Below are 72,089 nucleotides of genomic sequence, written 5' to 3' on the forward strand. Positions count from 1 at the left end.
TCAGGGGAGTGCCCTCACCACCAGGCTACGGAGTCATTCTCACTCATGCTGACACAATAAATATTTAATTTTGACATCAAATTTTTGTTGACTTTTTGATTTGCTGAAATGTTCCATTTTCAGTTTGACACAAACCAAATTATTGCTTCAACTTGTAAGCAGGGTTTGAATAAACTCACCCCTGACATCTAGTGATGAGCTCGTGGGGAAAAGACTTCAGGAGCAGATCATATTTGCAGAAATGCACCTACTCTGCCTAGGTATTCAGCAGACAGAGCTGTGTTGCCAAGTAGGATCAATTCTGGCTCGTGTTGGGTCACAAATCACTTTAGTGTTGAATGTAGGGGTAGTGAAATACTGTTATCCTTATTGTATGTGTAAAGGGCAGCAAAACTGTGCTTAGCATGCCCTGATTGAGAGGGTCACCCTAGGGTTACCATATTTTAGGTTGTCAAAAAGGGACACTTCCAAGAAAGGTAGGTGGAGAGGGGAGGGATAGCTGAGGGGTGTACAGTTGGGGTGCTGAAGGGGGTATTTGGGGATGGTAGGGGGGTGTGTGCGTACTGGGAGGGGCATTTGGAGGGTGCTGGAGGGGATACATGGCAGGGTGCAGGAGGGATGTGTGTACTGGAAGAGGTATTTGGGAGAGAGCTGGAGGGGCTACTTTGCAGTGAGAATACTCACTGGAGGTGGGGGACAGTGTCATTCCCTGTCACAGTGGCAGGGCAGGTGGTGCAATCCAGGATTCAGTGCCAGCCATCAGTCAGTGCCTTCCTGTGGGGTCCCCTCCTCAGGGCTAGGAGTGGGGGCCTGCATGGTCAGGATCCGTCAGCTGTGGCTGCAAGGCAATAGACCAATCAGATGCAGATGCAGGGAGGGATGAATCGGGAAGCGGACCAATCAGGGCTCTTTCTGAGCTGCAATGACTGCTCTGCAAGAATCTGGGTCATTGTCTGTTATTTCAAAAATTTGTCTGGACAGAAGACAGGGGATCAAAAAAAAGGAAATATTATGGAAAACCCAGACATATCAGAGGGGTAGCTGTGTTAGTCTGTATCCATGAAAACAATGAGAAGTCTGGTGGCACATTAAAGACTAACAGATTTATTTGGGCATAAGTTTTTGTGAGTAAAAAGACCCACTTCTTCACTGATATCCAGGTCATGCTGCTGAGCCTTAGACCTGCTGTGTGACACTGTTGCAGTAAAAGAGACTGACTAGTCCGTGCTAGCAGTGAGGTTCCTCACTACTTGCTGAAATCACTGACAGCTGAGTTAAGTGGTGGAACCTCAGAATGTGGCATCACAGCTGAGGTATTGCCTGATGCTTCTCTGCCCTTCCCCCCCCGCTGTCCCTGGGAATGGGAGGTGAACTCACATAAACACACCTCGGAACTCTGGGTCTTTGCTGAACAGTGGCAACCAACTGTGAGTGGGGTGCAGTGGAGGGAAAGCCCACTGATGCACTAAAGGGACATTCATTCATTGGACTTTCACACCACAAGTGGGAAAATGAGGCAAAGGACACTGCCAAATGCATTGTGTAGTCGAGTTGGTTTATGATAGCATATTTTTTGTGGTGTTTTCCCAAACTAATGCTTGGTTCTCTTTCCCTTTTAATAAAAGTTCTTGTTTGTTTTACACTGATTCAGTAGTTGTGAGTGGGTAAATATTGCCTCTTAGAGGTACCCTTAGAGGTACTTAGAGGTTAAGTCTTCCCAGCTTATTGGGTGCGGGCTTGAGTTGGTTCTGTTCTGTATTGCTAAGAGGAACCCTAGACACTGAACTCAGCCGTACTTGCTGCTGACTTTCCCTGGCAGAAGGGCTATAGATTATTATCAACTGCCAGCAAACCAAAAAATCAGTTTTCCCTCCAACTCTTCTTGACATAACCCTGTGAGTGAGGTGTGCAAACATTATTTTCCCTATTTTACGTCTAGCAGTAGAGACAGAGAGGTTAAAGTTATTTCCCAATTGCCACAGATTCTCCTTGTAAGTACAAGATCTAGGTCTAGGGGTTACTGGCTAACTGCCTTATGTTCATTCCACTTGACCATAAACACTTTGCCTGAAGGAAGTTTAAAAAACATATTTCTGCTTCATGAATTAGCATGTATAACTTCTATAGTTATACCACAGTTCTTTTTTTGTTTGTTTGTTTTCTCCGGCTCTGCTGCTTCCTAAAATAGAAAGTTACACAGTTTTTTCAAGCTTTGATGCAGAACTGATATGAGTCATTGGCAGAGGTGCCCTTCCCTGAATAGAGTTACATTTCTGTCTGCAATATTCTGTGGGGAAAAATAACAATAGCTTGGACTTGGTAAATGTTCTAGGGCCAGCCACCTAACAACCTATAGGTATTTACATTGGATTCAGCCTAAGTCCTGGTATTGGAGCACCTGACCTCATCAAGAGAAAAAATCCTTCTCAACTCTAATATTAAGGATTTAGTAAGAAGTAATCCCTTCCCAAAGGGCTTGGTTGCAGATATACAGTGTTATTAGCTAGATCCTAGAAAGAATTCTTCCTCTGGACATAGCATTTTTTCAAAGGGGGAATATCCAGTTACTTGAAGATTACTTTAAGCTTGTAGCTGTGTCTCTTTTCACAGCTAAGAAATCCAATCTGATTACGTGAACTTCTGATTCAGTACCTACTGTGTCTCTCTGGGCATCAACTTTGTTAAATATTCTAACCATGGAGAGAGATTCTGCTTTTATGGATAATATATTAGAGGATTTTTTATACTGGACCCATTTATCAACCTTTTGCCTGTTTCAAATGCTACTCTAATTAAATTGACCAGTGATTTTCACGTGGGACATATATAATGCTACCTGCACATAGACATATTTGTTTCAGGAAACTTGATGTTTACATGTTATTTGTAATTTTTTATTTATGGGCTTAGTTAAACTTGTTATATTGGACACCACTCAGGGTTTATGCAAGTACTTTCTTTTTTAGTATATTATTTTTACTTATAGAGTATACTAAAAAGTAAATATGATTTTAAAAGTATCAAAAAGTATTTTGTTTAACCCTTTCACTATTGTAGAGGGTTTTATGTGTTGATGTTTCATTGGCATGATAAATTCAGAGTGTCCAGTCATTGCAACAGAATAGATTTAAAACTGCAAGATACTCAGCATAAATCTAGCTCCTGTTTAAGGTGCCTGGACAGGCTGATCTTCACTTTGCAAAATATTTACTATCTATAGGTGTTTATAGAGGGCTGACTTGTATTTATAGTAGTAAAAATACGGAAGAGCCATACAATATATACCAGAATTAAGTCATCCCATACCAGGTCTCAGTCTTGACAGGTGCTGAGTATTCTTGGCTCCTATTAACATCAATAGGAGTTGAAGGCACTCAGAATCACCAGGAGTTGTCCAGCACCTTTCTGGATAAAGGCCAAAAGTGTCTATTACCAGAGTATCTAAACATCTAAAAAAAAAATAAAAATGGACAACTTCCAGGCAGTGAACCAATTCTACTGTCATAGCTCTGTCATAGCTTAACACTTCATTGGTCTTTAAAGGCCAAATCTCCCTCTTCCATCTAACCTTGCCTTCCCTATCTACCATGAGGTTATGCAAGTAAAGCAAGTAGGATTACTCTTGCTACACTACTGCTTCAATAATACAACTTATATCAGCTCCTATGGAATGTCTAACCTGACTTCAACTTCAGACTCACTTCCCACAGCTTGCATGAGTGCTCCAGGCAATAGGCCCAGGCTGGATTACCTAGACGCTAGGTATTTGCCCATGGGCATGTAATTTTCTTGGCTACACGCTGCATTCTAGTGCCTCCCTTTTCTGAATCTGCACATGGAAGCAGCCAAAGCAGAAATGGCATCCTTGCTGGCTGCTGCTCCAGCCCACTGCCCCTTCCTTCATGATAGAGACTGCCAATGGAACACGCAAGAGGAGGAGGAGAGGAAGCTAAAAAAGGGACTGTAATGGGGGCATGGCTTTTCTGTGGATCATCCTTTAGGCAGGTGTCAAAATACTGCATAACACTGCTCACAGGGGCCCCTGAAGCCTCTTCCTCACTGCTCACTCCAAGCCACAGCAGCAGTACTGCAATGGGGAAAGTGGCTAAATGAGGTGTAGGGTTCTGTTCACTAACCAGCTTTGATGGACCCTCCATCTGAAGCACCCAAACCAGCAGTGCCAACCTCTTCAGGAGAGATGAACCCCTGATGACCTAGGGGAAAGGATGTTTGGTGAGCAGTAACTAGTGAACAGCTGTCTGGGTTTTGGTGTCTGGGAGGAAGTGGGGTGCAGAAGACAGTGAGAGAGCTTGGTGCTAAGGGAAGGACTCCAGGTATGTGATGGTAGGCAGGAGGGATTATGGGGAATGAGTGAGTTCAGAAATGTGTGAGACTTAGAATGGGGAAGAGAAGAAAGTAATGCGAATCTATTGGGAATTAGAGGTGAGGGAGAAGTGAATAAATGTTGATGGGACAGAAGGAAAGAGAAGGCATCTCAAGGACAAAAAGAGGAAGGGGAACAAGGAGTTGGAAGGAAAGAGAAGCAAAGAAGGAACAATTCATATTGGAAGAGATTGGAGAGCTAAACCAATCTACAGAAGAGGAAAAAGGGAATGAGGAAAGGGAGAGCAATTATATTAATAGATATGTAATAGATTATTGAATATCAATATATAGGCAATAGAGAGAAAAGGTGGGTGAGGTAATATGTTTTATTGTACCAACTTCTGTCCAATAATCCAATATCCATAAGATTACCTCACCTATCTTGTCTCTCTAATACCCTGGGACTGACATGGCTACCACAAACACTGCATACAATATGTAGCAAAAACATAAAAGTGTAGCTCCAGCAGTGTGCCTACCTGTTGACAGACAGATATACTTATAGTTGAAGTGACAGCATGAGGAGTCTTTACTTGCCGCTAGCAGACTTCAGTTCATTCTCCTTTCTGGAGCTTCTGTGACCCACCCTGTAATAAATGAAAGGGGTGGGAAGCTCCCTTTTATGGGCACCCAGCCAGCCAGTTAGCTGAACAACAAGGTTGGATTTTTGTGTCCCTAAGAGGTTTGTGCATATGTTGTTTAATTAGCTGGTGGCAACAGCTGATTTCCTTTGGTTTTTTTTTCTCAGCAACTCCCAGGAAGGGGATAAAAGGGCTTGAGGGTAATCCACAAGAAGGAATTCCCAAGTGTTCCTTTCTGGGTTCTCAAAAGAGGGGAGGGAAGGGTTGTACTTGGGTGGTGGTAACATCTACCCATCCAACATGAGAGAGAAGCTGTGATCTTGGGAGTTTAATATCAGCCTGGAGTGGCCAGTATTAATTTTTAAAATCCTTGCATGCCCCCACCTTCTGCACTCAAAGTTCCAGAGTGGGAAATCAGTCTTGACACACTGAAGTTGACTCTGTAATCATTAAGATATATGAGAAGAGCAGGGTTTGTTCATTTTGGGCTGTAAGTTTATTTGGGTTTGCCTTCCAAATATACCAGAATGCATCAAAAGGCAGAAGGGCCTTCTCACTGGTCTGGAAATACACCTGAATCTTGCACATGAGCTTTATTTTCCCTTCCCCACATATACACATTCATCAGTCTCATGGACTGATGCACTGTCACTGTAAAATCCTCTTATGTAATACATGGCAGTAAAATAGTATCACTTCCTTCACTTATAGTATGTAGCTGAATGGGTGGGACAGCCAGCGCTATATCACTGTCCCCTACCTTATCACTTGCATTTAGAGCCTTGATTTTCCCTTGAGATGGCTTCCTGCATTGTGATTTGTCCCTTTTACCCTTGAAAAACTGAGGTTTCCATACTACCTCATCTAAGGAAAGTATTGAGAAACAGAACTGGATGTTGCATATATCAATTTCAAGGCACAGAATATTTGCATCACTATGTCTTGCTAGCACATTTTTCCAAGTATAAAGCATTGAAACAGCTTTTCTGCAGGATTTTTAAACAACAGCAAGAAAAAAAACAACCTGCTACATGATACTTGTGAATAAACTTACTTCCTGCATAGCCCAAAATAATGTTGTTGTTTTTTAAAAAAATCATTATTGTAATGACTGTTTGTCTGGATCCTCTACCTCCTCCCACGATTGAGAATTAATATATCCCTTGTCTTCTAGTTCTCTCATTATGTGCCTCTGAATAGTCATTTTTATCTTTAGTAGGTTCAAGGAAGAAAACAGTCTTTGTTCTACCTTCTCACTGTCTTGGGCGGAAGATCTCCAGCATTAAAATATATATGCTGAATATTAATTCTTACATGATGACATCTTAAATAGAACAGAGGCAGACTATAAGGTGATAATAAAATTATCTTATCTGTCAGTAGCTGTCATCAATCACACTTAAGAGATGGAGTCAGAAGTTCAGTGCTTGAGAAAAAATGCCTTCTTTTAATCACTATGACTCTTCCTAAAATATTACTATGATTTTTTCCTGACTATTCACCTTTTGGTTTTGATGAAAACATAGAGCTAATATTTTCTAACCTAATGTTCATCACCTCATTTTTTATTTAAGCACTCAATAAATCACCTGATTTCATGAGATGTTGAGAACATATAGGTGTTTGAGTCAATGGGACCTGTGGATGCTCTGCACCACTGAAACAGCAGGTCTTTCATGTTAGCTGTATAAATGTGAATTTAGGTGCCTAATTTGCTCAAGCTCGCTTGAAAATATTGGCCTAGATTCTCTTTGGAGAAGGTGCATGCATCATTAAAAGCTATTATTTAACGGTGAGTATGATCATATTTTAATTAAGGAAAGTAGTCTTGAAGTCCCTCAGAGACATGGGCTGCCCCTCTGACAGATCTGATTTTCTTTAACAAATCTCACAAGAATGAAATCTTAAAATAGCAACAGAATGACTTCTGGGTTGTACCATTACCTAGTCACACTACAATAACTTTCATAAGAAGGTACATATGTTCAAACACTTCCCCATCGCACTGCCATCTTTGTTGTAAGAACAAAACATCAGCATTTGGAAGGCCCATGTGATCTGTGAAAGACCCCATTGATATGGTATATTAAGCTATTAACTGTCTAGTATAGTCATTGACTGATCATTAGTAATGTTGTCTCAACAGGTCTTTTTTCCCCTCTGCAGCATTCTGTGTGACTATTTAATCCTTAGATCTATTTTAATCCTTAGATTTATATTGTATGCCAACTGAACGAATAAGATGTGTGTAGGCAGGGGGGCATTGCCTAGTGATTTGGCTGAAGCTAAGGGCTTGTCTACATGGAGACATTTACCAGAAAAATTATATCACTATAGTTATATCGATAAAACTCCTGGCACACAGGAGTGTAGCTACTCTTAGCCCAGAATAAATTGTCCATAGTTCCGAAGGATATATTTTTGTTTTAGCAAATGGAATAATTTTGCAATATTGCTTTGTCCTAGAATACTAAAGGAAGTCTATACTTGCAGGTGCAATGTAACTGTAATTATTTCTAATGTTGACTGAAATATATGATTTGATATGTCCTTTCAGAATACATGTGATCTTATCAGAAATTCATTGTATGTAACATTACTTCTAATTAATTATCTTGGACTCATGATTTTTAAGAACATGCAACATATGGTCATCTGAGATGTTTGTTTTTTAATCTGAAAATATCTTAAGTGAAAATTTCTTGAAGTTGTATGAACAGGTTGAAATTAGTTAATAGATACATTTGTTACAAGTGTTTTTACTCTGATACCATAGTTAGTTCCTTGTAGCAACTCCTGTGTGTTTATCACACTGACAATAAGCTATTGCCCCTTCTTACACAGGTGTGTATCTGGGCAGAAAATTTAACTGTTTGCCCTAGAACAATAACCGGGGAATACTGCTTCATGATGAAGGCTATTTTATCAAACAAAATTTCCTAGAACCAGATGCTCTACTGTCTTGCATGCTGTATGGTCATTTACACCTATGCAAAAGTTCATGTAAAACACAACAGTCCCAAATCTCTTTTCCATTCTGGCTGCTCTGGCAGCAAGAAGAGGTTGTTAAGCTGGTGGAACTAGCTCCATGGAATATCCTCCACTGTTTGCCTGGGTGGTATGAAGCCTGCAGAACAGCTCTATCACATCCTCCTCACTATTTTCTGTGTAAGGGGCATAGCTGGAAGAAGGGAGGCATAATCGAAACACAGCTATGCTCCAGATGTTCTCTGCTGGCTGGACAGCCTATAAGGGGTGATTCAGCTGATCAGAAATTAGAGTAGATCTGAGGCTGTTTTAACTTATGCCAGGAGCTGGACTGATAATACAAAGAGGTGCCCAGTAGGCTTTGAGCTAACTTTGCTCCCCTCTCCCTCTATTTCTGTGCCAAATGGAATGCTCAAGTGGAACAAATAACCAGGTTCTAGCATGCTGATTGGGTTTTACATTCTGCATTCAGTTTATATCGGAGCTAATGACTACACATGGTGCATAGCAGGGGAGAATCAGGCTCTCTGCTCCTAAATGTTTTACTAACTCTTTATATGTAGATTCCTGGAATTAGCTGTTTTCAGAAATTATGGGTGTTTGTACACAGTTAGGATCTATTGTGATAGTCCTGCATTGGTCTACCTATTTGAATTATCAGTAGATCAAAACTAATGCATTCTAGTAATGAGTCACCCTGAAGGTTTACAGGTCTAGAGATACTGATTATTAGTATTATGGTAGAACTCATAATATGCTCAGCCATGTCCAAACACACATAGGAAGACAACTTCTGTCCAGAACAAAAGCAATTAACACACAAAAGGTTGGAATAAGAATATAATCAAAATAGTTTTATATAAATGTAAAATACATACAGATACAACTATTCCTTAAAACGTTCTATTGCTATTTGGTCTTTTTGTAGGAAGCACTAAAATAGGGCTTCTTGAGGGACTTGAAGGAAAGGGAAGCAGTCTATAAGTCAGTTCAGGGAGGTCATTTTACATGGGATCCAGGTGAAACACACCCAACTAGCCTCTGGTTGTCCAACCGACTCCCTTCAAAGACTCCCTGAGTTAGTTCCTACCCGTTTCTCCACATCTTGTGGCTTCCTTGTTCCCTCGATTCCTTCTCCCTCAGTCACATCCAGCACCTGGGGGTTGAGGATTGCTATCAGCTGGCTGGCCTCCACATCGTGGAGTGCCCACAGCCCTTCAGGAGGGGCCAGCAGCACATATCCTTCCCCTACGGTGGTCCACCCAGACTCAGTCAGGCTGCTCCCTTTTATACTGGTGTTGAGCTTTGAGCATGCCCAATAGGGCCGTGGGGGCATGGCTTCTTCAGCCAACAGTGAGGGGTTAACCCTCACAGTCCCAGTGCAGGGCATGCATGCCTTATCACAGAGATATTTTTTTTTTTAAAAAAAGAAAAAATATTTGTTCCATCCCATTTTAACATACTATTAAAAAAACATCCCAATTGCATTTGATAAACAAAAACATATTTACTCAGCTTTCAAAGTATTTCCCATCTATTCCATCATATTCTTTGTCTCATCTTTTAGAACCATGGTCATAGGTTATGGCTGCACTATCTGCTGACAGTTTTTTCCTCCATTGGGCCATGCTGGCCCATGCCCTTTCACCAGCTGAGTGACAGCCAAGGATAATCTGTCCTCTGTAGTGTGTCTAGTAGGCATTAGGCATATATTTGTACTCCTTCTGCCTGTCTGAGTCGGCAAGGACCAGGTTCAATATCTAGGGGTTCCTTTTCAATAACGCAATGCAAAACCGGCTCGAGCCCCCACCCGGTGACCTGAGTCAATTACATACCACCCCCTGGGCACCTCTAAGAGGCAATACTTCTCGCTCGCAAGCATGGAATCTGGGTATAGCACAATCCTTTTAATAAAGAAGGGAAACAATGCAGCATTATGTTGGGGAAACACCACAAACAGGATTCATAACATAAACCATGAGCAAAAGACCCACCCACAAGTAAGTTTGGCAGTGTCCTTTTCCCCTCAGGGTCTTAAGTCCAACAGCCCAAAGATCACCCCAAAGTCCCAAAAGTCCAACACTCCAAAAGTCTTTTGAGTTCAGCAACCCAAAAGTCTCTGTCCCTGGTCGGTGCAGCCCCAGAGTTCAAAAGTTTATCTGCACAGTTTTACACACACACACACCAGCCTGGGGGGAAATGGGGGTGTTAAGGGGCACCTTATGTGGCCCGAGGCCGACTGCCCCACCTCTCCGTGGGGTTCTGTTGCAGCCTTCATCACAAGCTGCTCTACTCCACCAATCATCCCATAAACCACTCCAGCCATCCCACGAACTGCTCCGCTCAGCTCCACCCCACTTCACTCCAGTCACCATCCTGTGGGCCATCCCAACCATCCCACAAACTGCTCCACTCTGTCAGCTGCTTAACAATATATCTTCAGGCCCCCATACTACTTAACACAGCACTCAGTGATCTCAGCTCTTAGTAATTTTAGCTCTTTAGTGATTTCAGCTTGTACTAGGGGAAGCCCAGTGCTGGTGCACCATTGGTCCAAAGTGAATTTAGCACAGCAGCTTGTAATTAACCTTTTAACAGAATCAACATCTGCCCTACTATTCAACAGTGGAGGAAGGAGGTAGTGTAATTGGTGTTTCAGGGCCTCAAAGGAAGGCCTATACCATCAGATACACATACCTATCCCAGACCTCTCTCAATCCACTGGGTTTTGGAACCTATGTCCCTTGTCTAGCGAGTGCTACTTAGTTGATGGTGAGTCTCTCTGTCATAAAACAGTTCCACTGACCTTGATTCACATAATCAAGGTAACACTTTATTCTTCCTGCCCCAATAACAGAGAAACTGGGGATCCCACAGCAGCAAAAGTGACCATTTGGGTGGCTGTGGGCTCATGCTAGGCGAGGTGGGTGTGCCTATGCAAACAAGACCAACCCCTGAAGTTCTTTTCCACAACTCACCACAATTCACCACCAGATGTCAGGGTAGAGCTCATACTGACACTGCTTACATGTTCACTAACTCTATAAACTCATTGGTACAGTACCTGAGAGCAGTCTGATAATCTGTACTGGGGCTGGCCACACACACAAACCTAATCTGTTGTGGTGGTTTAGGCAGCATCCTAAACATTGAACATGGGCCGCTAACAGGGAGTTTCAAGAGGGAGTTTGGAAGGGGAGTGGGAAAGGGGTGAGGGACACGTGCCATTCTTTAAAAACTTTAAACTAAACTATAATCAAAACTCCTTGACTTAAACAAAAACCCTATCATTAACCTAGGTAGCTGTAGGAGAGAATGCAGGCAGAAGCCCAGGAGCACAATGGGGGCTATCCTGTTTATTGTGCTTAGTGTAGTATGTATAATTACTTGCCCTGTGGGCAGGTGGCATATGTGTGCATTCTGTGCAAGGACCTCCTGGCCCTCAGAGACTGCGTACGGGCTTTGGAGGCCAGGGTGGCAGAACTGGAGGAGCTAAAGGAGGGAAGCAGAGAGGTATGTTGATGAGGCTTTCTGGGACACTGTAGATTTGTCCCACCTCCGGTCAGATAGCCCCTGTGTTGTTAAGGAGGATGAAAGGCTCAGGGAAGGAGAGCAGTTAACGGGAGCAGAGAGAAACCTTCCCATAGTTGGGACCCTCCTTCCAGATGGTGTTGAGGTATCCTATCACACTGAGGTTACCTCTCCAGGGGAGGGAACTCCAGTCATTAGGAAAAGGCAGATGTTACTAATGGGAGATAGCTGGGTTTGTGATGACTGGGAGAACCGAATGGTGACTTTCCTGCCTGGTGCGAAGGTTGTGGATCTCTTGAGGCATCTATATATACCTAGGTATAGTGCTGGGGTGGAGCCAGTGGTCGTGGTACATGTAGGTACCAATGACATAGGGAACGGTAGGAGAGACTTCCTGGAGGCCAAATTTAGGCTGCTAGGAAAAAGAATGAAATCCAGGACCACTATGTTGGCATTCTCAGAAATGCTTCCAGTTCCATGTGCAGGGCCAGGTAGGCAGGCAGAGCTTCACAGTCTCAATACGTGGATGAGATGATGGTGTAGGGAGGACGGGTTTAGATTTATTAGGAACTGGGGAAACTCTGGGGATAGGGGGAGCCTATACAGGAAGAATGAGCTCCACCTAAACCAAAGTGGATCCAGACTGCTGGCACTTAACATTAAAAAGGTTGCAGAGCAGGTTTTAAACTAAGAGATGGGGGAAAGCCAATTGCTACAGAGGAGCACGTGGATCGGACAGAGACTTCTCTTAGCGGACAGTCTATTGATAGAGATTCTCTAGGTTTTAGTCAGAAGGAAAGGACAGAAGAGGATAAAGTATGGGCCAGATCAAATGAGAAACATTCACATAAAAAAGAATCTGACACATCAGAAAAGGGCAGACAAATAAACTGTGACATGTTTTTAAAGTGCTTGTACACAAATACTAGAAGTATAAATAATAAGATGGGTAGAGTGCCTCGTGCTAAAGGAGGATATTGATATAAGTGGCATAACAGAAACCTGGTGGAGTGAGGACAATCAGTGGTACACAATGGGGTACAAAATATATCAGAATGACAGAACAGGTTGTGAAGGGTGGAGGGGAGAAGTAGCACTATATGTGAAAAAGAATGTAGAATCAAATGAAATAAAAATCTTAAATGAATCCACATGTCCCGTAGAATCTCTATGGATTGGAATTCCATGCTCTAATAAGAATATAACAGTAGGCATCTATTATCGACCACCTGACCAGGACAGTGATAGTGATGATGAAATGCTAAGGGAGATTAGAGAACTCAAAAATAGTGGGGGATTTCAATTATCCCCGTATTGACTGGGTACATGTCACCTCAAGATGAAATGCAGAGACAAAATTTCTCGATACTTTAAATGACTGCTTCTTGGAGCAGCTGGTACAAGAACCCACAAGGGGAGAGGCAATTCTCGATTTAGTGCTGAGTGGAGTGCAGGATCTGGTCCCAGAGGTAATTATAACAGGACCACTTGGAAATAGTGACCATAATATATTAACATTTACCATTCCTGCGGTGGGAAGAACACCTCAACAGCCCAACACTGTGGCAAAAATGAGGAGGTTAGTTAAACTGAAATTAAAAGTTACAGTGAGTAGAGTGAAATCCCTGCAAGCTGCATGGACACTTTTCAAAAACATCATAATACAGGCCCAACTTCAACGTATATACCAAATTAAAAAACAGTAAAAGAACTAAAAAAAAGCCACTGTGACTTAACGACCATGTAAAAGAAGCAGTGAGAGATAAAAAGGAATCCTTTAAAAAGTGGAAGTCAAATCCCAGTTAGGTAAACAGAAAGGAGCATAAACACTGCCAAATTAAGTGCAAAAATGTAATAAGAAAAGCCAAAAAGGAGTTTGAAGAACAGCTAGCCAAAACCTCAAAAGGTAATAACAAAAATGTTTTTTAAGTACATGAGAAGCAGGAAGCCTGCTAAACAACCAGTGGGGTCCCTGGACGATCGAGATACAAAAGGAGCACTTAAAGACGATAAAGTCATTGTGGAGAAACTAAATGAATTATTTGCTTCTGTCTTAGAGGAGGTTTTGGAATTAATAGATAAAGTTACCAGATTTGTCCGTTACTTTGGGGTGTGCTCATTTATTCGGGTTACTTTTTTGGGATGGGGGGACGGGGTGTTCTGTAATTCTATCAATGTACTGCTTGTGTCTTTATATGGAGCTCTACTTCTCCCTTCTGCAAGTCCCCTACCAATGGAGCAATCCTGCATGAGCTAGGTTCTCTAGTGTTGGGTTCCTCCAGCCCCAGAATCAGATGAACGAACACGCACGCGCGCACACACACACACACACACACAGAGCAAGTCTGAGCGGATTAGGTCAATCACCACTGTCAAGCTGACCCCTTATATGTCTTTGGACTCACTGGGCTGGAGGAAGCAATACTTTCAAGCTGCCTCTCCTTATATGACCCTGGGCTCCATGGACTGGGTCAAGCAGCACTTTCAAGCTGTTACTCTTATGCGTCCCAGATTCAGCATGTCCCTATCCCCACTCTCACATCACAGTTGTACTGGCAGCAACTTACTTGATGACCAAAACCCACAATATTTTGGGCCCTGCAGGGATCTGTAGCTTAGGTAAAAGAAGCATTGCCGTAGAGTGAATGGGAAAAGCTAATAACAAAAAAGAGTAAAGTTCAGCAAGAGAGTGAAAAGCAACCAACTTAACCATAAAAATTATTTATTGAATAATAGTGATAACTACACAAGGAGGGCTAAACCAACATAACATACATTATTAAAGGTTAATACCTAAGGTAGAAAAGAAAACAGAGAGAGAGAAAGAGTGAGGATCTCACCACTCCCTGAAGCTTGAACTGGTCGGGGTTTCCAGGTGATGGTGGTAGCTCAGGATCCTGAGGGTAGGAGACAGGCAGACTTCCCAGCATGATCAGTCAGGAGAATATAGACTCCCAATGGAACTGATGTATAGTTTGGACCTAAGCATCAGAACCCTGACAGGAGGGTGAGTAGGGATTTTTTTTTACAGAAAATACAATGGTTCAAGGGAGAACACTAGATTTGTTTATAGGTAAGCTGATGACTCAAGGATTTTCTGTAGGCTAGACAATAGGAGCTGATCACTCTTGGCTATTGGTGGTGTTTTCTTTCAGGGAGCTCACAATGCAACTAGGCTGCTTTCAGTATTTTGGATATCAATCATGGATCATACTAGAATTGGTCTGATAACTGCAGAGCTAGGTGTGGGCAGGTGTACGTTCACTAGCATCAGGAGCAGGGATTCCCATGATGCTGTGCTTTCCTGCTTTTTCTGATCCCAGATTTCAGTGCAGTTTTCTGTTCTTCATTCTGTATGCAAATTGAGATGTCTCCCTGTCTCATCTCTCATGCAGATGAGGCTAGGAGAGTTGTCTCTGCTCTCCATTGTGTATGCTAATGGAGATGTCTTAATCTTGTCACCCTTGTCAGGAGGGGTCTAGGTGTGTCTCCCACCACCCTTCACTGCTCTCTGCAAGTCTTTTCTCTGATAGGTTTCGGTTTAAGCAGAGGCTGGTGGGGGGTATCTTTCATGAGTCAGACAGGCTGGATACTGTGCCTTGGTTCCCCAAGAACACAAAGCTGACTGATATCAAGTCCCCCTATTGACAGGGTGCTTGCACTGAGCGATTATCCCCATCGCATCCTTCCTCCGTGGTACTGGGTCTCATCTTCCATCCATTGCAGCCACCACATCAGTCATTGTATCCAACAAACCAGCAGAACCAGACCAATTGCTAGTATAATTTGGAAACCAATGATCACCACAAGAGGGTGAAGCATGATATTCAAAAGACCTATTGCACTGGGGCTCCACCCAAGCAAAGTCTCCCATCAGCAGTGATGGCCTGTGTTTTTAACTGTGGCTGCCAGCCTAGATATCTCCTGGTTGTGGTGTTGAATCTCAAGTTTGCCATTCTCCCTCAAAGTTCTGAGCCTTTGCACCTCAGCTTGTAAAGAGGGATGAGTTAATAGTCCTTTAATGGCAGTGAGACCCATTCCCAGTGAAATGGGGGAAACCTCCTTGTAGAGCTCAGGATAGGTATTTAAATGTTGTACAGTCCATGTAGGCAGAGTAAACTTAATATCACAACTAACAATGGTGGTTACATTACAGAAACAGCGATTAACGTAAGGCACCATGAGCTGGACCCAACGTTCATTACTTAATACAATATCACATCTTGTCTTTACACACACATGTGCTTTACCAACATAGACAATAACAGACACCTCTTCCTGGACAACATCAAAGGAACAGTGAGACTTATTCCCAGGTTGTGGAAAGAAGCATTCATCATGTTCCTCCAATGCTTGGTCTTCACAGATATATCCCAAACCTTCTTTTCTCTTACATCCTTTTGCATTTACTGTGTTCCACACATAATCTTTCTGCCAGGCCCAACAGTTAGGATCTCTGGAGTACATTACTGAGCTATCATTAATCTGTAATCCCAGTGGGACTACTGAGTGGGTTACTCTAATTTCTTTGCCTGCCACAGTTATCAGGAATAACTGCAAGCTTTGCTGGTGGTGATTGTATGAAGGATTAACTAGTCTCCACCAGGGCTAGAGGGCTAATTCTTCCTCTGTTACATGGGGCCGAAGTAAGTTGATTGCCTCCATGGAAATTTGTCCTGCTATTGCTTGCCAAATCATTCCCATGACTACGTTTTGGGTGAGAGCCTTCACTTGCTCACACGCTAAAGCCAATGCGATATTATTTTGGAGGGACTATACACCAGACATCATTAACTCTTCATCCTTTTCTGTTAGTCTTTCCCATCCAGAAAATACCTTACTTATTAATGCTGTTCTTCACTTAACTGTTTCAAAGATGTTAACGGAGTTCCCATCTTCCCTATATTTTTGATGGCTTATGGCAGTTTACACTGGTCTACAATTTTTGAGAAGTTGTCTGCTTCAGAGATAAAATGTGGTATTTATTATGTATTTTGATGTGCTGAATTCAAATATGACAAATGAAAACAACTGTTTGGCTTCTGTTTCTAGATATTTAAGTTTTACATTTTATGTCTATGTATTTGTGTGGATAGTAGAGTTTAATCATAAATTGTAAACCTAGTTCGTTTTCGTTTTCATGTGTTTTATGGTTGCTTTACATGAAATATTCACCTGTCTGTTATGTAAACACTTTAAAAATCCAGCAAAAGGTGTTATATAAAATAAATTATTATGAAACAAAAGGCAAAAAATGATTATGTACATAGTTTAGTCTATCAAGTGTCTACTCGGCGCTTCTTGTGTGTCTCTTGTAGTTCATTAAATGGAGTCCTTCTTGTCACTGTCCAGAAATAGTTCTGAAGAAACTGATGGGCTCCATTTTGCCCTGATAGGTTTCTCCATTGTTTGCAATGTCCTGGTGAAAATCTGCTCGCCGTGCTTGTCGCTCACTGCTCCGCAGTTCGGTGGAGAAAAATCTAGACTGAGAGTGAAAAAATTGGATCTTTAGTTGACATGTTGCAACTCAAGGCTTTTGTATGCCTTGAGAGGTTTTCCACCAACAACCTGTAAGTTGTCTGCCTTGTTGTTTCCGAGAAAATTTATTGCCACTAACTGGAAGGCTTTCCATGCCGTCTTTTCCTTGTCACGCAGTGCATGGTCAAATGCATCATCTCAAAGAAGTTCACGAATGTGAGGACCAACAAAGACACCTTCCTTTATCTTAGCTTCACTTAACCTTGGAAATTTTCCACGGAGGTACTTGAAAGCTGCTTTGAGCAGCGAGGAATGAAACCATTTCCGCCAGGGTTTCCCATTTAAGATTTCTACCTGATAAACACTGGGGCTGGCCCAATCCACAATAAAGCAGGGGCCATCCCAGGTGTGTGTCAGAGTCCTCCTTTTCTGAAAACTTTCTGTACATTACTGGTTGGCCTAGTTCCCATATCAAAGGAGGTTTTCCCCAGCCTAGGTTTTTTTGGCTGTGTTTTACTGTACTATGCCTAGCTGTGTTGCCACTTGCTTGTGCAAAGTAGCTATTGTCTCCACTAAGGTTCATTCATCTGTTTCCACCTTCCCTTCCCAGGCACTAGGCAGTTCCACTCCCAACCACCAGCTTTCAAGCAGGTGTATTTCTCTTCCAGTCATAACTTTAAAGGGAGTGTACCCATGAATCACCTTAGAGCCTCTTAGAGCCATTAAGATGATTAGTAGCTTTTCATCCCAATCCCTCCCTGAGCTCTTTACTTGTTTTCTCAAAGCTTCCTTTAGTGTGCGATTGGTTCGTTCAACTTCTCCAGAGGACTCAGGGTGTCCAGCTATGTGGAAACGTTGCTTAATGCCTAAAGCCTTACACAGTTCTTGCATAACATCTCCCACAAAGTGGGATCCCGAGTCTGAAACAATTACTCTGGGAATTCCCATTCTTGAGAAAACTGTTAAAGAGCTGTTTAACAGTGACAGAGGTGGTGTTGGTTTTAGTAGGGATAGCTTCCACCCATTTGGAGAAAGGATCTACTATTACCAGATATCCCAGAACATGTGGTAGAACTCCACGGTCAGCCCATCCATGCCCGGAGATTTGTTGGTGGTCATGCGGCGGAGGGCTTCTGAGAACTCAGCCAAAGTGAGAGGCAGCTCCAGCTGGTCCCGGTCGCCTGTTCTGACCTTTGGGAGTCCATCCCAGAGCACTCTGCAAGCGTTAGGATTAGTCGGATCCAGGGAGAAAAGGCATGCATAGAAGGCCCTGGCCCTCCTACACATCTCTGCCGGATCCATGAGGGGGGTGCCGTCCTCTGCCAGGAGGCAGGTGACGTGCTTCTTGGCCCCCCTCTTTTTCTCCAGGGCATACAAGAAGTGGGACCCGAGTTCCATCTCCCGAAGGAGGTGGATGCGGGATCGAACAAAGGCGCCCTGGGCTCGATGGTCCTCAAGGGCCGGAGCACCTCCTGCTCCTTCCGGCATGCTCTGCAGAGGGATGGATTCTCGGGGCTGGCGGCCAGACGCCTCTCCAGCTTTAAGACCTCCCATTCCAACTGCTCTATCACTGCATCCCTCTGTCGGCTGGCCCTCCGGGTTTAGTTGTGGCAAAAGAGACAGGTGCGCACCTTCCCATGTCCCACCACTGCAGTGCCGAGAAAAAGGCATGCCTCTGCCCTCACCAGGCCAGCTAGAACACCCGGAAGGATACCATGAAGCTCACATCCTCCAACAAGCTGTTGTTGAAATGCCAATAGGCTGGTCTGCCCTCTCCACACAGAGAGAGGCCATCACAGGGGCTAGATGGTGATCCGAAAATGGGGCTGTCCGGATGCTGGAGGAGTGGGCCCGTGAAAGGTAGAAGCATGACAGATATATGCAGTCCAACTATGAGTGGTGCGACCGATGGGCCTTCACCCAGACAAAGGTGAAAGTGGAGACGTCATCTGGGTGGTGGTTGTGCCAGAAGTCCACCAGGGAGTGATGTTCGACAATCTCCCAGAGGACGTCCGTGGTGGCCAGGCATTGCTCGGTTCCCGAGCAGTCCTGCTCCCTGAGGGTGGTGTTAAAGTCCACATCCAGGACCAGGCACTTGCAAGGATCCAAGGAGCTGAGGAAGGTGGACGCTTACTGATAGAAACGCAGCTGCTCCGGGCCCGATGTTGAGGCGTAAAATTGACCATGAGCTCCTCCATACAGACCTGGAGGTGCAGCAGGTGGCCCGGCACAGCCTCAGTGACCCCCAGCATCTCAGGCTGTTGGTCAGGGGAGAACAGGGTCACCACTCCAGCCGTGCAAACTGTGAGGTGGCTAAAGTAGACCCTGTCTCCCCATTCCAGCAACTAGCTGTCTTTGGAGGCTGGATCCGTATGGGTCTTCTGCAGGAAAACCATAGAGTACCCACCCTCCCGAAGGAAGGAGAGCACCTGGATCCTGCGGAAACCCATCCTACAGCCCAGGATGTTCAATGCTGTGAAGATGATGGGTGCCATGAGGAAGGCTGGGGGGGATCCTTGCCAGTAGGGTCGCTCACGACCCGCGTTCGGCCACACAGCAAACCGTGACCTACCCCGTAGGTGAGTAAGGAGTAACAGAAGAGGTGGACCCGTTGGTAGGCCGTGGCGGCCTGCTTCCCAGTCTTTTTACTCTTCCCCATGAGGGCCCTCGCAGCCCAGAGGATTTGAAGGAAATGCCCCTGTCAAGGTTTCTTTCCCCACTTTGAACTTTAGAGTACAAAAGTGGGGACCTGCATGAACACTTTTAAGCTTAATTACTAGCTTAGATATGTAATGCTTCCACCAGCCAGAATGTAGTGTCTGGCACACTTTCTGTTTCCCTCAAAACCTTCCCCGGGGAACACAGATCTAAACCCCTTGGATCTTAAAACAAGGAGAAATTAACCATCTCCCCTCCTTTCCCCCCAGACTTTCCCCTCCCTGGGTTGCCTTGAGAGGCTTCACACAGATCCAAACTCCTTGGATCTTAAAACAAGGAGGAATTAACCATCCCCCCTTCTTCCCCTGCATCAACCCCTGGTGAGTTCAGAAAGATTTGGAGAGCCTAAATGTACGTCTGGTCCCTCTTAGTCCCAAGAGCGAACAATGAACTTACAACTTACAATTTTGACACATGAAAGACTGATTCAGAAAGATTTGGAGAGCCTAGATGTACGTCTGGTCCCTCTTAGTCCCAAGAGTGAACAATGAACTTACAACTTACAATTTTGACACATGAAAGACTGATTCAGAAAGATTTGGAGAGCCTAGATGTACGTCTGGTCCCTCTTAGTCCCAAGAGCACATCCCAGTTTAGGGGTTTTCACCATTTTGAACTTGTGTATGGCACGAGTTAAGGGCCATTACAGTTGTTGAAGCAGCAATGGGAGGGTTTACGCCTTCTCCAGGAACTACATGCTAAACTTTGTAAGCAACCTACAAAGCACCCTCCGACACTCTTTGCCCTTGGTAAAGAAACCTAAAGGATGCTCAGAAAGAGCAAAAGGCCTGGTTATGATAGACAAACCAGAAAGCGTTCCTTCAAGAGGGGACCAGGTTACGGTCTTGAGGCGCACAGGCCATAAATGGAGCGTCATGGGAAGGGTCATTCACGGTCCAAGAGCGCCTAGGAGCTGTTAACTATCTCATAGCCTTTCCCACCTCCACTCCTAAAGCGTATAAGTGTACCATGTTAATTCTCTCAAGCCCTTTTTATTCCAAAGACTCAAGGTTGTCAGTTTACCGCCCAGGAAGGAGATGACACTGAGTGGTTTGAAGGTGTCTACTATGAAGGAAAAATGATGGTGATGTGGAAGAGGTGAACCTCTCCGCAACGCTTGAATGTCTGCAGTGGCAACAGATCAAGGAGCTGTGCACTAGCTTTGCCAGTTGTCTCAGGCCACCCGACAGACCAAACGGGCATACCACCATTGCACAGAGTATATGCTCCCAATTTAGAACCCCCTACCGGGTGTCTCCTCATGCCAAGCTGCTATATAGACGGGAGATCCAAAACAATGCTACAGAATGGTTATAATCCATTCCTCTAACAGTGCATGGGTAAAGGCCTTCTGACACTCATCAGTCCACTTAACTGCATTTGGCTGGGTCTTTTTTGGGTCAGGTCTGTTAGTGGGGCAGCGATTTGGCTGTAGTGTGGTACAAATCGCCTGTAATATCCGGCCAAGCCTAAGAAGGATTGGACCTGTTTCTTTGACTTTGGACAGGCCACTTTTGGATAGCATCCACTTGGCTGTAGGGGTTATTGTTCCTTGACCACACTGGTGTCCAAGGTAAGTCACTCTGTTTTGCCTATTTGACACTTTTTAGCCTTAACAGTTAGTCCTGCCTGCCTGATGCGCTCAAAGACTTTTTCCAGGTGTTCCAGGTGTTCTGCCCATGAATCAGAAAAAATGGCCACATCATCGAGGTAGGCAACTGCATATTCTCCCAATCCTGCTAGGAGACCATCTACAAGTCTTTGGAAGGTGGCGGGTGCATTTTGCAGCCCGAAAGGAAGCACATTAAATTCATACACCCCTGCATGGGTGATGAAGGCTGACTTTCTTTTGCGGGTTCATCTAGCGGTACTTGCCAGTACCCCTTGGTTAAGTCTATTGTAGAGATGAACTGGGCACGTCCCAATTTCTCCAATAGCTCATCGGTGCGTGGCATTGGATAGTTGTCGGACGAGTTACAGCATTTAGCTTACGGTAGTCCACGCAAAAGCGTATTTCCCCATCTGGTTTGGGACTAGAACCACTGGAGATGCCCATGCACTGTTAGAGGGGGATTATACCCATCTGTAGCATGTTTTGGATCTCCCGTTCTATAGCAGCTTGGGCATGAGGAGACACCCGGTAGGGTGGGGTTCTAATTGGGTGAGCATTACCTGTGTCAATGGAGTGGTATGCCCGTTCAGTCCGTCCTGGGTGGCTGAGAACACTGGGCGAAGCTAGTGCACAGCTCCTTGATCTGTTGCCGCTGCAGACATTCCAAGGTGTGGAGAGGTTCACCTCTTCCACACACGTCACTTTTTCCTTCGTAGTAGACACCTTCAGGCCACTCAGCGTCATCTCCTTCCTGGGCTGTAAACTGACAAACCTTGAAGTCTCTGGAATAAAAGGGCTTGAGAGAATTAACATGGTACACTTTAGCTTTAGGGTGAGGTGGGAAAGCTATGAGATAGTTAACAGCTCTAGGCGCTCTTGGACCGTGAATGGCCCTTCCCATGACGCTTCCATTTTATGGGCCTGTTGCGCCTTCAAGACCATAACCTGGTCCCCTACTTTGAAGGAACGCTCTCTGGTTTGTTATCATACCAGGCCTTTTGCTCTTCCTGAGCATCCTTTAGGTTTTCTTTAGCAAGGGCTAAAGAGTGTCGGAGGTGCTTTGTAGGTTGCTTACAAAGTTAGAATGTTAGTTCCTGGAGAAGGCGTAAACCCCTCCATTGCTGCTTCACCAACTGTAATGGCCCCTTAACCTCGTGGCCATACACAAGTTCAATGGTGAAAACCCTAAACTGGGATGTGGTGTACAGCCCTGTAGGGAAAAAACAACTGCTGCAACACTAGGTCCCAATCACTGGAGTGTTCATTTATGAATTTATGTATCATGGCCCCCAAAGTTCAATTAAACCTCTCCACCACGCCATTGGTTTGATGATGGTAAAGGGTAGCAACCAAGTGATTCACCCCATGAGCTTCCCACAGATTTTTCATGGTCCCTGCCAGGAAATTAGTTCCCGAATCTGTAAGGCCTGGCACACAGTCTTAGCCCTGGTGTTGCTTAGAGCTACTGCTTCCGGCCATCAGGTAGCAAAGTCCACGAAAGTCAGTATGTACTGCTTTCCTCTTGGCGTCTTTTTTGGGAAAGGACCCAGAATATGCACAGCTACTCGCTGAAATGGGACCTCAGTTATGGGGAGTGGCTGGAGAGGGGCCTTGACCTGGTCTTGGGGCTTCCCCACTCTTTGGCACACCTCACAAGACTGGACATAATTGGCAACGTCCTTGCCCATCCCCTCCCAGTGGAAAGACTTCCCCCACCTGTCTTTGGTTCTGTTCACTCCAGAATGGCCACTAGGATGATCATGGGCTAAGCTTAAGAGCTTTCCCCGGTACCTAGTTGGAACTGTTTTTGAGGATGCTAGTCTTCCTGGTGTCCACCAGAAAGAGTTTCCTTGTGTAAAAGTCCTTGTTCTACAACAAACTGGGATCGGTTAGAAGAGCTGAGAGGTGGTGGGGTGCTCCATGCCGCCGCCCAAGCTTTCTGAAGGCTGTCATCTGCTTCCTGCTCAGTCTGGAACTGTTCCCTTGAGGCTGGAGATATCAGTTCCTCCTTAGACTGTGGACTTGGGCTTGGTCCCTCTGGAAGCGATGTAGGTGATGGGTTTGTTTTTGTTGATTGTGAACCGCTGTCCGCTGGTGCACTAGATGATATTTCAGGGTGTGGCTGAGCCTCTTGGGTAAGGTTGTCTGCTGCTTCTGCCAGTTCAGGCTCACTGGTGCCCTCTGGCGTTGGAGTGGTAGATGGGTTTGCAAGTGCTGGCATCAGTGCTGGCAACGGTTCTGTTGCTGGTTGCTTTTCCAATTCCTGTTCTGGGACTGGATGCACTATGGCTGTTGCAGTCATTGGCAGGGGATCCGGTTCCACCACCTCTGTCTGGGTCTCTGGTACACAGACGGGGCCCTTGTGGATGGCTCGGGAACAGGGATGGGTCTGGAAGCTTGCTTGGCCTGGCTGCGTGTAACCATTCCCACCCTCTTCGCCACCTTCACCTGGTTGGCCAAGTCTTCCCCCATGGGGATGGGATAATTGTCATAGACTGCAAAAGTCCACATTCCTGACCAGCCCTTGTACTGAACAGGCAGTTCAGCTGTAGGCAAGTTTAAAGATTTTGACATGAATGGGTGAACTGTCACTTGGGCCTCTGGGCTGATGAATTTGGGGTCTACTAAGAATTGGTGGATAGCTGACACTTGTTGTCCGATGTCTCTCCACGCGATAACCTTCTTTCCGCCCACTCTCAAGGTTTCCCTTCGCTCCGGGGGTATTTGAGAGGCATCTGGGCCTGGGGATCTTTGGTGTGATGGTGGTGTAATGAACTGTACTCGGTTGGGGTTCTTGGGGCAGTTGGCCTTTTATGTCCCAGTTCATTACATTTAAAACATCTCCCAGCTGACTGGTCACTGGGACGAGGTGGGTTGCTGGAGACTGGTGAGGTGGGACAATAGGGTGTCTGGGGCTTTCCTTGGTTGTAGGTGGGGTCTTGGGTTGCCCCTGGTGATAGGGTTTATTTTCGGTTTGCCCCCTTTGATATTCGCTCCCCTTGCTAGTAGTTTTTTTCTTTTCTGCCACTTCCACCCATCTGGCTACAATCTCTCCCATCTCAGTTACAGTTTTGGGTTTCCCATCTAGGATGTACCTCTCTATTTCCTCAGAAACACCCTCTAAGAACTGTTCCATTTGCATTAGGAAGGACAGCTCTTCCAGAGAGTTAGCATTTGCTCCTGATATCCAGGCATCCCAATTCTTTCCAATGTGGTAGACATGTCGGGTAAATGACACATCTGGTTTCCACCTTAGGGCTCTGAACCGCCGGCGGGCATGCTCAGGTGTTAGCCCCATTCTGATTCTGGCCTTGGTTTGAAAAAGATAATAATCATTCATGTGTTCCTTAGGCATTTCAGCCGCCACCTCTGCTAAGGGTCCACTGAGCTGTGGCCTCAGCTCTATCATGTACTGGTCTGTAGGGATGTTGCACCCATGGCAGATCCTTTCAAAATTTTCTAAGAAGGCCTCAGTATCATCACCTGTCTTGTAGGTGCGGAATTTTCAGGGATGGGAAACAGTACCTGGAGAAGGGTTTTTAGCATTGGCTGGTACATCCGGCTTAACCTTGGCTAATTCCAGGGCCTGCTGGTGAGCCTCCCTCTGGGGCTCCAAAGCCCTCCGGTTGCCAGCCACTTTGCCTTTTTCTTCTCTTTCTCTCATCTCCATCTCTTTTTCTTTCATCTCCATAGTTCTCCTGTGGTCACCCTCTTTGGCTTTCTCTTCTGCATCCAGCCTAACCATTTCTAGTTTGTTAGCAGGAAAATGAGTACCAGTGAAACAGTTTTCTTGTGCTGGCCACTCCCCGCTCTGCAGCTCACTGAAACTTGGGATGCACTCCACTCAGGACTGCTTCGTTAACAGAGATTTTCTAACTAGTTATACCCAAGAGGTAGAAAGAAAGAAAACAATTCAACTTGTAAATTCCTTTTTGCTGTCTGCTTGCTCACAGCTTGAAGCCTCCTCTTAACAAAGACCCTTGTTAAAAAACTTAACACCTTCTCCCTCAGCTGCTTCCAAGCAGCTATAAAGGAGGAGAAAATAATCCTACTGGCTTTTGGTTCCTAAAAATCCACACATGCTCACCATGTTCAAGTTCTTTCCCCATTTTGAACTTTAGAGTACAAAAGTGGGAACCTGCGATAACACTTTTAAGCTAATTACTAGCTTAGATGTAACGCTTCCCACAGCCAGAATTAGTATCTGGCACACTTCTGTTTCCCCAAAACCTCCCTGGGGAACACAGATCCAAACCCCTTGGATTTAAACCAGAGGGAAATAACCATCTCCCTTTCCCCCAGACTTTCCCCTCCCTTGTTGCCTTGAGAGCTCACACAGATCCACAACTCCTTGGATCTTAAAACAAGGAGGAATTAACCATTCCCCCTTCTTTCCCCCACCAACCCTGGTGAGTTCAGACCCAATCCCTGTTGGATCTTAACAAGGAAAATCATACATCAGTTTAAAAAGAAAGCTTTTAATTAAAAAGAAAAAAAGTAAAAATTATCTCTGTAAAATCAGGATGGAAAATGCTTTACAGGGTACTCAGATTCATATAGACCAGAGGGACTCCCCCTAGCCTTAGATTCAAGTTACAGCAAACGAGGTAAAAATCCTTCCAGCAAAAAGAAACATTCACAATTAAGAAAACAAACATAAGACTAATCCGCCTTGCTTGGCTATTACTTACAATTCTGACACATGAAGACTGATTCAGAAAGATTTGGAGAGCCTAGATGTACATCTGGTCCTCTTAGTCCCAAGAGTGAACACAACACAAACAAAAGCACAAACAAAGCTTCCCTCACCAAGATTTGAAGTATCCTTGTCCCCTAATTGTCCTCTGGTCAGGTGTCAGCCAGGTTTACTGAGCTTCTTAACCCTTTACAGGTAAAAGAGACATTAACCCTTAACTATCTGTTTATGACAGCCCTCATTGCTGGAGAGTGAGCTGCACCTTGTTACGGATGTCACAGATGTCTGCAAGGAACTCCCGCAGCTCTTCTCGCAGCATATTGGGGGCCAGGGTCACTGGATTTCGGAGGAGGGGCGGTGGTACTGTCCGGTGCTGCCACGTTGTCCCCAGCCGTCACCATTGAATGAGAGTTGCTAGGGGGCAAAGCGGAAGACTCGACATCAGTGCCCCCCTTCCTGGTCTTGTGGGGGGCCTCCACATCGGTGGAAAGGAGCAGAGCCCTAGCCTTCCACTTGCACCATTTCCCCTGCACTAGAGCCCAGCACTCCATGACATTGGCCGGGAGCTGGCTAAGAGGGGTCAGGGAGCAAGGGTGATGGCTCGGGGAGGCAATGGTGGGGCAGCATGAGGGAGGGAAGATTCCCCCTGGGGCGGGCCCTCTCCCGTGCCCAGCAGTATCCTGCTGCACCCTCCTCCACAGGCCCCACCAGATCGCATACAGGGGAGGCGAGGCTCTCCTGCTCGTCTGGGCGGACTGGGGGAGGTACCCTTCGGGCCCAAGTAGGAGCAGTGGTGGGCTGAGAAGGAGGAGGGGCAGCTCCGGGTGCCAGGCAGCCAGGGGCGATGACAGGGCCAGCACCCTGCCGGAGCTCGGGGGTCCCGGACACTCCTTCTTGCCGGGCCAAGGGGCAGTCCCTCTGGACGTGTCCCATCACCCAGCAGAGGTAGCATCGGGCCTCCCCCACAGAATAATGCACACAGTAGTGGGCCCCTTCGAAGGGTCTCAGGAAGGACCGCTTGAACGCCTCTCCACCACGTGCCGCCGGTGGCAGCTGAAGCTGTGCTTGCCCATGGAACAAGAAGATGTGACGGAGGGTGGGGTCTTTGCAGGCCAGCGGGAGAAGCTGATGACAGAGATTGGTTTCCCCAGGGTAGAAAGGGCAGGCATCATGGCAGCATTGGGCAGGAAGGGAGGGACGGAGGTCAGGACTAACCGGACACCGAGGTCTTCCAACAGCTCCAGGGGGATGAACATGCCCCCACAGCCAGGCCCGTCTCCACCACCTCATGGGCGGTGGCCTCCAATGCTAGAAAAAAAGATGACCTTTCCATACATTTTGGAGGCTGCCATGATGGCCATGGGCCCCATCACCCTCACCAACGCCTACACGTAGGTCTCCACGTGGGGTGAGGTGGGCACCAGGAAGCAATGGATGCTGTGCTTAGTGGTCAAGATGGGGAAGAGACCCCAGCTGCTATAGATGGCTGTGGAAGTGGTGCTCAGGAGAGATGATGTAGTGGCAGGTGGGGGGGCGCCGCCACCTGGGTGTACACCCTGGGGGCCGGGGGAGGGCATCCGCAGAGCTGGTGGAAGGAGCAGCGGGTAGGGATGTCACGGCCAGTGATGGGGCTGCAGAGGGGGGCAGCCCCTGCCATGGAAGGCCTGGTCTTTTTGGCGGGGCCCTTACCCTTCTTTTTGCCCTGGCCCCTCCTGCCAGCTGGGGGCGCTCCCCCAGAATCAGAAGGGGTGAGGGAAGTGGCAGCAGTGAAGATCTCCCTGGTGCTCTCCATTGCCGGTGCCCCAGCGGGGGCGGTAGCAGGTAGTTTGGCAGCAGCGGTTGAGGTGGAGGCCTGAGGGGTCGATGGGGGGACATGCGAAGGGGGGCAGTGGGGTCCATCTGAGGGGTCTTTCCCACCGTGTCCCCCACTATAATGAGAGTGGGGGAGGACAAACACTGGAGAGCGGGTAGGGAAATGGGGCAATCACCCCTTCCCGCTAGGCTGCAAGCAGGGAAGGAGGGCACCAAAAGGGGAGGGCTCGATGCGGGGGGCTATCAAGGACTTAGGATGGGGCTTCAGTCACCAACTCAGAATGGGGTTCCGGCTCCTCTAGCTGCACTAGGGAATTGGGGGATATAACACTGTGTGTGTGGGGGGGTGCAGTGATACAGGGGTCAAATAAATAGAGGAGGGGCACAAGCGCATATGGGCACACCATGAGGGGAGGCGCTAATCAGGGCTGGGGGGACTGCAGGGAGAGGGGAACAATCGGGCTGGGAAAGGGGCAGAGGAACCCAGGGGCTGGCTTCAGAGGCTGCGGAGAGGGGGGGCAAACAAAGCAGCAGAGGGAAACGGGCAGGGCAGATAAACAAACTGAAGCTAGGAGGGGGGCTGGGGCAAAGGAGAGGGGCAAAAGGCTGCAAGGGGCAAATGGGGCAGGTAATAAGGGGTAAAGCTTGGGGCTCACTGCAAGGGAGAGTGGGTCAATCTGGGGAGGGATGGGTACATGCACCCACGGACGCTTGCAAAAAGTCAATTTTGGCCTAGCTGCTGCTTCAGGGCCAAAGGTGGAAACAAGGCATGGCAAGCCAGGTGAGCAGTTGAGTCCCAGAGACAGAAGCTGAGCAGGTGGTGAGCATCCAGTGGGGGTGGTAGAGCAGGCAGCAGTGATGGGGGTGGGGGTAGGGGGGACACAGATGGACCAAGGGGCAGGCTCCACACCACACCCCCTGTGTCCCCACAAACACAATCTAGACCCCCACCACAAGACCACAGTTCAAAAGTTACTCAGTCCTTGAAGGCCTCCTCCATGGTGGTCTGTACAGCTTCTACATGCTTCCCCCTGGTAGATGGCCCTCTTCTTCTCCTCCTTGGGGCTCCAGCAGCCTCCCAGCAGCAAACAAAGCAGCAGCTCTAAGCCATAGTCTGATGGTGAGGAAGGAAGGACCCTCTCAGGTGGTGATGGTGGTGTCCACAGCAGCAATGGCTGGGGCTGAGGTCCTTCACTCTCCTCCTCTGGGGAGCAAGGCAGTAGCCCCCCCAGGGGCTGTGGCTGGCACAGCAGCAGCAACTAAGGGTTGAAGGGGCCAGCAGCCAGCCAGCAACTGGTTAGCAGAGAAGGGGGAGGTGGTGTCTGACTTAGCCAGGGGAGCAGCAGCAACAGCTCAGGGCCTAGCAACAGCAACAGTACCAGTACCAGCACCAGGCAGGAGGAGGAGGATGAGGATGAGGAGCAGCCCTCTCCTTCCTTCGTCCACCGCCCAGGCTAGAGGGCAGCAGCAGGAGAGTGTTAGAAGAGAGAGATCTATTAGTCCTAGATGAAGGAGAGCCCTTTTCCCTGTGTAAGGTAACAGGAGCATTCCAGAACAAGAAGGAACTTGCTGGAACCAATTATGGCAGGCAGGTTAATTAGGACACCTGAAGCCAATTAAGAAGAAACTGATAGAATCAATTAGGATAGGCTGGCTAATCAGGGCACCTGGGTTTAAAAAGGACCTCACTTCAGTCAGTGAGGTGTGTGTGTGCGCACAAGGAGCTAGGAGCAAGAGGAGCTGAAAGTGGGAAGGTGTACTGCTTGAGGATGGGAGTACAAGCATTATCAGACACCAGAAGGAGCAGTAGTCCTATCAGATGCCATGGAGAAGTAGCCCAGGGAGTTGTAGCTGTCACACAGCTGTTACAGGAGACACTGTAGACAGCTGCAGTCCACAGGGCCCTGGGCTGGAACCTGGAGTAGAGGGTGGGCCAGGGTTCCCCCCATCCTCACAACTCCTGATCAGACGTAGGAGGAATTGACCTGGACTGTGGCTTCTACCAGAGGGGAAGGTCTCTGGTCTGTTCTCTGACCCACTTGGTGGATCAGCAGAGACAGCTGCGATTGTTCTTCTTTTCCCCATGCTGGCCAATGATACTGTTAGCTGAGTGAACGGGAGATGTGAGCCATGAAAGTGGCCAAACTGAGGGCTGCTGTGAATCTCGGAGGCAAGCAAATCTGCCAATAAGTACAGGACCCACCAAGGCAGAGGAGGAACTTTGTCACATAAGTCACTGAGACCAGAGGGCATTCACCCAAGAGTTCTGAAAGAACTCAAATGTGAAAGTTGCGGAACTATTAACTATGGTTTGTAACCTGTCCTTTAAATCAGCTTCTGTACCCCATGACTGGAAGATAGCTGACATATCACCTGAAAATCCAAATGTTTTCTTCTCCTTAAATAAAGAAAAGAGACAGTCTATTTTTAAAAATAAAAGAATTAACCTTTGGTACAGAACCTGCACAAAGATGTATGATGGAGCTGGGCAATTGGATCACTTCAATATTCCTGAGCCTGCTCCATAGGAGTTACTATTTTCTAACTGGAAACAAACATGCTTATGTTCTGTTCTATAGATGGTCAATAATTATTCAGCTAGGTGGGAGGATTCCTCTTCTAAGTGATTGCAGGTTCACAAATTTGCTCTCATGTCATTGACCAGATCTCTAGCTTAAACCAGTCACAGCCACTTGTCTCCTCATTCATTCCTTGTAGATAGTATCAAAAATAATAATCACAGATAAGCAGTGGTATTTCCTTGTGATGATAATATAGCGTGATATGTGCATGGCATTTCAAAGTTAGATTGGTAGAATCCGGCAAGAAGCACATGTGTATCTCCTAACCTCATAAGCTGACATTCCAACTGATTAATAAATGGGTAGTCTTTGTGTTATTGTTCACTTCTTAAATGAGCACATGGTGGGTTAAGCACATACCACATATACCTGAAACTGAATGAGCTGGGATTTCTGTCTGTACTACTGCTTGTCAATATAGAAAAGAGTTGTATTGTCAAAGCAAGCATACTGGGCAAAAGACTATTTATTTGTATAGGGTTGGCAAAGTATGCATCTTTACATGTTAAAACACAGTGTTAAAAGCGTACATGTACAATTATTATTGCGTTCAAAGTCTGAAGGCAAACTGTAATTAACACAAACAACTTTGGACACATCCTCCTTTTATCTATATTTACCAACAAAATGTATTTATGGCTGCAGTGTTCCCAACATGGAAAATTAATAGGCTTTATACTAAAAGCAGATCTAGTGACTTCAAGGACTTCTCAGTTTCAAAGGGAAATGTAGTTAAATGTAGAAACTGCAGTGGCTGTCTGAGTAGAACTGGAATGAAAACAGTATAAGGGCCAGGGTCAAATTAGAATCAGAGTAATGATAATTCCTTAATTTGGTGGAGTTTTGCAAAGCAAGATTTCATGGAGTCCAGCTGAGTTATAACAACAATGCAATGCACTTTTCTAGTTCCCTTTACAATAGACCCTGGGTGCTTTATAATTCAGCACAATTAAGAGCAGCTTCAAACAGCCTTCTTGATGGTTTTAAAAAGAGAGGTGTCATAAACAGATAAGAAAAGTTAATAGCACAGAAGTACTTTCTATCTCTTTGACTATAAAGGGTTAACAAGGTCAGTAAGCCTGGCTGTCACTTGACCAGAGGACCAATCAGGAGACAGGATACTTTCAAATCTTGAGGGAGGGAAGTTTCTGTGTGTACTGTTAGTTTTTGGTTGTTGTTCATTCTGGGGGCTCAGAGGGACCAGATGGCAGGAGGGACCAGATGTTGCAACCCACGGTTTCTCTCCAATCTCCCTGATGACAGGTTCTCATAAGATTCCAAATAGAAGTACTAGGTAGATTGAGCCGATTTAGGTTTATGTTTGTTTTTTCTTTATGTTGCCAAATGTACATTGCTGCGAAGGAGTTTAAATTGTGGCAATTTGGCGTGGAAGGAATTCAAAATTTATTTTGCTGAAAGCATTTTTAATTTGTTACTGATACTTAGGCCTGGTGAGCGGTCATTCCCGTGCTATAGCTGAAAAAACCTGTCCCTAATCCCATCTTAAATTTACAAGAATTTTCATTGCTTTTTCTCTCTTTAATTAAAAGTTTCTTGTTTTAAGAAACCTGATTTTTTTTTTTTATTCCGGTGTGGAGACCCAGGGGCCGGTGTCTGAGCGATTCACCAGGCGAATTACGTGGGGGAGAAGGACGAAGAGCGAGAAAGAGCTAATTTCTCTCTATTGTGTTAGAATACTGGTCTCTCTCAGGAAGGTCTGGGAGGGGGAAGAGAAGGAGGGGGGAAGGTGAATTTTCCCTCTGTCTTAAAGATTCAAAGGAGTTTGAAGTCACACGTATCTCCAGGTAAACCCAGGGAGGGGAAGCTGGAGAGGGCAACGGTCGTGGGGGAAAGGGTTTACTTTTCCTTGTGTTTAAATCAGAAGTGTTAGGTCTTGGGGGTCCCGGCGCCACCAAAAAAGGTTGGGGGGATCCAGAGTGTACCAGGCACTGGAATTCCTGGTTCGGTGGCCAGCGCTACTGGTCCTTAGCTTCCGGTAACTTGAGCTTAGAGGATCTGGCTCTACCCCAGCTTTTGGACGCTCACAGGATCAGGTGGGGCATTTATCCATGACAAGAGGATACGAGCTTTTTGCATTGAAAATCAAGTTCTTTCAAACAGACCACGGAGTCGGCACACTAAATGACCCAATTCCCGAGACATGTCTGAATTTATATTCAGGCAACTTCCAATAAATGTATAGGCTTTATCTTAACAAACAGCGCTAGCTAAACATGAGCGGCAGGCAAACCATAAAGCAACTTTCAGGCACAATATCTGTTAAGCAACACTTCAATGTCCCAATGAAGACATTATTAACACCAGGGGTCAGGGCCAGATAATTCTGCCTTGGATCTGGGGCTATTAGGTTTTGTGTGGGGCCCCTCGTATACAAATCTTTTTCCTTGACAGGAGTTTTGGTGCAGAGGGTCTGGGGAAGGGCTATTGGGGGGGCAGGATGGGGCTTCAGCCGTTGGGGAGAGAGTTGGGATGCAGCGAGGAGGTGCGAGGGTCTGAGACCTAGGTGGGGTGCAGGAGGGTTGAATTCTGATCTGGGGCAGGGGGTGAGGTGAGGAGAATGTCGGGCGCCCTGCAGGCTCTGGAGGGAGGTTGTGCATCTACCACAGGTAGTTCCCCGAGCACAGCAGGCTCAGGCAGGCTGCGCCTGCCTTGCCAAGCTCCATGCCGCTCCTGGGCCTGTTGGCTGGCTGTCTGAACGTGTCTGCGGCCTGCGGAGCGGGGACAGAATGTTTCTCCGCTGCACTGCCATGCCGCACAAGCCCGCCACCCCTGTCGCTCCCATTGGCCACAGATGTCTGTCCCCCTCCGCTGTGCAGGGCTGCCGAGACACTGCCGGCGCAGCCAGCAACTTCCACTGGAGCGGCGTGGGCCACGGCCATGCAGGCAGCCTGAAGCTCTTTAGCGCCTGGAGCATGCTGCCGGGATTTATTTTTCCGATGCGGGGCCCTGAGCGCTATCTCTCTCTTTTTGTCCCCCAGAGACGTGCCCGGACCCCCGCGGACCTAGATCGTTGCTGGCTCCCCTGAATGGAAGGAAGTCCGCCCTGTTCCCCACCGGTTGCCTCTCCAGGCTTCCGCCTCTCCATTTCCTCCCTGGCGGTCCCGAGTCACTGCTGATCACTCCTTGAATCTTTAAACAGAGAGGAAATTCCCCTTCCCCCCTCCTTCCTTCCCCTCCCAGGCTCCTCTTCCTTGAGAGAGGACAGGAATTCTAACACAGAGGAAGAATTAGCCTCTTTCTCCCTTCCTGCGCTTACCCCCACGATTCCCTGGTGAATCAGGACCCGCGTCCCCTGGGGTCTACACCGGAATAAAAACAAAATCAGGTTCTTAAAAAGAACTTAGGGAAAAACCAATGAAATTATCTTTGTAAAGTTTAAGATTGGAATTAGGTACAGGGTTTTTCGAGCTATAGTACACTGGTGATACCCCCCAGCCTAAGGTGTACCAGTAGCAAATTAAAATCCTTTCCAAATAATACAGGAATTTTGAATTCCTTGCCAGCGCAAATGCACTCAACCCTTCCAGCCATGTACAGGTTTGCAATGAAAACGAAAGCAACATGTAAACGCTAAGATCGGCCATGTACTGAACTGTACTTATGGAATCTATAAAACCTGTATCAGGGAGATGGAGAAACCTGTGGTACACGCCTCTCGAGCCTCCCGAATGAACAACCACACCATAAAACTAACAGACCATCGCGAAACTCCTCCTCAGATTTGAAAGGTATGCCCTGCTCCTGATTCCTGCAGTGACGCAGGCGTCTGCCGGTTACCCTATAGGCAAGAGAAAGAAGTGTCTGTGCTATTACTGTTCTTATCTGTATGGATCACCTGCTCTGTTTTAAAACCCATCAGGATAAGGCGTACACGGCTCTTATTGTGCTGAATTATAAAGCACCCAGGGTCTAGTGTACAGGAACTAGAAAAGATGCATTGCAACTGATGTTATAGACCAGCTGGCTCAATGAACGGCTTTCAAACTCGCACGCAATTAAGGAAATTATCATTACTTGCGTCAATCTTGACCGGCCGTGTATACTGTTTTGTCATTCAGTGTCTCTCAGGACAGCCCACTGCAGTTTCTACATTAACGTACATTTCCACTTGAAACTAGAAGTCCTTGGAAGTGCACTAGATCTGCTTTTAGTATAAAGCCTATTAAATTTTCCATGTTGGGACACTGGCAGCATAAATAATTTTTGTGGTGGAGTATTGAGATAAGGATGGATGTCCAAAGTGTTTTGTTAGCTTAGCAGAGTTGCGCTCAGCCTGTTGACGCCATTAATAATTGTAGACGATGTCAGTCGCTACATGTGTTTAAAATGTAGATGCAATACTTTGCCAAACCCTATCCAAACCACATGTCCTTGGCGCCTTTGATTGAAATACAAGCTGCTTTTTATCATTAGAGTAGTACTGACCAAATCCAGCTGCGTCAGTGTCAGGAATGGTACAGGTTACATAGTGCGCATTAACGGAACAATAACACAAACTCCTCATTTAATAGGTTAGAGAGTAGTTGAGGTATAGTGGATTCAGCACATGTGTCGTGCGGATTAACGACTAGCGATGTATCGGGAAGTCGGCAGTTTAACATTGCTCTTCGGCTTCTATTTGAAATGCCTATGTCATATCACGCTATATTAGATCATCCAAGGAAATACACTGCTTATCTGTTGATGTTAATTATTGATACTATCTACAAGGATGAATGAGGAGACCAAAGTGGCTGACTGGATTAAGCTAGAGATTCTGGTCGATGACATGAGAGCAAATTTGGTGAACGCTGCAAATCACTAGAAGAGGAATCTACCCACCTAGCTGAAATAATATATTGCATTATAAACAGAACAGAAGCAAGTGTTTCCAGTTAAAAAGTAACTCTTATGCGAGCAGGCTCAGGAATATTGAAGGTGCCAAATTCCCAGCTCCCATCATACATCTTTGTGCAGTTCTGTACCAAGGTTAAATTCTTTTATTTTAAATAATAGACTGCTCTTTCTTATTAAGGAGAAGAAAAATTTGGATTTCAAGGTGATATGTTAGTATCTTCCAGTCATGGGTACAGAAGACTGATTTAAAGGACAGGTACAAACATAGTTAAAGTTCGCACCTTTCACATTTGAGTTCTTTCAGAACTCGGGTTGAATGCCCTCCTGGTCTCGTGCACTTATGTACAAAAGTTCCCTCCTCTGCCTTGGTGGTCCTGTTAACTTATTGGCAGATTTGCTTGCCTCACGAGATTCACAGACGCCTCAGTTTGCCACTTTCAATGGCTCACATTCTCTCCCCCCGCTTCCACTCGCTAACAGTATCATGGCCAGCATGGGGAAAGAAGAACCATCGCCACCTGCTCTCTGCTGATCCACCAAGTGGGATGCAGAAACAGACCGAGGACCTCCCCCTGCTGGTAGAAGCCCAGTCCAGGTAATCTCCTCACGCGAACGGATTGTGAGGATGGGAACCCTGGCCCCACCTCTACTTCCCAGGTTCCAGCCCAGGGCCCTGTGGATGCCAGCTGTCTACAGTGTCTCCTGAACAGCTGTGTGAGCAGCTACAAGACTCCCTGGGCTACTTCTCCTTGGCTCTGATAGGTAACTACTGCTCCTTTGGTGTCTGATAACGCTTGTCTTAGCCATCCTCAACAGTACACCTATCCCACTCTTCAGCTCTCTTGCTCCTAGCTGCCTTGTGCGCACACACACACTCACCTGGATGAAGTGAGGTCCTTATTAAACCAGGTTGCCTGGATTACAGCCTATCCTATGATCTATCAGTTTCTTATTAATTGAGCTCAGGTGTCCTAATTAACCTGCCTGCCATAATTGGTTCCGCAAGTTCCTTCTTATGTTATAGGAATGCTCCTCCGTTACCTTACACGGGAAAAGGCTCTCCTTCATCTAGGTAACTAGAAATCTTCTCTCTAACACTCTCCTGGCTGCGGCCCTCTGGCCTGGGCGTGGACGAAGGATAGAGAGGGCTGCTCCTCATGCCTCATCACTTCACTCCTCCTGCCTGGTGCTGGTACTGTACGTTGCTGTTGCTAAGGCCCTGGCTTTTGCGCTGCTCCCCTGGCTAAGGTCAGACACCACTCCCCCCTTCTGCTAACCCAGTTGCTGGCTGGCTGCTGGCACACCTTCAACCCTTAGTTGCTGTGCTGTGCCAGCCACAGCCCCGTGGGGGACTCCTGCTTGCTCACCCAGAGGAGGGAGTGAAGACCTCAGCCCCAGCCATTGCTGCTGTGGACACCACAATCACACACCTGAGAGGGTCCCTTCCTTCCTCACCATCCAGACATGGCTTAGAAGCTGCATGACTTTGTTTGCTGCTGCGGAAGGCCTGCTGGCCCCAAGGAGGAGAAGAAGGGGCCATCTACCAGGGAGCATGTAGAAGCTTACGACTCACCATTGGAGGAGGCCTTCAAGGATGATACTTGTTGAACTGTGAGTCTTGTGGTGGGGTCTAAGTCTGTGTTTGTGTGGGACACAGGGGTGTGGTGTAGCCGCCCTGGTCAATCTCGGTCCCCCACCCACCCCATCACTGCTAGGCCTGCTCTACCCCCCCAACTGGAGCTCAACACCTGCTCAGCTTCGTCTCTGGGACTCAACTGCTCACCAACTGGCTTGCCATGCCTTGTTTCCACCTTTGGCCCTGAAAGCAGCAGCTAGGACCATAATTAGACTTTTTGCAAGCGCTGGGTGCTATGTCACACATCCCTCCCAGATGACCACTCTCCGCGTTAGGAGCGCAAGCTTTAACCCTTATACCTGCCCCATTGTGCCCCTTTGCAGCCTTTTGCCCTCTCCTTATGCCCCCCCCCTCACTAGCTTCAGTTTGTTTATCTGCCTGCCGCTATCCCTCTGCTGCTTTGTTTGCGCCCTCTCCGCGCCTCTGGAAGCCAGCCCCCTGGGTCCTTCTGCCTTTCCCAGCCCGATTGTTCCCCTGCTCTCTCGTCCCACACCAGCTGATTAGCGCCTCCCCTCTTGGTGTGCCCATATGCGCTGTGGCCCGCTCCTCTATTTATTTGGACCCTGGTATCACTCTGCACCCCCCCCCACACACACAGTGTATAGTCCCCACATTCCCTTAGTGCAGCTGGGCCGGGAAACCCCATTCTGAGTTGGTGACTGGAGAAGCCCCATCCTAAGTCCTTGATAGCCCCGCGAATCCGAGCCCTCCCCCTTTTGGTGCCTCCTTTCCCTGCTTGCAGCCTAGCGGGAGGGGGTGATTGGCCCATTTCCCACCCGGCTCTCCAGTGTTTTGCTCCACTCCTCTCATATTAGTGGGGCGACGGTGGAAAAGACCTCCAGTGGACCCCAGCTGCCCCCTTCGCAGTCCCATCCATCGACCCCTCAGGCCGTCACCTCAACACGCTGCTGCCAACACTACCTTGCTACCCCACGCCCGCCACTGGGGCACGCGGAGGGAGACAACCAGGAGATCTTCACTGCCTCCACTTCCCTCCCCTTCTGTCATGGGGGACGGCCCCCAGCTGGCAGATGGCCAGGGGCAAAAGCAAGGGTAAGGAGCCCCGCCAAAAAGACCCCGCCCTTCATGCAGGGGTGCCCCCTCTGCAGCCCCATCACTGCCGTGACATCCCACCCGCCTGCTCCTCTCCACCAGCTACTGCGGATGTCCCCACCAGTCCCGCCACCGGGTGTACACCCAGGTGCGGCGGACCCCCCCACTCACTGTACATCATCTCTCCTAACTCATTCATCAGCCATCGCATATAGCAGCTGGTTGGTCCTTATCCGAAACAAACCACATCTTGACCACTTAAGCACAGCATCAGTTGCTGTCCTGGTGCCCACGTCAACCTCCCACGATGGAGACCTACGTGTAAGCCGTTGGTGAGGGTGATGGGGCCATGGCGGCACATGCAGCCTCAACAAACGTTGTATGGAATAAGGTCATCTTTTTTATCTAGATGGAGGGCCACCCGGCCCATGAGGGTGGGAGACGGGCCTGGCTTGTGGGGGCCTGTTATCCACCCTGGAGCGTGAGTGGGAAGGACCCCTCGGTGTCCGGTATCTAGTCCTGACCTTCCTCACCTCACTCTCTGCCAATAGCGCATGATGCTGCCCTTTCTACCCTGGGGAAACAATCTCTGCACAGCTCTCCGCGGCGCTGCAAATGACCCCACCCTGCCCGCAACGTTGGACATTCTTTCTGTTCCAACTGGGCGAAGCACAGCTTCAGCTTCCGACCCATACGGCGGCAGACGTGGGTGAGAGTGCGTTCAAGCCGGTCCTTCCTCGAGACCTATCGAAGGCCCAACTACTGTGTGCCATTATTCTGTGGGGGAGGCCCGATCTACCTCTGCCTCGGTGATGGACACGTCCAGAGGACTAGCCCCTGCTTGGCCGGCAGAAAGGAGTGTTCCGGCGGACCCCCGAGCATCCTACGCAGGGTGCTGGCGCTCTGTCACGCCCCTTGGCTGCCCTGGCCTCGGAGCATGCCCCTCCTCTTCTCAGAGACTGTCCTGACTTGGTGTCCCGAAAGGGTACCTCCCCCGTCCGTCCCAGAGAGAGAGAGCTCGCGCCTCCCTATGAAGCGACTGGTGGGGCTGTGGAGGAGGGTGCAGCAGGGATACTGCGGGCACGGGAGAGGGCCATCCGCCCGGGGGGAATCTTCCCTCCTCATGCTGCCCCACATTTGCCTCCCGACCCTATCACCTTGCTACCTCTGACCCGCGTCTTATCCACTTCCAGCCAATTCACTGGAGTGCTGGGTCTAGTGCAGAGGGAAAGTGGTGCAAAGTGAGGCTAGGGCTCTGTCCTTTCACCGATGTGGGAGCCCCGAAGCACCAGGAAGTGGGCACTGATGTCGAGTCTTCCGCTTTGCCCCTAGCAACTCTCTCGATGTTGTGATCGTGGCTGGGACAACGTTGCCAGCACGGACAGTACCACACACCCTCCGCTCTCCTCGAGAAATCCCACGTGAACCTGGCCCCTATTGCTGCGAGAAGAGTGCGGGAGTCCTTGCAGACATCTGTGACATCCGTAACAAGGTAGCAGCTCACTCCATCCACATGAGGTGCTGTTCACTAAGACAGATAGTTAAGGTGTTACATGCTCTTTTACCTGTAATAGGATATTAAGAAAGCTCAGTAAAACCTGGCTGACACCTGGCCAAGAGGACCAATAGGGCGACAAGAATACTTTTCAAATCTGTGGAGGGATAAGATCTTCGTTGTGCTTTGTTTTGTTGAGTTGTTTCACTCTTGGGACTAGAGGACCAGATGTTCATCTAGGCATCTGCATAATCTTTCTGGAAAATCAGTCTTTCATGTGTCAGAATTGTAAGTGAATAGCAAGCAAGGCGGATTAGTCTTATGCTATTGTTGTTCTTTAACTTGTGAAGTTTCTTTTTGCTGGAAGGATTATTACCTTGTTGCTGTAACCTGAATCTAAGGCAGGGGGAGATCCCTCTGGTCTCATATGAATCTGAGTACCCTGTTTAAAGCATTTCCCATCCTTGATTACAGAGATAATTTTACTTTTCTTCTTTTTAATTAAAAGCTTTCTTTTAACAGAGTGTACCAGGCACTGGAATTCCTGGTTGGTGGCAGCGCTACAGGTCCTAAGCTGGTAATTGAGCTTAGAGGAATTCTTGCTGGTACCCCAGCTTTTGGACGCTAAGGTTCAGGGTGGGGAATTATACCATGACAAGAGGATACAGCTTTTTGCATGTGAAAATCAAGTTCTTTCAAACAGACACGGAGTGGCAACACTAATGACCCAAATTCCAGACATGTCTGAATTATATTCAGGGCAATTCAATAAATGTATAGGCTTTGATCCTTTAAAAAAAGGGCTAGCTAAACATGGGGCAGGCAAAACAGAAAGCAATTTAGGCACAATATCTTTAAGCAACACTTCAATGTCAATGAAGACATATTAACACCAGGGTCAGGGCCAGATTAATTCTCCTGTGGATCTGGGGCTATTAGGTTTTGTGGGGCCCCTCTATACAAATCTTTTTCCTTGGAAGGAGTTTGGTGCAGGAGGGGTCTGGGGAAGGGTATTGGGGTGCAGGATGGGGTTCAGCGTTGGGGAGAGAGTTGGGATGCAGGAGGAGGTGCAGGGTCTGAGACAGAGTTGGGGTGCAGGAGGGTGATTCTGATCTGGGGCAGGAGGTTGAGGTGAAGGAGGAAGTCGGGGGTGCAGGCTCTGGAGGGGAGGTGCTTACCACAGGTAGTTCCCAGCCGGCAGCACAGCAGGGCTCAGGCAGGCTGCCTGCCTGCCATAGCTCCATGCCGCTCCTGGATGTGGCTGGCTTCTGACACGTGTCTGCGGCCCCTGGGGGAGGGGGACAGAATGTCTCCGTGCACTGCCCATGCCCACAAGCGCCACCCCTGTAGCTCCCATTGGCCAGTGTCTGTCCCCTCCGCTGTGCCAGGGGCTGCAGAGACATGCCGGCAGCCAGCAACTTCCGGGAGCGGCGTGGGGCCACGGCATGCAGGCAGCCTGAATGCCTCTTTTAGCAGCCTGGAGATGCTGCCGGTGATTTATTTTTCTGGGGGCCCCTTGAGCTGGGGCCCTGGGCTGCAACCCCTAAAGCCCCTGCTTTAATCTGGCCCTGACCAGAGTAATGTAATCCAATACACCCAGACCTCAGTAATAATTGGAATTGTAGCACTGAGCGTCAGCCATATTCTCCAAACAGAGAAGGATGGAAGAAAAATAAATAATTAGTTACAGTGATCAATAGTAGAAGTGATGAAAACATTAAATAACCTCTCTCCATACTTGGGGATCGAGTGTAAATCTCACATGAAAACTCACTTTCCACAAAGTCTGAAATCACCACCTCCACCTGATGAGGAGTTATAATTGTGAAGTTAATCTGGAGATCAGGTTTAGTAAATCCCAATCCTTTCCCCATTTTCCAGTTGACGTGAGGGATGGGAGGGTGATGCTCCGATGGTACAAGCAGGAGATCAGAGCAGCAGCCCCACAGACTCTCAGCCTCTGCTGAGACTCTGCCTGTGGAAATAGGAAATGGGGAATACACAGTCATAGGAAGGGTGGCTTCTTAAAAGTCACCACGAAAGAATGTGTAATTTCCTAAGCACTCTGCTTCCTTCCCTGTCATTTCAACCTAGAGTCAGCTTCCAAAATTTTCATTTCCCAGCCTCTTGTTCTATGCGTCTTGCTTCATCTTTTCTGCACCACAAACATGTCTTTGAGTCAGAAGAGTGGCTGGGTAGGTGTCGTGTAGTGGGGACTGAAAATTGCAAGCTATCACTTCAAGTGTGTGTATGTGTGTGTGTTTTCTTGGTCCTGCTTGCAGGCTAGAGGGCTCTGTAGTGAAGCATGCAATTAGTCTTTCTAGGGAGAACCAGCATAAAGTCAGATGAGGTACATTGTGCCTGTCTGATTTTGGGAGCAACCTACTTTTTCTCTCTTTCTGTTTTTCTGTTCTTGTTCTTGTGTCTTAGCATTTTAAATTCTGAGAAATAAAGTAGTAGTATGATGCAACCTTCCAGAAAAAGTATTTACGTGTTTGTTTTTTTCAACATAACAGTAGGCAGCAGCTGGCAAAAAACAGGAAGTTAGGTATTAAAAGCTTTAACAGCTACTGGTGCTGCTGGAAAGAGAATAAGGCATTATGAGATTAAAAGCTTCTTCTCCTGCTTTTCCAGCATATTTGAAGCAGCAGTCAGAGTCACTGAGACAGAGCCAGCTGTTAATTCCTGCCTCTTTCCTTGCTCCTCCTGCCAGTGCTTGTGCTCCATGATTTTCCCTTCCTCACAAGTCATTGTGCCCCCCTTCTGCCTCTACCTCCTTTCTTCATAGACAGAGAAAATCAGCAGGGATTGGGAGTGGGACCCAGCCTTGCATTTTATTGTGTCCTATTTGGGCCTTGTCTACCCTGGTGGCAGCGTGTACGGTATGTCTAGGCATACACCACAGAGAAAAACTTCATCCACAATGTGATGTGTCGCTACACGTCATTGAAGGGCTCCAGCAGAGGTCAAAGGCTCTGGCAGTGTGGACCTGCCAGAGCCCTTTCCAGTGACTAGAGTCTTTTGCAGCAGTGGGGAAAGGCTGCAGCAGCTCCCTGTGGTGGGAAAAGGCTCCAGCAGTGGGGAGACAGTGGGACACTACACTGCTAAAACTAGTTGTGTGGATCAGGAATGCACGGCTTTGGTGTATAAAGAGCTATGTAGGATGTACACCCTAAGGTTCTGGAATGTCTTTACTCTTCTTGTCTAAGCCATACCTCACTGTCTACACTGCTATTTACACCTGTGCTATGGGGGCATTCAGCATGTATTCTCTACGCGACTCCATAAGTGTAGACGTAGCTTGGATATGCTGCTTGTGATGTTATCAGAATATTAATCTCCCAGATCCTACCAGGAAGTGCAGTAGAAAGGTTTGGATTTATTAAATTCAACCTCCAAATTATCAATTTTAAAATTAAAAAAACAAACAAACAAATCCCAAGCTGTAGCCCTGTGTTACCTGGAAAGTGAGCTGCTTGTGTAAGTGACACTGTAAGCACAAATCTCAGTTTGACAGCATTAACAAAGTTACTTTTTCAAAAAGCTAGTAAGGTGACAAATGTAAATTGCCTTATGGTATCACAGAAGTTAGAGATGGAAAAGGCAGATCAGGCCAGCTACACTCTCCCTGCCAGGGTAAGACTATTTCCTATCGTACATTTGTTCATGCTCTGGCCACTCTTATTGTAAATGTACCAAATAATGCCACTTCCACCAGTTCCTTGAAAAGATTATTCTCTAGCCTACTGCAGCTCATAGGAAGTTTTATTTATTTTCAGCCTAAATTTCCCTTTCTTAATTACATCACATTATTCCCAGTTACTTCTACCAACCTAAATATTTTGTCTTTTGCCTCGTAGTTTAGACCATTGAAATAGTTTTACACACTTATGTCCTTTCTTCGTCATCACTTAGCTTTCTTTTTTAATCCTCACTTATAACGAATAAATCCCACCGGTTCCCCAAGTGTTTTTGTTGCACTTTTCCCCAGCTTATCAATTTTTCTGGAGCAGTGCTTAGAACTGAATACAGCATTCCATTCCACGGACAGTCACACTGGGGACAATCACTGTGTACAATGCAATCCAAAGCTATCTTGGCTTTTCTTTTACAGCCACTCCAGATGCAGACTCATGTCCTATACCTCTTTATACATTACTGTTTTTTAATGCATTTAGTAAGGCATAGAGAAAGAGAATGATGGGTGTCTGGACAAGAGTGATGGATGGAAGAGCACAGATAGAATGGAAGGAGATAGAAAGAGGCAGAAAAAGCAAATGAGAAGTTATGGGAAAGTACAAAGAAAAGAGAAATAAAGGTGGAGTTGCCTACAACCCTTGGCAAGCTTCTTAGTCAATTTGCTCAGCAACGAGAAGTTAGATATAAGGTGACAACTTTAGAAGTCAGTTGTGTTAAGCAATGGTTTCTAAAATCCTGGGGTAAAACTGGAATAATTCAATGGTGAATCAGGCCCACGGTATTCAAGAAGTGGCCCCTGGCTTTATTCCCTAACTTTCTGTGTTCCACAAGGTCCTGCAGTTTGGAGTGGATCTGATGTACAGCTGAGGAAGGCAGTATGATGACTGAATAAAGCCATTTGAGGACTATGACGATATCTGATTAAAATATGACCATATAGATCATTGTTGCAGCCACTGTTATATATTGGCAGCAAATATTGTACAAAGGTTGTTGAGTAAGGTGTCTATGAAAAGGTTATGATGTGCTGGTTCTGATTAGCCTATCTGTATGCATGTATCACTTTTGTATTTAAAGTTAGAAGTATTGGCTTTATATCTGGATTTCAAACATTGGCTCCTGGGGTAATGCCCCCAAAATAATCAGCCAAATATGCCAGGTAAGATATCTGCAAAAATGTAATAATTTTTCAGATATGATAATCTTGTTTATATGTTTGTATCGCCTTTGTATTATGAGTTATAGATATGTTTGTATGTCTATATTTCAAACTTGTACTATGCTTCTGAGTGACACCCCAGACAGTTTGTCATCAGCATTGCCTAGTCTGCTTGATGGCCCATTAAAAACCATCAGCTATACAACTGACCCATTGAGAGAAGGCAGATATGCCTTTTAACTCAGTAAAGTATGCAGTGACATGCCTATGAAGAGAACTCTAAGGCTTCCAAGCCATGTGCTGGGCGGCTTGTGTGTGAAACAATAGAAGTACAGGCCACAGGGCAAGAGACGATAAAAGACAGTTGCATCTTCTCCATTTTGTCTTCAATACTGCTTCTTACTTCTGGAGGAACTTTCCTACAAACTGAAGCTCTGAACAATGAACTGAATGACCTATCTCAGCTGTGGATGTACTTGAGAGACTTGACTTAAGCCAGCAGTTTGTTCTATCACTGCTACAAACCTGAACCAAGAACTTTGCCATTGATGTATGTAATTGATTCCTTTAACTGATTCTTTCTTTCTTTCTTTCTTTCTTTCTATTAATAAACTTTTAGATTTTAGTTAATAAGAATTGGCCATAGCATATATCTGGGTAAATTCTGAAACATTAATTAATCTGGGAGGTAATGTGTCCGATCCTTTGGGAGTGATAGAACCTTTTCTTTTATATAATGAAATAAGATGTACAAAATTTTTAATCATATTTGACATGGCCGGAGGTCTGAGGCTGGATCACTTTAATGGAACTGTGTTGTTTGGACTTCTGAGGAACCAGTAAGGTAATAAAGAAACTGTTTTGTGCTGGCTTGGTGAATCTAAGTATTGGAATATCCATCAGCTCTTGGAGGCTTGGCTATCCCATTCTTTGCAGTTCACCCAAATTGAGTGACCACAGCTGACTCTCCACTAGGACTCCAGTCACAAGAACATTACTGTGAATAGAATTTTGATTACACTAAGAATTCCCTTTACAAAATGGCTGTTAAGGGAAACAAATGCTAATTTATTGGAAACTGGATGTTCAATCAAGAAAATGAAGATTGGCAGCAATGCACTGAAAGATTGCATTGTTGTTTTAGTGAAAAAGATTATATAAAGGGTCAAACAAATTAATCTCCCCCTCAGTGTCATTAGTATTAAAGATCTTCTGTACTGCAAGGGGAGAAAATACCTTTTATTGCTCCTTTATGAGGCATAAGACAGCCTCTATTTCTTTTTTCCCAAAAATTAAACAGATATAGAAACTTCCCATTTTTTTCTCTTTAGCTGTACTGTAGTAATGCAAAAGGAAAGGCACGCCTTTGTAGTTAGCCCATACAAGGCCTTATGTACTATTTGAGTCCCACTTAAGATGGGGCTTAAGTAACACTGAAAGGGAGCATAGATCCTTATGAAGACCTACTGCAAAGGGTTGAATTTCAGCCATAACAAGGGATATCCAGTCTTCATTTTATTAGTTTGCATGAGGATTAGCATAGGAATAGCTACAGCACAAAAGGCTGAAAGCTGAATGAAACGGTACTTTCTCTGGCTTTAACTGAAGGAGAGGGGATTTTTAAGAGATTTCTCACCCTTAGCTGTTTGGATTTAGATCTAAACTGGTTTTAACAACAACAGCAAAGCAAAGAATTCTATAGACTGCCTAACCATCCCTTCTCCCTGAAACTGAGGACTAGGAACATGCTGCTTAGGTTTCAAGATAGTGTAATATCATTATGCCACTTGTTCTCCAGTCCCTCAGAGCAAACAAACAGAGACCTCTCTCGACTTGATATTACTAATCTTATGATAAAATCTTACTAATAAAAAAATCAGGAAGAAAAAAAAACTAATTTTGGAAGGGAAATGAATACAACATAAGGAAACAAAGGGCACAAACTCCATTTTCTTTTAGCTTTCCAGGTCACCTTTAAGCAGTTTCTTGCAACCTCAGAAACTATGCAAGACAACTTCATAAGATTTGAAAAATACCTTAGGAGACCACTACAAACTGAAGCTAAGCATTTTGTACAATGATTCAAATCCCATAGAAGTGGAAACACGCAAAAGGAGCTATCTATGTGGCAGAACAGAAGTGTGAATGAATAGTGTGTGCTTAAATGTACTCTAAAATACATTCTACAGGATAGACAGATTTGTGGCATCAATAATCATCTAATTCAAAGACGTTTGCTGTCAGAGGTGGATTTTATCTGGAAAAAAGCAGAATTAGCAAAAGCAACAGAAATGGCAGCAAAAAACTGACTCAAATAGTATCAGTTAAAAATAAAAGATGCAAATCAAATCGGAGGCAGCAGCTTAGACTTCTGCAAAGCATTTCTGGTGAAAAGAGGCTTGTTTTGCAATTATTTGTAAATTTAGACTGGCATAAAGCCACTTAGCCAGAAAATGCAAGAGGCAACAGGACTTGGAATAACAGTCTCAAGATGTTGCTCTATCTAGAAATATTTGCAAAATATGAAAGCAGAGAAGCTTTGATTGGCGTTGGAATGCAGACAGACTGGAAATGATACACACTAACCATTATAGGAAGCTTAGAGCTAATGTAAGTACTAAATAGGAATTTATATATTTTGGTTCCAAAGGTCTTGTTTTTGTCTGATGTGGAATGAAAACAATTTTAGAAAGCTCAAAATTTTATTGAAAAAATTTATTGTTTTCCAGCCTGTGATGGGTTCTCCTCCCCTTTGGGGTGCTGCCTGGAACTGGGGTACCACTAACCACCTCCCCAAATCCACCAGCCTGGGCTCCCACTCACCCTGTAATGTGGTGGCAAGCTGCAGACACACTCCTGGTCTCAAAATTTCACCAGCACACAGATAGGGACATACCCAGCTGTAATAACATGCAGATAGGCTTTCTGACCAGCCCCTGCATGGGAAGGCTACACTGCTAGGGCACTAACCAGCTTCATAGGTGCACACCCTCTCTGGAGGGTAAACCCAGAATTATACCTTCTTGCACTGCACAGAGAACTATACAGTGTACATTCATGAAATTCGCCCCGTCCATCAATGTGGAGGAAGATATGCAACAACTTTCTGTCCCCAGTTATGATTTCCAGACATTGGTTTTAGACAGAACAAAACCGAGCTTATTAACTACAACAGTAAGATTTTAAGTGATTATAGGGATAGCAAACAGCTCAAAGCAGATTACCTATCAAATAAAACAGAAATGTAATCTACGCTTAATCTACTAAGAAATCAGATACAAATACAGTAGCAAATTCTCACCCTATTTGTTGGTTAGTTTGTTAATTGGCAGTTTGCGGAGATTCTTGAGGGCTAGCTCCACTTGCTTGCAGCTTAAAGCCCCAGGTATACCTTCCACAGGCTAGAAATCCCTCTAGCCTGGGTTCAACTCTTCTCCCCCAGTTCTGTCCTTGTTTCTTGGGTGTTTCCAAATGTCTCCTTTGCATGGAGTGTCAGTGAAGAAGAAGAACAATGATGTCATTCCCCTGCTTTAAATAGCTTTTGCATATGGAGGGAACCCTTTGTCTCCACAGTTAGTTCTCATGCCTTTCAGTGGAAAAACACTAGTATTCTATGATAGAATCCAGAACTAGGTAACTTGGTCACATGTCTCTGTAGGGCTATAGCAGTCATGAGTCAGAGGCTGTTTGTAGCATCCTCAGGAAGGCTTCCCAGGAAGGTTCCTTGGTGGGAGATTAGCATCTTAGTTACAGACCAGTTATAGACATTAAGGTCAGAAGGGACCATTATGACCTTCTAGTCTGACCTCCTGCATGATGCAGGCAACAGAATCTCATCCATCCACTTCCTCAGAGACAGCAAGGGAAACAGCTGAAAGAAAAGCCAGCCTCTTTCAGCATATGTTCAGATAAATATTTGCTTTGAATCTGTTTTAGCTTGTTAAGTTAAACGTTAGTTTGTGGTGTATCTTGCATTTCTTTTGTGAACAATTCTGACTTTTATGATTCATTACTCATAGTCACTTAAAATCTTTTTTCCCGGCAGTTGACAATCTTATTTTATTGTTTATCTAACCAGTGTGTTTGGATTAAAGTGTGTTGGAAACTTCATTTGGGATAACAAGGCTTGTGCATGTCATTTTCAACTGATGAAATGACACACTTCAAATGAGTTTCCGTTGCTCAGTAGTGTGCTAGACAATGCAAGATGCACATTTCTGGGGGAAAGTCGAGGACCAGAGAATTTTCTGGGGTTCTCCGGTGGTGTACTGTAATTTGTGAGTCACTGACTAGCAGCACTCGATACTGTGTAGCTAGGAGCAAGTTACATGCTGGAGACTGGGTGTTACCTGCCCCGGAATGGCTGTTCTCACAGTAAAGTAGTATAAAAGGCACCCCAGTTTGAGGAACTGAGGGAACACAGCTGCTCAACAGTCCAGACGGTACTGTGGTTAATGTCACAGACACTCAATTTCAACGAGTTTCTAAAACACACAGAGAAAGTAAATCCATGTCCCAGAAATCGAAGTCTCCAAAGAGAGGGCAAGTCTCCCTGGAACTGCTTCTTGCTGACAGACAGGACCAGGACTTATGCTTCTTAAATTGTCTCCATTGTCCATGGGACTCTCCATTTTGCTTCTTGCACAGAAATTATAAAATTCTGATATTGCTCCCTGGTCACATCCATAGCTTGTATGGCTGTATGCCCCAAGCAGGATCTGTGGTTCTTAGCATCCACCAAAACAAATGTCAGTTGGACCATCTGCAGTGTTTTCGATTAGCTACTATAAGGGTCACATTTTCCTAAGGGGTGTATTATGCTCTTATTGTACATTATTAGATTATGCCTGCTGTTTTTCATGGGTGTGTGTGACAGAATGCACCTCTTTATTCACACCCTCCACACTAGTGCAATAATCTTTGTACAAAATATGTCTTGTAAGGTATCATTTGAAAACTAATAACTCACTGGTCAGTAATATCATGGTGAAATGTACATAGCAATATTCTTTGGAAAGTTATGAAATTCCCTGTATAATGTTAAAAGAACCTGTTCAAACTCACATAGCCCCAGTTAGCCACAGCTGGTCAAGTAAGTCTTAAAGGGATGTGTGGTTGCCTTAATTTGCATTTACCAGTAAACAGAGTTATCATGCAGAAAGGGGGCAAACAAAAGGAAACCTGCATGTGAGCATACACAGGTGAAAGAACCCAGCAGGAAGCATTCTTCCACCACCCTCACTGTCTCCTTATTCTCAGCTAGAAATGTTTTTCAAAAGAGAGGCTGAAACTATTAAAAGGAGGGGCAACCTGTTGTGTACTGTAACCCTTAGAGGGACAATGGACCAGGAGAGGGCTAGTCAGTGCAGAATACATGCTTTGTGGGGGAAATTTGGGACTGGGAGTATGTTATAGCTACTTTGCAAAGAGCAACCAAGGCTGGTAGGAACCCAAGTGAAACTGGCGTTTGCTGACAGGCTGCTGGAATCAGATCAGGGTGGTGGCTGCACACAGACACTTAGTGAGTGAATTACATGCTGGCAGGCTATTTGTGAACAACTCAGGGAAAAGCTACAATAAATAAATAATAATTGGAGATATATCAATCTCCTAGAACTGGAAGGGACCTTGAAAGGTCATTGAGTCCAGCCCCCTGCCTTCACTAGCAGGACCAATTTAGAAGGGCATTTAGAAGGGCATTGTAAGGCACCCCTGGTTGCTGAGCAGGCAGTGACACAGTGCCTCACTGTTCTGAATTGTACCCCAGAATGTCACAGCATGTTTGAGTGCAATTCATCCCTTTTATCATTGTTGCATGCACATTGTTGCTTTTCTGTCCCAACTGCCAGAATCTGATATGATCTGACTGAAGAAGAGAGTCATAATGACATCCCTGTTGTTTGATGTGCCCTCTACCTCCTGCACAAATCTGAATTAATTATTGTGAGGCTTTCCTCTGCTTTTGCACAAACTGCTAAAATGGTTCGACTTGCCAAATTCCTTGCAATGCTGTCCTACTGCGGGGGAACTTCTTTCGCTTCTCATGTTGTATCACACTGTAAATGCACCTCGTCGTGGTTATGGAACCCTGGCCACCTGCTTTCCATTGCTGTTGTCCCACTGTATGCACTTCTGGGGGTGTTCTCTCTCCTAGGGATTTCATCCTTTTTCTTGATGCTTCATGTCTAAGAATCTACTAATGCAAGATCACCTTCCCAAAGCAGCTGCTTCCACAGGGGGTGATCCCAAATGCCACAGACTATCATCTCCAAAACCAGGGAGTCTGTCAAGATCCCAAATAGTATGCAGCAGCCATTGTGTGAAAGTCAGTGACATAGGAGACTATCCCCTCCCCTTTGGATTGGTCTCTAGTGAAGAAACTGTGTTGCTCCACAGTTTTGTTCTGCTTTGGGGAGCAATAGATCCTCATGGCTCCTTTGACTGCTGTAAGGTTTAAGGTAGTAGCGAGCATCTCTCTGCCTTGTTCCTAATAAGGCACAAGGGAAACAGTTTTATTATCCTACTGTTGGTGGTCTCCTACATAGAGGCGGACTCAGTGGGTGCTCTGGGACTGGAGCATACACTGGGAAAACAAAAGGTGCTTAACATCCACCAGAGAGATCAGCTGTTGGCAACTGCCTGTCAGCTATTTGGCATGTGCAGCAACTCCCATCAGCTCTTTGGCTTGCTGTGGCCAATCAGCTGTTTGGTGCAAAGTCACTGCCTATCAGCTGTTTCCCAGTGTGGGGCTGCTGATGCTCCCAGCTGGACTCTGTGCTCCTGCTAGCTGCAGGGGTCTGGGGGGAGATGGGCAGGCATCTTCACGGGTGGCCACAAGAGGCTGCTGGGGGAGATAGGGCAGGCAGCTCCTGGGCTGGCCATAGAGGGCTGCTGAGGGGGAGATGAGGGGCTTGGCTGGCTGCAGGGGGCTGCTGGGGGGAGTATGGGCTGGGAGTTTCTTGAGGACCAAGCCCCCATTCTCAGCATACTCTGGTGTCTCCCCCAGGACCCAGGACCACCTCCAGCCAAGAGGAACCAGCTGCGGACCCCCTTAACGCTGGCCTGGGGGAAGGAAAAAGGAAGTGGCTCCTTTAAGAGATGTTTTCCCTTGTGTCTGATGAGTGAACTTGCGGCTTCACTGCAGCCCTGGCCCCAGGTGCAAATGAGCAAACATCCCCTCCCCCAGCCCGGACCCTGCCCATGCCCGCACTCCTCCCACGCAGACTGTGGGAGGTCCCAACCCCCGCCCGATACCATTCCTTACAGTTCCAACACACAGTTCTGATCCAGGTCCCAGTTCAGAGTGGGACCTGGGGCTCCCAACCCATCCCTTCCCCCATGTGTGGGGGAACAAGAGGGGGCTACACACCACCAGTACTTCTAGCCACACCCTTCCTGCGTGCTTTTCCCCATTTCATGTCCAGCTCTCACACCTGGGAAAGTAATGCTTGCCCAGCTGAGAGCCATCCCTTTCCCCTAATCAAGCCTACCTGAGAGGATTTTCCTCCCATAGAGGAAGTTTATCCCTGGCCCCACTCAGATCACTGCCCCCTGCTCCCAATTTTAGCTCAAGCTTATATTACAGCTCCACACTGGAAATAAAGGACAGGTGCATCTCGCTATCAAGATTCTGGAAGGCATTTATGCCTAAATCAAACACAAGTTTCCTGGAGATCTGGGCAACTACGTCATAATTCCAAAAGATGTAGCATATAACCCTATGTGGGCTAATCTATGGGGTAGTGTAGGGGGCAAGGTATGGCCCTATATCATCATTGATACCTTTGTGGAGCTTAGCACAGGAGTACAAGGACTGATTTTTTTTTCTCTAGACCCTGCACAGGATGTGCGTGGAGGGATGGAGGTATCTTTTGCATTTCTGTTGTCTTGCATGTTACCTTGTCTGTGTGGGTCTTCATATGAGCCAATGGTCATCAGAGAGACCCTGAATCTGTCTGGGGCCAAGACTAGGAGAGAAGTGATGCAACATTGGGTAATGAGTTGGCTTTTGGAAATGGCTGAGCACAACAAGCCAATGTGAGAGGTGGTTTCTGAAAATCAGAATGGCGGCTGAGCATGTAGCTTGAGGCAGCATCCACAGATGTAGTGGAGGGTGAATTTTTCTAAATTCCCATGAGGCCTACCCTTACCTTTGAAAATTCCTGCAGCTCCCAGTGCATCCAAGGCTAAGTGCTCACGTTTCCTGTTACATGCTCAAACTATCTCCTTTTAATATGTGCCTGTATCCACCTAGAGACGCTGAACTCCAGGTCTCTCAGAAATCTGCACCTTGAAAACAGCCCAGCAGCAGACTAGAGGAGTTGAGACAATGACCTCACCAAGGCCTGTCCCCTGTCATCAGATGAGTGAGCTCTCAAGGCTTTTTCCTAATTGTCAGCTGATCATGCAAGACACGCTGAGCCAGTAAATTTACAGAAGTTTTCAGAGAAGCCTACTAAGTTCATAATGGCCTTCCCATTTACATAAAGTCTAGATGCTAGCTGGTACTGAACAAGGAGTCCTCCAAAGGCCAAGACCTGACATCACTCTAGGAAGCGAGAGGTGCTGTTTCATTTACCTCTCATAGACCTACAATTTCATATAAACAAAGAACACTAGAGTAGCTGAGACAAAGATATCACAGCTCAAGCCTGTTTTGCTGAGGCTGTGAACTACTCACAAAGGCCTGAGCCTTTACCTCACCCTAGCAAACTCAGATGCTGCTGCTGAGAAGAGAACACCAATGCTGTTTTCCATTGGTGTGGAGGAACTTTTGTCTGAGGAATCAAAAGGGTATTTGGGGATAGGGTAGCAAGAGAAAACTAATGGACTGTGCAAGAAGGAAGAGAATCAATACACGTTAGTGGAAAATAATGACATGAAAGTTTGAGCACTGATGGATTTGGATGAACTAACAATTTCAAGGGGGAGCTTGGGCTGGATAGCATGTGGAGTTTTAATTCTCTGAAATACAAGTCTTCTCCTTCAAGCTCATTTTCCCCCTCCAGCTTGACTTGGATGTAAGCCATCATGTCTTTATTTCAAAAAGCCTAGTGTATAAATTGAATAGGGATGAATCCAAATAGGGTTCTGTACAAATCAAATAGGATTCTTAAGAAATTAGTCTCAAACCCAATAGAACATATAAAGAAAGTTCTTTTTTAATCACATTTTTAAACCAGCTTAGATAAAGTATTAAAATGTATATCTTGTTTGAAATGTATGTTGGTAAGCCCTTTGACTGAAAAGGTGGATTTAAATTTGTACAGTGCTTAGTACTGTAGGATCCAAGTCTGTGATTTGTTCTGTATGTGTTACTGCAATTCAAACAATAAATATACGTGGAAACTTCATCATCTTCCATACATTGTAAATACTCTCCTACTCTGGCAGTGAAAAACAAGCATGAACCTTTGGGTGGTGGCTGTCTTGTGAGTCAGGTTTTATTCATTCACTACTCAAAATGTCCCTATAACAAGTCCACTGTTCTGATATGCTAAACAAAATCTGGATAATTCTAGGACTATCTCTGTGTTTCCAAGACATATGGTAATGGGGTAATTTAGCTACTTCCTAAGTCTTCTGAAAAGACTTAGCATTGCAGTTTTCGTAAAGTCATCATCAGAGGCCCTAAAACTCAGGGCTCATCAATCAATTTGAAGTGTAAGAATATAAACTGGGGGTATCATCAACAGACCAATGGATCAGAAAAGGAAGATGTAGATATGACTTTACTTTAAAATAAAATCTGTTTTTTTCAATTGGAAATTAATATTTGCATTGCTTTATTAAAGTCAGTCTCATCAGTCTTAAAATGGCACAGGAATTAGCTTCTGATGTGATCACAGCTTTCAAAGACCTTTTCTCATATTTTAATACTTGAAGTTGAAAGAGATTTTTTCATCAGAAGTTCTGATCAAATTTCCCCTTAAACAATGTTATGGGAATAGCTAGGAAACTAAAAAAATTCCTTCTGAAAAGCTGATGTTCTTAAATGATGCCTTAATGAGCCAGTTTGTGACAATTTTCCACCCTCCCTGCCATGCAGTGACTTTTGTTGTTGCATCTCCCATTATGGATGTTTACCAAAGCCAACAGTAAACATACTAGGAAGACCAAGGATTTTAAAAGCTCCATTAGTGGGATTGATTTAAAACCAGAATGTTTCCTTTATCATTTCATTGAGGTTAAAACCTGTATTACCATTCCTTCAGCTCAATTCTAACTCTCTTCAATGAGTAGCTGGAACAGAATAGCTGTAAGTGAAATTGCATAAATGAAGGAATTTATTCATAGGCAGGGGGAGTCAGACTGAAGACAGGGTAACTCTGCTATCTGGAATTCACATTACTCATAGTTAAAGCACTGGTGTCTATAATTTGTTGTAAACTCTAAATCATACAGTATAACATAGTATGAGTATTATGCCTGAATTCAATACAAAATTTTGCCTCATATATTTATAATTAATAATTTAATTCAGTGATTTTTTTCAGGGAGAAAAAGATTTTGCATTGATTTTGCAAAGCTGGTTCAATGTAATCTTTAATTTTTGGAATTCTCAGAAAGTGATCATTACATAAAATGCCAAATGCAAGCAGCCACGACTTAACACTTGTTTCAAGACCCTTGGCATGTAGTATCATAATTTTCAAAAATGACTTCTAACACTGTGATGTTAGTGGCAGAGGGTAATAATCCTGTTTGTATAAATTCACTGACATCCACAGGGGCCTCTCATTTTGTAATCACAGTCAACTGTACATGTGTATTTGTTGTACAACTACCTCATTTTGGGAAGCACACCAATAAAGCAGGTAGTTTGATGTTAGGTGCCTTTCATTTGTGCCCACAATAGATAGTTCCTGAAAAATTACTTGCACAAGATTACATGTCAAGTTTAAGCCCGTCTGAAAGCACGTCACTTAGTACAAATGGAAGACCTCATTCAAAAATGGAACAGAAGACTATTAATTGTCATCATTCACAATTATTTTTCTTCTGTTTATTGATACACAGTGGCAGACTTCTTTCCAGACAGTTTTCTTACACTGTAGTCTATTCTCCTATCAATTGTATTAACAACTTTACCCTAAACTCAGATTACACAAGGCATATGAAAGCTCTGGTTGTTCATATGTACATGTGTTGCAGAGCACAAGTAGCACTTCAAGATGTGTTCTATATATTGCACAGTCCACTTAGTACTTGATTCATGTATTTTCATGTCTATCTCTGAAGTATAATAACTCTTTTAGGGAGGAATGAAATCCAGCCCTGGACAGATCCAGACATGAGCTGGCAGGAAATAAGCTAATGTCATCAGAAATAAATGGTTGTTTTGTGTTATGGATTTGACTTGTCATTGATTGGTAAATCTCCTCTTTTGTATCCTATTCTCGCCTTTCAGATGCATCATGGATGGATATGACAGTTTCTTGTCAGAGTACTATTTGTCATTGAATGCCAATTTGTTGCTGGGAGAATGTCATCTCTTCTGACATTTAATGAGGAAGTTTATATTTTTTCTGACCAAAAATGTGAACCTAGAAGGTGCGGTTGAGCGCAAAGAAGGTGCCTCATGTGCATAACTGTAATGTAAGCATCTTGCCACTATCTGGAGAGGTTGAAATCCTGATTTTAAGTTGGCACATCCCGTTTCTTTTCGGAAAGTGCAGTGAGTCCTAGTGCTGCTTGGTTCAAGACTGTGTATATGGTCTTTTATTAGATAGTGTATATAGAAAATGTAGGCAGCATGTAACCGTGGCACAATGTACTGTATGTTGAACACTTGAATAAAAGGAGGGATATTGTTCATTGAAGACACAAAAACACAGGCTTTTTATAATGCACGTGACCAGCACTTGACCTGTGAAACGTCAATAAATGCAGATTTGACAATCTCATTTTCTTTTCATTTCTATACGTGCCTTTCATCTGAGGATCAGCACCAACTCAGTTGGGTTTACTGTAGCTATTTCATGGAGGCACAGAAAGGATAAGTGCTTTACTATGGTCTCTCAATGACTCACTGTTGGGAATAGAACTCAGAAGCCCAGACTCCTGGATCCTCTACTTTAAAGCCCATTCCAAAGCCAACTGAAATCAATGGCAGGGTTTCAACTGACTTCAACAGGCTTTGGGCTAGGCCTCTTATCAGCAACCACATGCTTTCTATTCCTTCCTCAATCCCCAAACCAAATGTAATACAGATATAGCAAAGCTATAATTAAACTTCATATTACAGTTGGTTAATGTTGAAAATCCTTTCTATAGTTATTTTGAGCAGAAGTTTGGTCAAAGCTCCTTTTTCATATTTCACACTTTTAAAAAATCAGTTTAAAATCTACGTTAAAGATACAAGTCATGTGTAGAACTCCAAAGAAATAGGGACCTGTCTGTGACAGTCTTGGAGTTGCTCTGTAATTTATAAAAACAAGAAGAAGTCTGGTGCCACCTTAAAGACTAAATGGACACAAATCAGACATCCGGAATGGTAACATACAAAAGCCAATAGGAGAACACTTCAATCTCCCTGGACACTCAATATTCAAGATTTAAAAGTAGCCATTCTTCAACAAAAAAACCACTTCAAAAACAGACTTCAAAGAGAAACTGCAGAACTGCAATTCATTTGCAAACTTAACATCATCAATTTGGGCTTGAATAGGGACTGGAGTGGCTGGCTCACTACAAAAGCAATTTTCCCTCTCTCGTTATTGATACCTCCTCATCAATTATTGGGAGTGGACATATCCACTCTGACTAAATTGGCCTTCAACACTGGTTCTCCACTTGTAAGGTAAATTGCTTCTCTTCATGTGCCAATATATATTTATGCCTGTATCTGTAATTTTCACTCCATGTATCTGAAGATTTTTCTTTATTTTATTTTTTTTACCCATAAAGGCTTCTGCCCAAATAAATCTGTTAGTCTTTAAGGTGCCACCAGACTCCTCGTTCTTTTTGTGAATACAGACTAACACAGCTACCCTTCTGATACTCTGTAATTTATGAAACTGTATGTTGACATGGTAATTAGAGCGCTTATTGTATGAGTATGTTGGGTTAAATCAACAAGGTTGCTGAGCAAACAAGTAGGAAAAGGCAGCAAGAGCCCAAAATAAGCCACGCTACTGTAAATGTTTGAGGGTTGTTAGGGACAATGACACAGGCATTGGCTCTGAGGAGTCTGATTCAATGGGCTGCAGAGCCTACCCAACTGGTTTTGACAAAGCTGGGCCGAGAGCTGAAAGGAACAATGGTACCCTGGCTGAATAAAAATGGTCTGTCTCTTTCCAGGGGAGGCAGTTGCTGGGGAGCTGTTTCGGAAAACCAGGCTGACACAGGCAGTGGTGTGTGAAGAAGCCTGGCCTGCCCTGGTCACCATCACAGGATGGTAGAGCTTCAAGTAGGAGAAATACACTAGTATAGATTGTTTGTTGTTTAAAATACTTTTCTCTAAATGCTTTGTTCCTACACATAAAACAAACAATACTTTGTATACAGTTGTATATACCACTGGTAACAGACTCCTGAAGGAAAGAAATGGAAGTGCTGAAACCTGCTAGGTAAGCACGATTGATACAAAAGACGCTGTAGCCCAGGGCCTGATGTAAGAGCAGGAATACTGTGAAATTCCACCCCAGGGAAGGTAAAGCCATTAGGCCTGGTACCTGAGCGGGAGCCCTCAGAGACCCCAGAAGGGAGCAGAGGTGCAGATAGTCTTGTAACTGTGATACTGCCTAGATACGTAATTTCACTACAAATTGCTATAAGAATCCTAGGTATTGGTGACCCTTTACAAAATACAGTTACAATAATTGCTAAATAATAATCCTTCCCTGAGTCATGTTCACTAAATAACCTAAGAATGCCTGGGAAAACTCAGAATTTAAAAAAGATTCCCATTTTAATTCAGATCAGGTCAACAGAAAAAACCAAGATTGTTTTCTATAAAGAAAGAAGAAAAAAAAAGAACTTTTCTATCCCGTTAAATGTGAAATGCAAGGGTGTACACTGAACAAATGTTTTGGATAATGTGGCCCCTCTAGTACATATTATAATTCCTGCAAGCCATTGCCATAATTAGATTTCACTAGCTTTTATAAAATACAGTTAACCAATTCCATTGAATGATTTGTTTTGACTTCAGGAGCCTTGTACTTTTGTTCTGCAGATGGGGAAACTGTTTAAGTTAAGTGGCTTGTCCAAGACCACAGGGAGATTCTATGTTTGAACTGGGATCAGAATCTGGAATTTCTGGCTCTCTGATCTGCGATCAGACCATTAGATTGTAGCTTTCTCTCAACTAAAAAAACAGTGCAATGAGATTTTCTTTTTTAAACTCTATATACATACAATAGTAGTCACTTTCACATCAATTGTCAAAACTGGCAGATTGTCTTTGCAGCCAAAATGAGCACATAAAAGGAAAAAAGTACTTGCTATAGTATAAAAAATGGAGGCATACATACTGGGCAAGATAAATTATTTTAAAAGATAGTGGTATTGTTAGGACAGGAAGGCATTTTAGTCCTGAGTGATGAAAACGTGGATAATGCCAAGATGTGCAGGAGGACAGGCCATGTTGTTCCTATTAAGAGTTGTAATTCCATTATCTTTTCTTTTTGTTCCATCATTTTAGAAAGTGACAGGTATTATCACTAACATTAGTCAGATGACTATCTACATGTTTCACACAATTTCTTAGGCAGTAATGCATCAGAGATAATCATGTTCATTTTCCCATGGTTATAAATGGAGAGCAGAAAATGAAGAGGAAGGAAAGCGTGCTTCAGTGCCATTGTAAGTTTCCCATATACATCATATGATACAAATGGCACACATGTATTATTTCTTTGCTGTTCATGGTCAAAAAGTAGAACTAGTTTCCAAAAAGGAATACGTAAATCATCAAATATCACTCTGGCAGAGAATATAGTCACTAGTTTTGAATTCTTTCTTTGCATATAGTGGATTCAGGGTATTATTAAAGGGTTACAGCTGCAGCATGTGCTCAGAGCACTGCTTGATGATAGCAAGCTGTTATAATCCAGTCAGTTAAGTGTCATTCGAAAATGTATCAAAAACAGGATAGACTGATTTTTATTTGTCTCTGTATGCATCATAGTGCAGCACTCACTGGGGCTGGCCAGAAAACAAGAATTCTGTCTCTCTTTCTCTCTCTCTCTCTCTGTATCTCTTTCCCACACACACACATAGTATCTCTCTCTCTCTCTCTCTCTCACACACACACACACACACACACACACACACACACACACAGATTTCCAAATTTACTTTTGTTCCATGCTGGAATGAAAGCAAGTCTTTTAGAAAATTTTCAGTAAAAAAGCATGAATTGAGACCAAGCCACTTGAGAATAGCAATAGCCTGTTGGATAGGGCTCTTATCTGGGATGCAAGAGAAGCAGCTTCTCTGCTCTGCCTCATTCAGATCAATTGGCTATAACCATTAGTTAAAAGGCTTCAGTTAATGACTTGGCTTGATTAAAAAAATGAAACTGGCTTTAATTCAGACATATCTGAACTATCTGCAAATTGCACACAGAGCATGCACATTAGAACATTTCCTGCAGTGTAAAGATGGGCAGGTGAAGAAGGGCCTGTTGTGGTAACTAGGCCTACATTTACTCTAATTTTGAGCTCAACAGTTACAAGTATGTGAAAGTTATAGTAACAAATAACCTATAGCAACAAATATTGATGGAAAAAGATATGAAAAAGAAGCAGATTAAATTAGTCTAAACAAAAGGGCTTACTGGTATAACTCTGGACCGTGTTAAGTGCATGCCTGGTAAACAGGAAAATGTGGGTCTGAAAATTAATGTGCCAAAATAAGTGTGTTGGATATTAGGCCTAATTGGTGAAAAAAATAATGGGGGAATAGCCTATTCTGCCCATCACTCTCGTTGTGAGTACTTAAGGAAAGAGACCTTGGGGGAAAAATAAGAAAAGATTGAAGCTGCTGAAGCAAGCATCATGGTTGCTACCCCCTCCATCTCCTGGGGCCCTGAAATGTCTTTGTCCTAACTTTGAGAGATGCCCTGACCAAAACAGGCTAGACAGAGGAATCCAGATGACTGTGACAGTCTACACTGTTATGATCACCACTTTTAGGAAATTATGATAAATGTTGTACAAAGTATGCCTTGTGAGGTATCAATGGAAAAGTCAGTCTGCTGAGTATTACTAAATATTAACATGTCCATTATCATTGTATATGGAGTTATGAGATTTTGCTTAATGTTTGTTACTGAAACATGTTGTGAGTCAGGGGAATGCTCACAGACTAGCTCTTTAGAAATAATAAAAGAACTATAAACAAAAGATTGGCATGTCATCCCCAGAGACACCTCAAGCTGCATGTATACAGAAGGTGCAAACAAGAATTTGCAATTCATATAAAGGACTGAGTGCAGACCACATAGGCAAGGGGGCTGCTTGACCTATGACACATCAAGGACTTTCCAGTAAAAAGGATCAAGATATAAAAAGGGAGAACAAAGCCCCCTATACTGAAGGCAACAAGATCATTTGGAACACAGAAATATCATTGAACTGAAGGGAGTAATCCTAACTGGAAAACTTTCCAGTTAGCAGAGACTGCTGTGGGCTTTTGGGTAAGCAAAACCTTATTGCTTCAAATTTGACTTAGATTGTGTAAGGTTAACTTTTATTTCTGTTTGCAACCAATTCTGACCTTCTATGCCTATAGCACTTATAATCACTTAAAACCACTTATACCACTTATAATCACTTAAAATCTTTCTGTAGTTAATACACTTATTTTAATATTTTATCTAAACCAGTGTGTTTTTGACTTAAGTGGTTGGGATATCTCAGGTTAACAAGGGCTGGTGCATATTCATTTTCTTTGATAAAATAATGGACTTTATAAGCCTATATTGTTTAGTAAATAACTGAGCAGTACAAGACAGTACATTTCTGGGGTGCAAAGCTGGGACTAGGGATATATGGGTGTCGCCCTATATGTAATTGAAGAGTTGCTGGACATAGCACTCTGGAAGTTGTCTGGGGGTGACTTGCATGCGGGGAGCTGGGGTGAGCAGGAAGAGTGGCAGCTCACACAGCAAAGCAGGGCATAGTGCACACCAGACTGGAAAGTTTAGAGGGCACAATGATCCAGCAATACAAATTGTACCCTGAGGCATGTAAGGATGACATTGCCACCCTACCAGCTTCAGCTGAATCCCAAACATCACCTGAGATGAAATGGGGCTTTAATAACAGCAGTATCAATAACTCCAGCTCATCTCAACTAATTGCTTCTCTTTCCCCATTCCTACCCCAAAGACAGCTATTACCATCTTTGATGCCATCTAGAGATTGTCAAACAAGGGGGGGTTCCTTCTAAAAACTCTCTCCAGCTAAAGGGGAAGGGAACAAAAAATATTGTAAAAATGAAAGACTCGTTTAATTCTTTTACATTTCAAATGCTTTAACTGTTTTTCCTTCTTTTCTGAATATTTATTATAATATTAAAAGGATTTTTAAGGGTGTGTTTGCCATGGTACTAAGCACTCCGAGGTTTCTGTATACCAACCCCAGACCTTGTTTAATACTGTTTAATGTTGGACAGTGACTAGGTTATGTTAACACCTTGGCCCATATATTCCATCTAAATTAATACAACTGGTTGCATATTGCGAAGAGAAGTACATGGAAGGACTGAATCTGTACATGGAACCCCATTGACTTCAGCTTCATTTTGCAACTAATTAGGTAAATAACCCGTCAGGAAGATACATTTTGGGGTTATATGATTATATAAGTTCTGATGATAATCAATGTGAAGATATAGGCCATATAGGGGCAGAGAGATAAATTTACATGCTCCATGAGCTTAGCAAGTCTGTTATATCCAGGCTCTCGCTCCCATCATGTTTTTCCTCTTTCCCCTTTAAACAAATCCCCAAGGGAATTAAATTTAAAAAATGATACTGCAACGTTAAAGTTCAAGTCAAACATTCAATTGCCAGAAAATTCCAGCAAATTAAGGTTGCTCCTGCAATGCTTTAAATTGTTCTTTCCCTTGTTAAGTTAAAAAAAACCAAACCACCATATATTCCTCTTTGTTGTTAATGCATACAGTACTATAAATGCACTGTGGTTGAGATAGCATTGCCTCTGCAATCTTGATTTGCTACATTCTTATTGACTTTTGAGTGCTTGACTTTCAAGATCTTAACCATTAATACAATTTTATTTTTGTATTTAATAGTGCTTATTTTTTAAAGACTGCACATTTAGCACCTGATATTTAAACAATGAAGCTGTGAATTGCATGCACAAAAACACCTATTTGCGTGCATTATTACTGCAAATGCATGTGCATTTAAAGTGCTTGGAGCATAGTTATTCATGGTTGCCCACCCCAAATTTCTTTCTCTTACTGCTGTTGTTTGGTACTCTGGAAGCTGGTAAACCACTCTTAAGGGATTACCAGATTCTATCTTGTCTTATTTATAGATTCTATGACTGCAAGGAACCTCAAGAGGTCATCGAGTCCAGTCCCCTGCCGTCACAGCAGGACCAAATACTGTCTAGACCATCCCTGATAGACATTTATCTAACCTACTCTTAAATATCTCCAGAGATGGAGATTCCACAACCTCCCTAGGCAATTTATTCCAGTGTTTAACTACCCTGCATTAGACACTTTTTCCTAATGTCCAACCTAACCTCTTTGCTCAGTTTAAACTGCATTCTTTTTTTCTATCCTTACAGGCAAGTGAACACGTTTTTTCCCTCTCCTATGATTCCTTAGATACCTAAAACTGCTATCATGTCCCTCTCAGTCTTCTCTTTCCAAAATAAACAACCCATTCTTTCATCTTCCTTCATGTATTGTTTCTAGACCTTTAATCTTTCTGTTGCTCTCTCTGGACCTCTCAATTTCTTCATCTGTTCTGAAATCATGCCAGAACTGGACACATACTCCAGTTAGCCTAACCAAACGCAGGGTAGAGGAAGAATGACTCTCTGTCTTGCCAACAACCTGTTAATGCATCCCATATCACGTTTGCGTTTTTGCAAAAGCATCATACTTTGACACATATTAGCTTTGGGTACTATAACCCTAGATCCTTCTGCGTGCTCGGTCCTAATGTCTTTCCCATTGTTAATTGTGAAATGATTTCCTTCCTAAGTGGACCACTTTGCATTTGTCTTTGTTAAACTTAATCCTGTTTACTTCAGACCATTTCTCCAATTTGTCCAGATCATTTTGAATTATGACCCTATCCTCCAAAGCAGTTGCAATCCCTCCCAGTTTGGTATCATCTGCAAGCTTAATAAGTGTACTTTCTATGCCAATATCTAAGTCGTTGATGAAGATATTGAATAGAGCTGGTCCCAAAAACCAGAACAGGCTGACTCTAGTCCCTTAGAAGGTTTCCCTGAGCTCTCAATGGTTCCAGACTAGTGCTGATAGAGAAGTAACTTCATAACTACCAGAATAACCTTGCTGATGGCATATATTGGTTATATTGTATCATCTCAAGTGTGAATTGAAGTTTATATTTAACGATGGTATAATTTATTTTTCCTACAATGCAGTTTTCTGCTGAGATAATGGGAAACTTTTCTTTTTGGATTTAGTTGGTTAAGTATTATATTATGGCATAGTCTTCCTCTAAAGCATCAGCATGTACCATAAATTGCTAATCAAAGTTGAAGTTAGCTAATACTGGACTTTACTCAGGGCTTATCTGAAATGTCAGAATGTGTGCTTGGCACTCCTATGTCCATATTGCCTTCTTCAGCATCAGGTATATGTGGAGGCTGAAGAACAGGCTGGCTATGGTACTATAATGGGCATGCATCACCATAGTAATTACTGATCCCATTAACTAAACTTGTTTCTTAGCTTCAGAAATAGGCTAATTTTCACTCATGTCCATCTTCAAAATCTCAGCACTCTGGTCATGTTACTGTCTGACCTCTAAGAGATACTGTAGCTATTTCTTTACATAATTTAGTTTTCTTCCAATAAAAACAACAGTGATCAAAAAACTAAACAATAAAAGATCAAGATTATTAGAAATGCTATATTTTCTTTCTGTAGTATATCTGTTACCAGATCTCCAGAGCTTCTGTCTTCATTTTTAAATATATGCATGTTGATTATTGTTTCATATTTAGGGCCTGATTTTGTCAACTGTTTGTACACAATTGCACATTTAATTTGTATCTAATTATTGTGACTGGACATGCAAATTGGGTTACTGTGTGCTCCAGTGTATAGTCACACATCTGTCTACCTGTGTGCAATCACCTTATGTGTATGTGCAATGCAGGAATTGCAGGCACTAATTAGATGAGTCATTGAGCAAATCAGTCCACTATAGTTCTAGGTTACTGAGTGCATCCTGCAAAACACCCAAGAAAGGAAGTTTTTAGATGCTGGACACTAATGACTTTTATATAAGGAATGCATGAATAGGAGCTGAGAGACTGTATGATTAAAACAAACTACAAACTTTGAAAAGCTAGGAGTGCAGGGCACGTCTTGTAGTGCAAATTTGCTCAGCATCAAAATCCAGATTTTCTATTAAAGTTGCAAAGGTTTCTCTCCTCCTAATACACCTGATTCTCCTTCTGAGGCACTAATAAGGATAAATTACTTGCCCAGGATTTTTTTTTTTAATTTAGCTAGCCTGAATACACAGAAGTTTGTAGCATTAAACCACCTAAACAGTGTCAATTCCCAAGATAGCTAAGGGTTAATGTTTCTTTTACCTGTAAAGGGTTAACAAAGGGAACCAAACACCTGACCAGAGGACCAATCAGGAAACTGGATTTTTCAAAGCCAGGGAAGAAGTTTGACTCTGTGTCTTTGTCTGGCTCTCGCATCGAGAGGGGCATCTTTATTCTATCTGTCGCTTCTAATCTTCACGTTTCACCGTGTAAGTACAAACGTAGAAACACTAAGCTGGTTTAATGTTTTTTTATGTACATTCTGTTGTACTGCTGAGTGTTTATGATTCTTTTGCACACGAGCTGTTTATATTTTTCTTTACAGCAAAATCACTGTGTATTGTCAACTGATGAGAGCAGTTATCATGTTTTTTTCTCTACTTTTTTTTATAAAGCTTTCTTTTTACGAACTTGTTAGATTTCTCTCTGGTAGCTAGGAACCGAAGGGGAAGAACTTCTCTTTGTGTTAGATTTACGCAGGGGAAGGCTTGCCACCCAGGAATTGGTGGAGCGGGAAGGAGAAGAAAATAATCATTCTGTTTCCTTGTATTGGTTGTCTTGTGGAAGAGATAAGCATTCGTGTATTGTGATGTAGAGGTGCATCAATAACTCTCAGGTAGCCAGAGAGGAAATTCTGGTGGGAATGGATATTATTTCCCTTGTTGTACCTCAAAGGATCTGAGTTGGGGGTTCCCAGGAAGGTTTTGGGGACCAGAGTGCGCAAAATTGGAATTTTTGGATGGTGGCAGCGAGAATAATCTAAGCTGGTAATTAAGCTAGAGTTTAGCTAGTACCTATTTGAACTCTACGTTCAATGAGGAGTATACTATGACATGCGGCAGGAGTGGAAAACATAGAGATCCAGAAGAGTAGGAATCTTATTTTTCTTTTCTCTGAGGCTTTTGCAGAGAGAAGGGTTTGGTTTAAAAGTATCAGAGAAGACTTTTTTTTTCTGTGCTTAGGTGGCTTGGCATTTTAACAAGCGGCATTCAGTTTGACAAAGGGTCTATTGTTTAAAGCATAGAATCCAAGCAAGTACCGCAAACACAGGAATAAACTGTTTTTCCAGTTATTTGCTGTAACAAGTAGCGAATGAAGAAGAACAAGGGCACTGTGAAGGACTGGTGCCAGGAGGAACAAAGACCGCAGTTAGAACAATACACACAGAGGGCAACCACACAAGGAAAGAGAGAACCGTAGACTATACCAAGGACTGAACAGAGCTAGAAAACGGAGGCAAGAAGGCACAAATCAAAGAACGCAGACCACAAGGAGACATGAAAAAAATACAAGACTATAGAATAAAAAAAGAGATGGAGCTGAGAGAAAAAGAAGAGAGGCAGCCACAGGGAGAGTGGAATAAAAAGAGAAGCTAACAAGAGAAAGCTCCAAAGAGCAGCCATAAAGAGAACAAGCCAAGAGATGCCCTCAACGAAGGAGACGAAACAGAGAGATGGAAAAAACCACAAGCAATGAAAAACAGGGAGCACCGGCAGCGCTGGAATTAGAACGGATAAGCAACAAGGCAACCATCTAAACCTTCGCACTACTGCGTCCACAGAAGAAATTCCAACACAAGCAGGTGATGACACTGAGGCCTTCTTAAAAATTTGAAAAGCCTGCATTGTACAAGCATCTTGAAGACAGTCAATGTAAGAGGCTGAGTCACACTCATGGGACGCCTTCGAGAAGTGCGGCTGAAATGCCAAAGAAATAGGACGATTATAAACGTTTCAAACAAAGCCAGATACAGAATGGAAACCGATCTCGCCATGCGTTTCAATACCAAAAGTGGAACAAGATGATGTCATTCCTCATGCACGCCTACACTGGAAAGATATGAGCTGATACAAACAATGTCAATCCTTGAAGAACTGCATCTCATAAAAATGAGATTCTCTGGATGGTGTTCTGAACGGACTAACACTGTACAACAAGATGGAAACCAAAAATCTCACCGACGGGAGATTGAGCAAATGGATGAATGCAAAGCAGAAGCTACTGTAAAGGAATGAAAAACCAGGGCCACGAAACCATAAACCCTACAACAGAGGCACCCAAACTCACCATACACAAGAAACACAGACATGTTTTCTTCCCTCACAGTCTCATACACCACTTCGACCCAGTGAACAGTTAGCTGAAGATCATTAAGTGTATGAACTGGACATCAACTAAAGCCACTTCCAAGAACCCACCCGGTGAAGTCATTACAACCATCACCCGACCAGCCAGATACTACAAATCCTGTGAGCAAAGGGAACATTTGAGAGTGGCGGAAAGAAGGTACCAGCATAGAGACACAGGGGCACAATGTAGCTATCCCATCCTCTGGAATCCCAATCACAACCAAAGGCACAAATGACCATTTAACCCTCGTCGGACAACGTGTAGAACTTCTACAGCTAACTGCCTTCCTAGTAAAGGCTGGAGGATGTGATTTGCAGTCTAATGACATTATTCCATCCCATGCTACTGGGGAAGACTTGGCAACAGCTAAGTGGGCCAGAGAGTGGGGTTACACGGCAAAACAGCCCAGTTCCGACCTTCTGTTTCCTGAGCCGCCACAGGGACTGTCTTGTTACCAGAGACGCGAGTAGTGGACCGGATCCACATGCCAACGCTGAACCAACGCACTCCAGTCCCAGCCCGAACTGGAAGCAAACACACCTGCAATTGCAAACCACATTTCACTCAACGCCAGAGGCCGGGCTGAACTGGCAGAAGCACAGAAACCTACCGAAGAGGTCAGCAGAGCCTGCAAATCACAGGTGCACCAGGGAGAGCGTTCACACGCAACAAGAAACACCCATCACTACATCACTTCCAAAGGGACTAGCATCCACATTAAGTCTGGATGAATATCGCAGCTCAAGGAAACATCTCAGACTGAGCATGGGGAAGCAGATGACAGCTTCAAAAGCTTGTGGTGGCGGCACCGAAACCCTCACCAGCTCTCACTCTTCTACCGATCCAGTTTTTATGACAAAGACTTTTATACACGAGAATTCTTCTAGTGGACCACAGAGAAAGATTCACGCAAAACAGTTGTGTTCCAACAAGTACGGGAAGTCTTAAGTTGGCCCATGAATCATCCATTCATGCTGGGGACAAAACCAAACAATGGGAAGCTTCACTGGGAGGCGATGGGCAGGACGTTGCAAAGTATGCTCGTTTGTAGGTGGTCCAAGATAGGAAGCCCCAAATCTGGTCAAGGCCCCTTTCAGCCATCCCATAATTGAGTCCATTGTCAGCGATACTTGATATTCTGCTCCTTCCAAGAAACCTTTTCTGATGAAATTTTTCAAACTATATATGCTGCAAAAAGTTTTGGTTTTGATGAATTCAGTATATTTTCAAGACAGAAAAATTGTTTGAAAAATTCTTATAACTCTAAGAAGAGCTGCAAGACTAAGTAATGAGTTTAGATGCAGATAGACTTCATAAGGATTTAGATTCATAGACCTATGTTTGGAATATAAATGCCCTTGCCATGAACAGATATTCTTTGGATAGAAGAGGTGAATCATTGCTAAAAACTGAGATGCATGAAACTGTGTGTGCATGCATGTGTTTTGCCACACATGGGGAGTTTTTGTGATACCTGCCTTGATGGTGCATTTTGAAGATAAATATCAGTCAGACCCTCTTTGAGCTTAATGGAAAATGAAATATAAAATAAAAACTAACACTAGAAGATGGTAGCATACTACATTTGCATATTATAAAAAAGGACTGTATGCTACAAGAAAAAAACCAAAGAAACTACGTAGAATAGGCTGCGTGTTACAATGCAGATGGTACAGACTGATATCCTAGCACCTATTATATAGAGTAGAGAATCTAATTGTCAGTTAACAATCTATCGTCGATCCAGAGAGTTAATCCATTAGTGTTTAATGAAGTAGTTGGGGCTTCCCTTGCATGTCCCAGGTTCTTCAATGCAGACAAAAAGCAGAAAGCCAGACAAAGTGCAGGCATGCCATGTTTATGGTTGAGTCAAGCAGAGCCGCCCAAAGGATTCGCCGGGGGGGAAAGCAATTGGGGCCCCTTCCTTAAAATATTCATACTCTACAACTACTTAATTCTCTGGGCCCTTCAGGCGCTGAAATGCCCACTTGGCTCACCCCCCCACCGGCGGCCTTGAAAATAAACCTTCCAATTCGACAGAAACTTTCCCTTGAGAACTTCTTACAAGTTCATGTTTCGCATCAAGCTCGTGCTAAAGGCACTAAGCTCTTTAAAAGGGTGACAAATACTTTCCATCAAAAAATTTTTTGAATTGAAAACTAGGGGGTTAAAAAAGCGAAAAAAAATCACGGACAACATGCTGCCTTCAAAATCTGTGTGTTTTTTTTTACTGAAAGGCTGAAATTAGTTTCAAAACCTATAGTGGTTGGGGTTCAGAAGTGGTGGCCAAATAGCCCATGATCATCCCAGTGGCCATGCTGGGGTGAACAGAACCAAAGACAGTTTGGGGAAGTCCTTCCACTGGGAGGGGATGGGCAAGGACGTTGCCAAGTATGTCCGGTCTTGTGAGGTGTGCCAAAGAGTAGGAAAGCCCCAAGATCTGGTCAAGGCCCCTTTCCAGCCACTCCCCATAATTGAGGTCCCATGTCAGCGAGTAGCTGTGGATATTCTGGGTCCTTTCCCAAGAAACCTTTCTGATGAAAGTTTTGTCAAAACTGATATATTGCTGCAAAAAGTTTTGGTTTTGATGAATCAGTATTTTCAAACAGAAAAATGTTTTGAAAAATTCCTTATCAACTCTAGAAGAGCTGCAAGGACTAAGTAATGAGTTTCTAGATGCAGACTGAGAATTCATAAGGAATTTAAGATTCTTAAGACCCTATGTTTTGGAATAAAAATGCCTCTGCCATGAACAGATATGTCTTTGGGATAGCAAGAGTTGATCACTTGCTAAAACTGAGATGCAATGGAAACTGTGTGTGTGCATGCATGTGTTTGCACACATGGGGAGTTTGTGATACCTGCCCTTGACCTGGTGCATTTTGAGATAAATATCAGTCAGGACCTCTTTGAAGCATTAATGGAAAATGAAATAAAAATAAAAGAGCTAACACTGAAGATGGTAGCATACCTACAGATTTGCCATATATATAAAAAAGGACATGTATATGCTACAAGAAAAACAAACCAAGGAGAACTACGTTAGAAATAGGCTGCAGTGGTTACAATGCCAGATGGTACAGACTGATATCCTAGCAACCTATTATTATAAGGATAAAAAATCCTAAATTGTCAGTTAACTATCTATCTGTGATCCAGAGGAGTTAATTCCCATTTAGTGTTTATATGGAAGTGTTAGGGGCTTTCCCTTCGCCTGTCCCCGGTTCTTGTCATGCAGACAAAAAGCAGAAGAGCAGAAGTACAAAGTGCAGGCAATGCAATGTTTATTGGGTTTAGTCAAGCACAGAGCCGCCCAAAGGATTCAGGGGGCCTGGGGCAAAGCAATTTTGGGGGCCCCTTCCATATTAAAAATTGCAATACTCTACAATACTATATTCTCGTGGGGGCCCCTGCAGGGCCTGGGGCAAATTGCCCCACTTGCTCCCCTCCCCCACACGGGCGGCCTTGGAAAAAATAAACCTTCCACATCTCGGCAGAAACTCAACTTTGAGAAAACTTCTTTACAAGGTATCACTGGTTCTCAGCATCAGCTCGTGCTAAAAGGCACTAAAGCTCTTTAAAAGGGTTGGACAAATATTTTCCATCAAAACTTTTTTTGGATTGAAAACTAGGGGGGTTTAAAAAGCAGAAAAAAATCACGGACAACATCTGCTTTCCTTCAAAATCTGTTGTGTTTTTTTTTACTGAAAAGCTGAAATTAGTTTGCCAAAACCTGAATATGGTTTGGGGTTTCAGAAGTGTGTGGCCAAATACTTGCTGCTTGCTGTGTTTGTTTAAAGAAAGAATAAAAAAATTCTGCTTAAAAAAAATCCAAAACTTTTAACCACTTCAGCTTGTGACCAGATGCCTGAGCCTATCCAGTCAGAGATTTTTTTCAGGTTTCTGCTACTCTGCTGGCTTCCTTGACTCATATCTGTCTCCATTGATTTGGGGTCACTTAGGTTAGAACATAAGAACAGCCATGCTGGGTCAAACCAAGGGCCCATCCAGCCCAGTATCCTGTCTACCAACAGTGGCCAATGCCAAGTGCCCCAGAAGAAGTGAACCTAACAGGTAATGATCAAGTGATCTCTCTTCTGCCATCCATCTCCACCCTCTGACAAACAGAGGCCAGGGACACCATTCCTTCCCCATCCTGGTTAGTAGCCATTAATGGACTTAACCTCCATGAATTTATCTAGTTCTCTTTTAAACCCTGTTACAGTCCTTGCTTTCACAATCTCCTCAGGCAAGGAGTTCCACAGTTGACTGTGAGCTGTGTGCAGAAGAACTTTCTTTTATTTGGTTTAAACCTGCTGCCCATTAATTTCATTTGGTGGCCCCTAGTTCTTATATTATAGGAACAAGTAAATAACTTTTCTTTATTCACTTTCCTCACACCACTCATGATTTTATATACCTCTATAGCATTTGAGCTTGTTCCAGAATCTGGATGAGCCTATGTTGTGAAAACTGAAATGCTCAAAATAGCACATGCATGTGAATGGACACAGGGTGCTAAAATTAAATTAACCCAGGGGTTCTCAAAACTGGGGGTCAGGACCCCTCAGGGGTCACGAGGTTATTACTGGGGGTCGCGAGCTGTCAGCCTCCACCTCAAACCCCGCTTTGCCTCCAGCATTTATAATAGTGTTAAATATATAAAAAAGTGTTTTCAATTTATAAGGGGGGGATCACACTCAGAGGTTTGCTATGTGAAAGGGGTCACCAGTACAAAAGTTTGAGAACCACTGAATTAGACAATAATTTGGCATTTGAGAAGTGAAAGGGATGGTAGCCCTAATGGAAAAGCTAATAGCTTAGCTCTCCTGCAAGCCTCAAACTGCTGAATGAGCTTTAGGGTAAGGAATGCTGTGCCTCCCAAACAGCCTGGCCGTGCCCCTTATCCGACCCCCATTCACTTCCTACGCC

This window comes from Chelonoidis abingdonii, chromosome 2 (genome assembly GCF_003597395.2).
Source record: "Chelonoidis abingdonii isolate Lonesome George chromosome 2, CheloAbing_2.0, whole genome shotgun sequence".
Classification (NCBI taxonomy): Eukaryota; Metazoa; Chordata; order Testudines; family Testudinidae; genus Chelonoidis; species Chelonoidis abingdonii.